Source organism: Phaseolus vulgaris, chromosome 1 (genome assembly GCF_000499845.2).
Source record: "Phaseolus vulgaris cultivar G19833 chromosome 1, P. vulgaris v2.0, whole genome shotgun sequence".
Lineage (NCBI taxonomy): Eukaryota > Viridiplantae > Streptophyta > Magnoliopsida > Fabales > Fabaceae > Phaseolus > Phaseolus vulgaris.
The window spans coordinates 45827156-45891111 of NC_023759.2; the positions used below are offsets into that span (position 1 = coordinate 45827156).

Sequence of the window (63956 nt, forward strand, 5' to 3'; positions counted from 1 at the left end):
TTCACTTTCATTCCCATTCTCTACACCACTCAATATATGATAATCTTCTACTCTTGACGTGTATGTCATTACTTGGGTTATCATCATCACTCAATGATTGCAAATCATCCTCACAATGTGATTTAGAATCTCCCATGGATGTTTTTGTTGCCCTCTACTTATTTTTCTTTTTATTTGAGAACTATAATTAACCTCACACACATATTCATCAGTATTTTCTTCAGATATAATTCCTTACTCCTTTCGTTGTCAAACTCAATATCAACTTCCACATACACAAGTTCTTTATTGGGATCCCTTAACCAATAAGAATCTGTTGACTCATTATCAACTTCCTTCAAATCCCGATTATTAGAATCCTCCACAGTAATCATCTCAACATCATCCTCATCCTCAAACTGCACAAACTCATTATGTCACTCACCCTCATTTTCAATGTAGCCTCACTCTAAATCCCTCCCTCATTTTCCCTTTCCACTCGACGTCACCCACGTTACCATTCTCAACCTTACTTTGAACCCCTCCCTCATTCCCCCTAGCCACCTCAGCATCATCCATATTAACACTCTCAACTTCATTCCCATTCTCCATCCCACCCCCACCCAGATCACCACTCTTAACCTTATATCCCAAAAGATTGTTAATAATGTGGGGTTCAAACACATTATGTACCACAAATAAATGTATTTTACCATATCGGTTTGCAATGTTGATCATATTAATTATACCAATGTTTTCAAACAACAAGTGCAACCTATCTTCTAACACAAAAACACTCACTAGGAGAATACCACAACTCATTTATTGTCACATATCCCATTTCATTAATAAATGCTTATTATTTCAAAATAACTTCATTCATCTGACTCACATCATCATCCACTTGTCTTACCAACATATTTTAATTTGTCAATATTTATAAACTACCCCATGGTGGACCATAACGTCAAAAAACCCTCCATGCATGATTACAAAGCAATATATCAAATAAACCTATCATTGTCAAATATGAATATGCACACAAATACCAAACAAATTACAAAGCAATCATTTTAATACACTTAAAAGGAAATGGTGGACCATATACAATAAAAATTTGCATGTGGTGAGACTCTAAACCATAATTAACTAAGAAAGTGCAATCAAATTAATAACTTACACAATTAATTGCATATAAACAAACAATAACTCAAAAAATAATATTTTAATCCCGCTATAAACCCCTAATCCAAGGTATCTCTATACAATCAATGTCAAATCAAGTCAGACCCACCTTATAAAGTCAATAGAAATTCACTAGTTATATGAGTCAACAATGTCAACATCAATAATGCAATCTTCATACTATAATGCACAAGATTAAACTCCAAATATCACAGTCATTCCAAAGCAACTCCTAATTTCCTTCTTCTTCAATGTTTACAAAACATGCATAATTTTCACCTCAACGAATGCCTACAAATAATGTGTTACAAATGAAACTCTACACTATCCATGTATACCACTTTATATCACTTTATGTGTGAAGTCATCGTACATTTAACTTCATTTAAAACAAATTAACATAAATGACTATATTTAATCATTTTTTTAAAAAAAACTACTAAATTAAATTTTGCCTCTTAGTATTACTATACTAATATAGTATTATTATACTAATATGTTGGTTATTATTATAGAAAAAAGGAATTATTAATTGTTAAAATAAAAACATTTCACAACATAAATTACTTATCAAAATCTAAAATATAATGTACATATTAAAAATATTTATGTAATCTATACTTTAATTACAATTACTTTTTGTATATATAAAAAATATTTATTATAAATTTTAATTGCCTTAAATAAATATATTTTACGCAATCACAGACTATTAGTTTTTATATATATTTTTTCATTGAGAATTTTATATATAATTATAAAATTCATCTCTCCTTACTCCAACAGGACAAAAGATGTAATTTTGTTATAAGCCCTAATTTCTTTCTCCACAGATGCGTCTGATTCCCAAATTGTCAGAGTTCTGAAGGGAATATTAGGGCAAGCAAGTTTTCAAACTGAGGAGGAAAGAGAAGAAGGAAGAGATAGTGCTGTTTTCTTTCAAAGACTTTGTTCCAGGTTTTTACCCTTTCTTCTTTTCCTCTATCTAAATTTCACCCAATTTTTGAATGTTTGTGTGCGATTTTTTATTCTTCTTTTCATTCTTCTCTATCCATAGGTAGGGTTGGGATTTCTAAGTTGTGGGGTTTTGTATTTCGCTGCAATAGAATATGGCTTTGAAAGCCGTGTGATACTTACTCGCGCTGTCGCATTGATGCGATTCGTAATACATGCAAGAAATTCAAGCCTTCCTTGTTGTTAGTTAGTTGATAATAAATATGTTTTAGTTTGTGCTACAGGTTTTTGAGGACAAAGGCATGATAGCTTTTTGTTTCTTGGTTGATAAAAAGACCTGTCAATCTATTTGTTTGTTTGTAACTTATTGCAGAGAGAGTTTTTCTGATACTTTTGAAAATTTTGCTGCATTTCATTTGCATCTGCACCTTATGGACTAGGTTATTATTCTCCGTCTGAATTTGAATTCCAAAGAGGATATGATTAACTTTGCAGTTTGATCTGTGTGCTTGTCTGAATCCGGATCAAGTTTCTTACACACACAATTGAATCCCAAAGTGGATACAATTAGAGTATCTATTATGTATAGAGTTATTTGTATTATGTGCTTGAAATGATTACCTTAGTTACTACCCATTACTGGTGTTAAACAAATTTAGCATTTTCACTTAATCTGAAGTAATAGTTAATATGCTGATATGATTTTTAATGTATCACTTAACAAACTTTATGTGCATAACAATTTGTATTGGATGTCATTATAAACATCCTTTACATGAATAAACTATGCGTTCTTATTTTTAAAGTAATTTTTTCCATTTATATTTTGACTTTTGATCAAATGAACATAGAGGTTTGTTAGTGATTTAATGCTATACTTCCTACTAATGACACGCAGGTTCTTGACTGATGGTGAAAACAAAGCAGAAGCGCACAGGAAAAGTTCCTAGTCAAAAAAGCTGCATTTCTTCACATGACCCTGTTGATTCTCAAAACTGTGACAAGGAGCATGAGGATAGTGATTGGGTTATAGTGAAAAAACAGAGAGTAACCATTCTTGTGCCTGGTGTGCCTCTCAACGAGAGATCGTTAACAGCAAACCAAGGACCAAATCACACTCAACTTATGCCTCCTGAATTGGCAAGTAACCATGTGCAGCTTCCCATGGAGACATCTACTGTACATCTTTCTGATAATGAACATGAAAAATCCATTTTATTGGCTGTCCAAAAAGAGACTCATACCGATAGTAGAGCACCTCCTATTTTACCTGGACCAATTGTCGTCAATTCACCATCTTCAGATCAGAGAACAGAATCAGAAAATCTACATCAAATGAATGGTTTGAATTCACATAAACTACTTGGAATTTCCAATACATCTAAAGTTATTAAGCAGCCTAGAACACTACTTGCACCAAGAAGGCCCTTCAACCTGGAAATTTTGAATAAAAACTTGAGAGCATCAAATTTGGAGAGGAAGCTTGAAAGAGCTGGTGGACTGAGCAAGTGGCTGATATCACTTGGACTGGGGCAGTTTGTGAGAATGTTTCAGGGTAAAAGTCTCAGTAAGTATCAGCTGGTAAATCTAACTATGAAAAAACTCAAGGATATGGGTGCCAATGCAGTGGGACCTCGCAGGAAACTGATCCATGCCATGGACTGTGTTTGTCAGCCATATTGCTTTGAGGCCTTGTAAGAGGTTTTAGAATTTTGAAACTATGTACAAAAATGTTCAGACTTGGTACAGATGCAAAACTTTTGTTTCTGGATGTTGTTATAGTTTACAGTACTTGTTTAGATTTATGCATCTAAGTATATAAACTTTTAGAGGCATTCTAAAGAATGCTTCCTTTTAAATTAGTGTATCCATTCACTTCAATCTGTCTTTAGTTATTGTAAGTAGTTATACTTTTGGAACAACACCACAAAGCATTCTCTCACTCGAGCACTGTTGCAATTAACTCGGTTTTGTCTTTGTTTTGTTCCCCTCAAGTCAAGTATCAACTTGAGTAAACATTGGATATCTCCAAATATCACTCCTTCCTTAGAGGGGGTGTGGATTCTTAAAATTCTTAGTGCGCACCTCCCATATATTTTGAAATGGGTTAATGGGAAAAAGAAAATCCGAAAGTTTGTTTTCAGAATGTAAATTTCATATCTGAAAGTTTGTTTTAGAGTAAAAATGAGAGGTGTCAAAATTTAAAGGAGGTGAGAAAAGTAAAAGCCTTTTAATACTAATCGGCTCTGCATTTCAGTCCATGGATACAACCTTTGAACTTCCATCTTAGGCTTTCTGTGGATTTTTTTTTGCAGCCCCGTACTTTCCTTCTCTATCTACATAAATATGAAAATTCTTATTTGTTCATTTGAATTAATTTTTTTTTTATCTTACTGTCTGAAAACTTTCGTGCAATCTATTTTTTTTTTAAATTGCACAATTTAGAAGTATTTTTTTACTTAAAAAAATCAGAATATATTTTTTATTTTCATATTATACAATTTATAAGTATTTTATTATTATTTTTTATATTGCATAATATAAAAGTTATTTTTGACATTTTATAGATTGTTCTATTTCAAATTATTTTGACTTCAAAATTGAACAATATGAAAATCATTTTTTGGAAATCAGAAATGTCTTATGGTTAGAGAATTCAGAAATATTTTTTAGACTGCACAAAATCTAATCTTAAATTGCACAATTCAAAAATATTTTTTTACAATAAAGCTTTCAAATTATAAGATTTGAAAATCTAAAAGTCATTATTCCACAATCTAAAAATCATTATTGAAGAGAAAAAAGACTTCCATTAAAATATGCAATGTGTATGTTGACCTCTATCACTTATTTTCAAATGTAAGATATAGAAATGTAGTTCAGAAATATAATAATCCAAATAGTGTAACTATGACTTTTAAGATTTTTTTTGTCCTATTAATATGACTTTTATCTAATTAATCTAAATACTAATTCAGTGCTGTAATACTGTAATCATTATTGGTTGAATAGGTTTTTATATGATGGAACACAGGTGGATGATGTGTGAACTCAGAATTAACCATTATCTCAATCGAATAGGTTTTATTCTTAGTAATATTAAGTACAATTTTCTTGATTTTTTTAGTACATGGTGAGAATTAGGTTAGTTGAGGGAAAATTGGATGGTAGCTAATTATTAGTGGCTCTTGCAATTATTATTTCAAATAGGTAACAGATTTGGTTATTCTAAAAAATATGAAATATTTTAAAATTATAATTAATACCTTAAAAATATTTAAATAATTATCATTTAATTTAACATTATAATAAATAATATAATTTAAATTTATGTACCAAAATAACTATAAATATACATACATAAAAGATAGTAGGTTAAATAAAAAAATTATGATATATATTATCATACAAAAATATAAAAATTATTTAATTTTATACTGTTAATTTAAAAAATATATTCAAAATTTTGTTTTTTCTGTTTTATTCTCTACTGATCTCCTCCCTTTTATGTCAGATTTTTCTTTCAGCTTTTAGTTATTATTAAATGTCAATTTTACTTTTATAACAATCTTGCATTAAAATTATTGATTGAATGTGTATGAAAAGTTAACAAGTGTTTTTTTATGAACTATTTAATTTTAAAATAGTTCCTATCTTATCAAAATTATTTATAAACGGATCCAGTCTTATCTAAAGGCTTATAATTAAATTCTCACTATGATACCACAATATTTATAAAAAAAAACATATTTTTTAGAAAGAGAATAAATATATAATTAGACATTGAGCTTTATTGAAAAGGATAAGTTATTCAAATAGATGATAGGATAATATAAAAAATAAAAGTTTCCTATCTGCCTCCTACCTAAATACTTTGATTACACAATTAATGCTTATATGTATTTTTATAATGTATTATACAATTAATATTTTAATAATCAGTTTATACGCTGAACTGGTTTGCATACTTTTAAAAATAATAAAATTTATTACAAAATGTTTCCACTATTTACAGTAATAAATGGGGTGACAGGTGTTCATAATAAGATTTGTGCATGCTTAATTTTAAATTTTAATTATCTTATTTATTTATATTTTTTTTAAAATAATTTATTTGATTAATATTAATTTAATTAAGTTTTAACTCTTTAATAAAATTTAGTACTTGTAATTAATTTTTAGATTTTTTATTTTTATTTTTATTTTTCAGTTCAGTCATTATTATTAATTGAGTGGTGACCTTTACTTTGTGTCATTAATTACTTATGTGTAACTTAATTATATTTAATATCCATTAGAAATTTTAGTAATTTTAATTGACTATATTAAAAAAATTATTTTACTTTGAATATTTAAAATATTTATATTTTTAATTGAGTTTATATCATTAATTAGAGTCACATAAAATTCTAAAATCATAATTATCTTTATAAAAAACCACATTGTTTCATTTTACAAAATAAAATTATTGAAGTTGTTGTACTTCGTAGCTTGTATAAAATATTACTTAGACTTTTTCTTTAAACTAATTTCTTTCATTTCCCTTTTACTTAGAAATATTCAAATTCAACCTAATAATTTTTAGACTTTTCAATTTTATGAAATTTCTTAATACTTATTTAGGTTTGCATTTCTTTCCATAGTAATAGTAATGATTTATTTTGTTTCATATTTTCTAGTCGTCCAAAATAATTTTGTTAAAATCTACTAACTACTCCACCATCTTTATTGTCTCAGTAAACATTGACAAATAATTATTGTTTTCAAACAAAAATTGTGTGTCAAATATTTAGTCAAATATACAATGACTTAAGTTTCACACACATAAATGTAACAATTTTTTTCTTAGTGACTTTTTTCAATATCTTATTATCATTAAGAAAAATGATTATAGTGTTTTTGACTTTATTGATGAGGTCAACTTTTTCATTTTGAGACATAGACACCGACATGTCTATGTCTATGTCTCATCCGTCACAACCTCAGTATAACCTTGTTGTATCAAGATGATCTTCATCTTGATTCTCCATAATGCATAGTCGTTTTCCTTAAAATGTTTCTTAACATTAAACTTGGTGGTCATGTTTTCAACTTCTTAATTGTTTTTCACTAATTATTAAGTTTTCAAAAAAAAAAAAAAATTTTATACTAATAACAACTAAAAGTGTTATATATTTACACTCATAACAATATTTATATATAAAACGTAAATTAAGAAAATAACAAAATTATTAAAATAATTAAGTGTAATAAATACTTGTAATAGTCTATCCAAAATGTTATACAATATTATGTTTTCTTCTATATGCTCTAATCATATAAGAAAACGCATTTAGTATATATTATATTATACATAAATTAGAGTCAAACGTACAATATAATTTATTTATTTATTTTTATAATTAGTTATATTTTCTTAACAATTGTAAAAATAATAGTTAAGTGTTTAATTTTTTAAGTTGAAATATGTTCTGCTGTATTACTTTAAATTTAAATTTGTCCCAATGAATTACGGTACATTTAAAGGAGGCTTTGTTATGATAAGTATATATGATAAATTAAATATCATATAATTATTCGTTATCATGACGAACTACATAATACAAACTTGGAATCATAACATAAGCCTTTGAAAATATTTCTTAATCAGATGCAACCAAACTCTTTACAGAATTATTTAATGTGTGCAACAGTTGCAGGATATTGTTTCATGCTCTGGCAAACAGCAGGTATTAACAAGCACAGTGCTCAAAACCACTGCTTAGCGATGGATTAGGTGTTTTCCCCGTTCTCGACCCATTATCTTGAAACAGACAACGTAGGTATGGTTGTCACTGATCACTCATTCATTATTTATAGCACTTTATCACCAAAATCTCAATTCCTAACTCTTTTCGGATTTTCGTTCTTATCGTCCCTGTTCTCCTGTTTGTGCTGTCTCTATCAGAAGTTACACGTGTTCCTAATGTTGAACAAGTTTTAAGTCACTCATTTAGACTCTGGGTAGATCGGGTACCGAGAAAAAACATGGAGCGTCCTCTGTTGGAGCCTGTGTCTTCCAAGAGGGCTTCCAAGCTTCAAACTTTGGGAAACATCATAGTCACCGTTGTCGGAACTGGGGTTCTTGGATTACCCTTTGCTTTTCGGATCGCTGGCTGGGTCGCAGGATCGCTCGGGGTTGCTGTCGTCGGCTTATCCACCTACTACTGCATGCTCCTTCTTGTGGGTGATTCAATCTTTTAACAAAAATCTATTCTTTTTTCTTTGAACAAAGATACGTTAAAATATAGTATACGATAAATTCCCGTGATATGACGTGTTTTCTGATTACTTGAAAGTAATATGATTTGATAAGATGAGTTAAATGGTAGTGTAAATTGGCCATTGATTACTCGTACTATAGTTATCTTTTATATACTTTTTTTATTGTGGGATGTACTATCATTGACTTGCCGAAAGGAGAGAGGAAAGGAAGGGGAATAAAGGGCTAAAGTTACTCTGTACATGTTTTGTTTGGACACAGGTTAATTGCCGTGAAAAATTGGCGTCTGAAGAACCACTAGGGGAATCAAACACATATGGAGACTTGGGTTATAGGTCTTTTGGAAACCTGGGTCGGTATCTGACAGAAGTTATAATTGTGGTGGCACAATGTGCTGGATCTGTTGCTTATTTTGTATTTATTGGACAAAACCTTCATTCTGTATTTGAAGGCTTATCATTGGCCTCCTACATATTTATGTTGGTACCTGTTGAGATTGGATTGTCTTGGATAGGGAGCTTATCTGCTTTGGCTCCTTTCAGCATTTTTGCTGATGTTTGTAATATCTTAGCTATGGGAATTGTGGTGAAGGAGGATGTACAACGGGCCTTAGGGGAAGGGTTTTCATTCAGAGAAAGGACAGCAATCACATCCAACATTGGGGGATTGCCATTTGCAGCAGGCATGGCAATTTTTTGTTTTGAGGGGTTTGGAATGACACTAGCCCTAGAGAATTCTATGCAGGATAGACGTAAGTTCCCGATGTTGCTTGCTCAGACTTTTGGAGGGATAACTCTTGTGTACATTCTTTTTGGACTTTGTGGTTACATGGCTTTTGGTGAAGAAACCAGAGACATTGTGACCCTCAATCTCCCAAGGAATTGGTCATCTCTTTCAGTACAGGTAGTGAAGACATCCATACCTCAAGCTCTTCAGTTAGTCTTAAATACTTTTCTTGCTGTTAACTAATCAATATCGATCTCTTTCCTCTCTTTTTTTTTTCTCTGTTTTTCAATTCCTAGACTAGTTTAATATAGAATTTTCAAAGCAAGGAAGTATCTGTTTCCACACCTTTAAGATATATTCCTGCGCATCATTATTTTTACTGTTCATAAAATTTAGTAGATCGATAACAGATGTTTGTAAGTGAAAGGTTTTCATATACAAAGCACTTGTCAGTGACATGAACTTATCTATGGATACATCACATATGCTCACCATTCCAGTGGGCATGTTGTCATTGGAACATCAGAAAACACTTGGAATAGCAACATAGAATTAACATGACTTTGTGGAATCTGTTTGAAATCCTTTTCTATCCAACTAGGGTACTAGTGACTAACTTGAAACACCTAGTGCTAGGAGTGATGGTGTTTGATAACATCTGATGATGATATAATATAACTATGACTTTTAGTTTGTGTCAATTAATCTTCTTTACATCAAAGAATCATTCCTTAATTGTGTCTGTTCTGTCTATAATATCTGGTGAAGTATCAGTTGCTGTTGTGGGTAGTACATATGCACATGCATATATTGTAATTTGTCCTTAGACATGTCTACTACTACAAAGTTGAGTTTGCAGAATACCATTTTAGATTCTAAGAACTGCATAAAAGTGCATGAAAAGCCAACCTACGTTTCTTTTGCCAAGACTTCATTATCTTCAATTTTTGTTGTTGTACTTACATAACATTTTATATGGTGCCTGTCAGGTAGGATTATGTGTGGGGCTTGCATTCACACTTCCAATCATGTTACACCCAATTAATGAGATTGTGGAAGGAAAACTAAAAATCATCCTTAGAAACAATAATGAATCAACGGGACCAGGAAATATTTGCATATATATCAGCCGAGCGATTGTGGTTGTTGGACTGGCAGTGGTAGCTTCATTCGTGCCAGAATTTGGTGTATTTGCCTCATTTGTGGGGAGTACCTTATGTGCAATGCTCTCATTTGTTTTGCCAGCCACATTTCACCTAAAGCTATTTGGCTCTTCTCTACCCTTCTGGCGTAAAGCCTTAGATTTTCTTGTATTATTTTCTGGATTATTTTTTGCTATTTATGGGACTTACAACACAATAGTTGGAGTTTGATGTATAAACATGTATTTTGCTTATAATTCTCAATTCATTATTTTTAAGCGTTGCAGCTTACTGTTCAGCTAGCCTGCTCAATCGTCTGATTCAGAGTTCTCGAGCGAGTCCTCTCTTTGATCTTTTCAGCTCCATACAACCCTGATTGTAAAATTCGTTATTCTTTTAATCTATAAAGAGGAAAAGGGATAATTGAATGTATCTTTATCCATCTCACGCTTTGCATTGCATCACTTATGTATATTAGTTGTTTGGCATTAACTCCCAAGTAAATGTTGCAGTAAACAACCCCCTATGATAAAAAGGCCAACTTCCACATGATCGGTTGCTCTTTATTTGTGAAAGTGGAAGGTGCTCTTGATTTGGATTTTAACTTTTTTGTTGTACAAGAGGGAGAGGCTGTTTTTCCTACATTCTTGTGGCATCCTTAATTGTGAAATACGCTATAGTATATTTTTTTATGCTATTTCATATATTAAACTTCCTAGAAATGTTGAATAAATCTTTTAAATTATACAGCTGCAGAAATATTTTTGGCTAGCCAAAGAAAATTTTAAAAAGTTCACTTTCTAAATATTTAATGTAAAAAAGTGATTTGCAAGATTACAATATAAACGTGTAAAGAACTGAAAATTAAATACAGACCACTGTCGAGAACTTCCCCGATCCATTGCATCTTACGCAACCAGAAAAATGGTTCAAGTAATCAATTTTCAAAAGATTTTAATCAATGCAGGTAAAAGGGCAACGAATTTCAGAGCATTACAATATTCTTCATTAAAAGTTGACCATAAAACAGTAATCTCTAAATTCTGGAAAGAATACACTTTTTTTCAGATAGTTAAATTAGAAATTTTCAACCTTAGAATTACAAATTGTCTATTTAACTCTTCTATAAAGGATAATTTGAAAAATATCACGAAAAAGACCGAGGCATTGTGGTCTATGGTAAATTATGAGTACCACAATAAAGTATGATAAGTTGAGTAAAGATAACTCTTATCCGTTTATATAAAAATGAATGCATTTTTAATGGTAAAAATTTGGTTCCCACAGTGGGGTTACATCACTGCCCCAACGCGGCGTTTGCAATAAACCTAATCGAAGTTAAAATCCAAAATCATTGTTCCCAGATAAAAAACTTACTCTACCGAAGAGAAACAACTTTTGGACTACATTTTGTCAATAATTTCTGTTTAAAGTGTTTCTAGAATACAAATCAAGATAAGAGTCCCAACCTCACAACAATAGCTTATTATATATATATATATATATATATATATATATATATATATATCCCTAATTACCACCACCATTTTCCAGAATGTAATATAAGCAGTCGCCACCCGATTAAACTTTTGAAAGATTTTAATTTACTTGTAGACCATTAGTCAACAGAAAATGATGCAGCAGGAATAGCTAGCTACTAATAGAAGCCAAATCATATAATCCAAAATTCAAACCATGATACATATATCAAGCCAATCATACTTCAATCTTAAAACTTAGACTAAAAACAACAAAATTCAGTCCATAATTCGAATAAAAATAGATCCAAAACATCAAGATAGGCTGATATAACCTTTGGCATCCACTAACTACCACAAAAATCAAGCCACTGTTTCGATTTAAACCATCTAGCGCAATCTTCTTGCTTCCCTCTCGGATTCGAGGAGGGTGAGAATGTCTCCTTCTCTAACAGGTCCTTTCACATTCCTCATGATGTGACGATTCTGATCATCCAAAAACTTCACTCTAACCTGGGTCACCTGCCCTCTGGATCCAGTACGACCCATAACTTTGACAACAAGAGCATGCTTCACCTGAGAGTCCATCCTGTTCATACAGAAACATCGTATGAGATGAAAGTTGACAAAATTGGGTTTATTGCATCACATATAATCAGTGTGTGTATGACACATAAATCATAATAACTCTTCAACTTCAAATTTCAATAGAATACACCCCAACAGAAAATAAAAAAAAAAATTGAATACATACAAACCAACATGAAATGCGAAAAATATATTCACAGTTTCACACAAAACATACAACTCTCTGAGATTAGGTAATGAATAAATATTAACATTACGCACATGGAGGAAAAAAAATGAAAACCTAGTCCAGCAATAATCCCAATAACAAAATTTCAACAAATATATGTAAGCATCGTTCCATAAACTAAAACCAACATCATATTCTTTCTTTTGGAGGAGGACTAAATAAATGTTAAATTCGGTATAAGATCCACCAAATAGTTTATCAGTATATGATTTCCGAAGGTCAAAATTCCAAATGAAGTAGATTAAGGAGTATATAAAAAGAAAAAAAAATATAAATGTACAAATCCAACATAGCATTTGTTAAATCACTCGGGTCTACCCTAATTCACCAAACAATAAAGTCAGCCAAAGCTATGTGATCCAACCCAAATCAAGAACAAAAAACGCACCACAAATTCTATGTCACGAAGAAGGCAATAATTCCGGAATGAAGTCGTAAACGCAGTAACAAATAACCATACACTTCACCGCATTCCAAACTCAAATTAAAGCAAAGCAATTTAAAAAGAAATTTCAAATCGCGCAAACGGGAAGCTAGCGAAGCGAGAGCAATACATAAAAAAAAAATTAATTAGAGAAAAGGGATAGAAATCAATAGGTTGAGTTCGCACCTGAAATAGAAGACGAGTGAAGAAAGTAGGCTAGGGTTTTGCGATGCTTGCTAACCAGAGTAAGGTTTCTACCTCTTACCAACATTTATATATGGCCCATCTAATCGCACAATGACATTTTTGCCCATCGTGTATTTTTGTGGCGAGTAATATAAAATAATGCTATATATTTTTAAATATATTCTCTAGGTAAGTATTATGCATACTTGATTCTTTCTTGAAAAAAAATATTTCAGGTAAATATTAAATATTGAATAGTTAACCAAATTTTAATATTATTGTATTAATTATTAATTAATATTCTATAATAATAAATGTCATACCTATGCTTGGTTTACGCAATTTTTTTAAATTGTATCCATTGATATAATAACATTTTAGCCTTCAATGTATATTGTCTTTTCTTTGTTTTTAATAAATAAGATATTTTTTTTTCATAACATGACAGAAATTTATTTGATAAATCAAGGCAATTAAATTGATTTTTGTTAGGTTAATTTGCTTTTCATTTTAAAATTGAAATAAATAAATTATAATGAATAAATTTCTTATTTTTTGATTCAATTTAATGACTCGTGCAAATTTTTATTTTAAAATTTATTAGTTGTTGAAGAGAGTTTTATGAGAGGAATATAAGTTGACTTGCTTAAAAAAAGTTTGAATAAGGAACTTTTGTTTGTTAATAATAAAAAAATATTCTGTTGGATTAAGAAAGAAAGGATACAAAAAGAGAATAAAAATAATATTAAATTATTTTAACTTTTTAAAAAATATTTTGGTGAGCTAACTGTAAAATGGTTTGGTTGATTAGTTTCATCATCCCTTATCTTATTTAAAGTATAAATAGTTTAGGGTTTAAGATTTAAGATTTAATAAATGAAAAAATAATTTTTAAAAAATATTAGAGATACATGGAGATTTTACTTATCATTAGATTGAATTTTACACACTTCTATGAATATATGTGCCCAAAATTAATTTAAAGAAGGATATATTTAATATTTTAGTAAAATAAACAAAAATGCATGTAGAATGTGAGGAGGAAAAAATGGTGTAAAAATTCAGTTCTATTTACACACACTTCATGATGGGCTTTGATTGGCTGCAGAAAAAATGAAATGGGCTTTTTGTTTAGCCCAAGTGTATAATACAGTTCGGCTTCGTCGACGGTGCGGTTTCATCCTTGGGGATCCCCTTTCCCAAACTCTACTGCGCCATTTTCAGCAACTTGCTTGCAGGTACATATTATGTGTTTGCTTATTAGGGTTCTTAATTTGAACCAGGAATTTGAAATCCCTTGATTTCGCTTTAAGCTTCAGGCTAGGTTTTCCGAATTGGCAGCGTTTATCCTTCGAATTTGGACTGCTTTTTATTTTATTTATTTCGTTGCTTTGGCTCAATGCGAGGAATAAACTTCAGCTGAAGTTGTTAGTCATTAGAATATAAGCAAATGAATTCTATCGTGCCAATTATATTTTTCAGAGGTGATTGTTTAATTTTATTTCTAGTCTTGCAGTGTTTTTTGAGTTCTGCAATGCGTATGTCAGGTTTAGATTATCTTTGTGGGATCAATGGTAATATAATAACGAAAGTGAAGGAGTTTTAAAGTTTTCTTTGGCTGTAGGTACATTGATTAAGATAATATTTCTGAAGTGAAGGGCTGTTGAGGTTATGGAACGTCAGGGTCATGATTATACAGCTGCATCTGCTATGGCATATGCTCAGCAACAGAGGCAAGCTGCTAATATACAACAACAACAACAGCAACAATTTGGATTTCATCCCCAGCATCAGCAGTTTCCTTCATCAATGCACGGTCCTCCTTTTATACCCCCAGGTCCCGGTCCTGCACACCCCCCTATGCAACAATTCCCGTATCATCATGCTTTGCAGCAGCAGCAGCCACTTCCTCAATTACACCCTCATGCCCCTCCCCCTCCTCATCTACTTCTTCAGCAGCAGCACCAAGGACCGCCTGCATTCCCTTCACATTATCCTCCTTCAATGGTTCCATCTCCTTTTTATGATTCTGCCCCACCCCCAGTCGCCCCCCCTTCCGATCCCGAACTCCACAAGCGAATTGACAAGCTTGTTGAGTATGCCGTGAAAAACGGCCCTGACTTTGAAGCTATGATATGTGAAAAGCAACGTGATAATCCTTCATATAGTTTCCTCTTTGGTGGGGAAGGCCATGGTTACTACCGTTATAAACTTTGGTTATCAACTCGTCCACCGGGTGGTCCATTCAACGCTCCTTTTCCGTCATCTTCCATGCCCATGATCCATCCCCCTCCAAATCCAATGATGAATCCATCTCCTCTAAATGCTTCTCCAATGAATCCTGCAGGAATTGGGTCTTCACCTTCAATGCTAGGCCCTCCTCCTTTCCAACAGTTCTATGATCAACAACACCACCATCAGCATCCTCAATCTTTTGGGCTTCCAGGGCGGCCTGAGTATGACCAGTCGTCCAAGTCTTTCAAAGGACCCTCTGGGCCACTTCCATCTGATGTCGCAATGGAGCTCAGTAATGTGCTTAACAATTTAAATGGTACAAAAGAATCCATCAAAGGTGCAAAACTTTGGTTCATGCAGAGATCTCCATTTGCACCAGCCCTAGCAGAGGCCCTTAGAGACAGGGTCTTTGCACTGGATGAAGTCGAGAGACAGTTACACATAATATACCTTGCCAATGACATCCTTTTTGACAGGTAGCATGGACTATCATTTCAGCATTGAGCTTAATTTTTCTTTTTCCTCCTTCCTCCCACCATTTCAAAAACATAATTTGGTTCGTTAGCATCTGATAAATTCTTAGTAATGTGCTTCTAATAATAAGAAACTATGAATCGTGCGTACATGGTATTTTCCCTCTCCGTTGTCATGTCAAAATAAGCTTGGTTATTAGTATAGTTTTTTCGCCACCTTCAGTTTTTGTCTGATTGGTGGATTAGTTTCCTGATACCAGAATGCAATAAAAACCGTGTTTAATAGGACTTACAACTTTTAACTAACACTATCCGTACTCACATTTCATTTTCTCCAAAATTGTTATTTTCCTCCAAACCTCTTGGAAAATAGTCTGAAATCTCATGTAAATAGGCAAAAGATGTGGTCATTCTATGAAAGCACTTTTCATGACAATATGTTAGTGTATTTTATCTGGGAGTTTCGTCAACTGTTTCCATACTTTTGTATTAATTAACTATATAAAAATAGTGCATTTTTTCCCATTTAATGTTCTTTTTTGCATGTTTTTGGCACGCCTAGATCTCTGCCCTCTTGCTTATTTTCGTCCTGGTTAGATAATCCTCATTGACTTTTCATCATCATTGACTTTTGCATGACTGTTTCACAGCTTAAATAGGAGAACAAACGGCAATGAACTTGACAGTGAAGCTCTTGCCTTCAAGCCTGCTTTAGGCTCCATGCTTGCAAGAATTTATCATAACCCACAAAGCAATGAGGAATACAGGAAAAGATTGCAGCAAATGGTGGAGTTCTGGGCCTCTAAAAAGGTTTACGATCAAGATACTATATCTTTACTAAAGGGTGAGATGATTGGTGGGCTGCAAACAAATCCTTTTCCTGGGGCATCAAAGGATTTATCTTCTGCTTCAGCAGAATCAGTTGCAGGTAAGCTTCTCTTTTTTAACCAGAATGTTTCGTGGCTTGCAGAATTCAGTGAATTCTTCTCTCGTGAGCTAGATAATTTCGTATATGTGTGGCATTAATTGGTTTGAAAATGCATTTTCCCCGTGGGGATAAAGATCACAACAATGTCCGTCTTGCTTTAAGAAATATCACTCCCTCAAAAGACTTTTAGGAGCGGGAAGGGGTTGATTTCAGTAACTTCTGTTGTCTCCACTGCTGTAAATTTTTATATTCAAATATTGCAAGCTAATTTTTTTTCCTAGTATGTTTTTCCTAGTATGTTTTTCATTTAGTTTGTAATAAATGATTAAGCAGGAAGTTGTGATTAATGCTCATTCACACTGGCCATCAATGAACTTGAGACAACTTAGTTTAGTTTTCTTAACATTTCTTTGATGCTAACTAGCGATTTATAACTAAGTATTTATATTATTTGATATAGGAAAGTATTTATAATTTATTCTCTCCCTGTTGCAGGAGTTTTGCAGACACCTAACCATGTTGCCCAGCAGTGGCAGGCTGATAGGTTAGGCTCTGGTTCAAATGTCTTAGATCAAGATCGTAATGATAAGCATGCAGCTCCACCGCAGTCACTATCTGTACCCCTAGCAGCTCAGCAGTTCCTTCCAAATCCTGCTCCTCCTAGTGCCTTTCCTGGGTCCATGGCTATACCATCTTCTGTTCAACCTGCTAACCAAGCACCTGGTGGTGTTCATTTATTGCCCCCTCCATCATCCAGCACCGGTGAACAATTGCCACCATATCCATTATTCCCACCTGGCCTCATTCCTGGAATGGTTAGAAAGATGCAGATCGGTAGTGGGGTTCCATATTCTCCTTTGAGCCCTTTGGATATCCCAACCATCATACCGCCATCAACTGTGCCACCATCAGAAATTCTACAAAGAGTGTCAAAATTTTTTAAGGAAATTGGAGAGGTAAATCCTTCTGAGGGCCCTATGAATTCTGATTCAAGAGATGAAGATGATGAATATGATAGAGAATTTGAGAGGGAGTCTGCAGTACGAAAGGGAGGGGCTTGTATACCTCCACCCCCAAACTTGCAGGTTGATCCAGAGACTGGAACCTATGTTGATGGGACAGTAGAGCGGAAACCTGGATCTGGTGGCTCAGGCAGGTTGGGGCTTGGGGCCACTGCTAATCCCAACGAGGTAAGTCAGTATGATGATGTATATACATCTTACAGGAAGCAGAGAAGCACCAATTACCATTCTTCAATGAGTGCTAGAGCCGCAGCAAGATGAAAGCTTCACTTACCTTTTCATCCGAAGTTTTGGATTCCTGTATGTTAGAGCGGGTCTGTCAGCTTTGTCTTTATTAACATTTCTTTAAAAGTCTGTAGTTAAGCTGATGCTTTTGCTTGTTATGTTGTGCCAATGGTCCAACGTGCTTTGTCTCCTGGATTCATGGACGATTGGATCCATCATTCGTTGATCAAACTGAATATCCTAAACACTTTCAAGGCACTCATGGTAACGGGTTAAAAATGAATAGTAATGCCGTTCTCTACTTTGCTAGAGTTTGATTTTGGTATACGGTTTAATGGAGTTTCTGTCTTGAATCTCTGCACCCTCTACTCATCCCGGCCTCCTTTTTTTTATTTATTTAACGGATTCTGTTTAATTGTTTAATTCAGCGTGTTTGAGTGAGTTGTGCTTCCGATGCTTTTTTTCAGTTCCACAGAATCTTAATTATCCTTAAGCTTATATATAGAAAGAAATTAAAAAGGGGTGATCATAACATCACTTTCTTCAGTGATTTACTTTGTTCCGTGAAATTTACATACCATATTGCCTTCTAGTGAGACAGTGGCTTCATGACCGTGATCAAGGACGATAAAGTAATGAATTGAGCCGCGCAGTTAGATGGTGTTGGCTCAGCAACATACTCAACTTGGGCACAAAAACTGTAAAGCTGACAGATGAAGAAAATCACTGAGACCAGACCTGAAACTGACATGATAACAGCAACAGCTAATTCCTTAACGTTTATGGGAGCCACGTGGTTGTTGTTTTGTCCTGTCTGCTTTTGAGTGTGGAGGTCAGCCAGTGGGCTGGGACACATTGAAAAGGCTGTCACTTGCAATAATCTTAACTGAATCTTATCTACCTAGGCTGCCGTCGCGTAATGCCATGCAGTCCTTTTCTTGAACTGTTTGAGTATAGCAATGTTGATGATATGAAGGACTAACGGCGAAGGTTTAGCAGATCGCACCAAAAAATGCCATAATTCTGCCACCCACTTGATTCTAAGCCCCATTCGGTTAGCGGATAAGATAACCTCAGTAAGCTGGCACGTAGCAAATCAGAATTCCGTTAACTAGCTTCAAATCTTAAAAGGCCCCACGTAGAGAGTTGTGTTTCGACTCTGGAGAATCTTAGGGGACATCCTGGGTCTCCCTAAGTTCCTCTGTCCAAAGAAAAAACATTTTATAATCATTGCTTCTCATCTCCCATTAATGGATGCTCTCAACACCTAATGCTCTTCCCACTCACACAGGCGTGGACATCCACTCTCCTTTTCCCATGGATCTCCTAGTGGAAGAGAAACAAAACATTCATTCTCATCCTTTGCATCAATTTTCAAAACTTTATATCAAAAGAAAAAGGCAAACCTTTCATGTCTATGTCTTCTTCTGCTCCACCTTTTTTTGTTTATTTATAGCCACAACTTCAGGTTATATTCTTAGGATCTCTCTCTACATATAAAGTAGAGTATCGTTGAGGTAGATATTACTTTTAGAACTACTTCATTATTACTTATAAAAACATATTATTACATTTTATTAAAAATAGTGGTTAAATTAACTGATTGTATATAAAAAAAATTGTCAAAATATTATTTTTATTTAAAAGTTTGTCCAATTAAAAAGAACTGATAAAATACCGCGTCATTTTATAAATATTTTTGAACTTTAAAAACTTGTTTGAACCTTAATAATTCTTTAGAAGGTTTGTGGTGTGAAAGAATCTTTATTCATATTGGTATTACTACAGAAATAGATGTTGTGGATAAGCAATATTTTGATGTGAGTAGTGACTAAGGTGGTGTGGTTTGAGTAAGTTGGATTGTTCTTGGGAGAAATTGACATTCTGACTCAAACCTGCAACGTGCATGGATCCTCCCTCACTGTCATCCACCTCTTCCCATGCCTTATAATAATCACAAAACGCATCACCTTTTTCCCACTGAAAATATCACCATCCTATCATTTCCTATATAAAAAGCCACACCAAGTAGTATTAATAATAACAACAACAATATAATAATAATAATAATCAAAAGTGAACCACTCAACTCATTCTTTCATCTTGCTCCCTTCAGTAGACCCTGCTCTGTTTCTTCTTCTTCTTCTTCTTCACAAAATGATGCCTAAACCCATGAACGTTTTGACGACAAAGCCCTCACCTTTGAGTACCGTGGTGCTGCTGCTGATCCTCTGCATTCTGGGTTTCTACGCTATGCATTTCCCTCACTCTTCTACACCTTCCTCCGCCTCCCAAAACCTCTCTCAGGTGGAAACACTATTTCTCTCCACTTCCTCAAACTCCACCATTTCTTCCTATCTCCGCGCCCTCACCCTGCACCCTCACCTCGCCGGAACAAAACCCGGCTCCGACATCGCCCGCTACGTCCTCAACCACTTCACTTCATTGGGACTCAAGGCCCACACCGCGACATACACCACGCTCCTCTCTTTCCCGGTGCACTCCTCCCTCTCAGCTCATTTTAGCGAAGGAACCTCGGTGAGCCTCCGTCTCACAGAGCCGACCGCCGCGGGCGTGGTTCCGGCGTACCACGCGTACTCGCCGTCGGGTGCGGTGCACGCGCCCGCGGTGTTCGCGAACTACGGGAGGGAGAGGGACTACCGTGTGCTTGGCGCGATGGGAGTGAACGTGAGCGGGTGCGTGGTGGTGGTGCGGAAGGGCGGGGAGATCGGTCGCGGCGCGGTGGTGGAGAAAGCGGAGGCGCACGGGGCGGCGGCGGTGCTGGTTTACGGCGAGGGTGATACCTGGAGGAAGGGGTTTGAGAGGGGGCACGTGATGAGGGGAGGAATAGGGGACCCACTTACTCCTGGTTGGGCTGGGATTGAGGGTGGCGAGACACTGGGATTGGAAGATAGTGAGGTTTTGAAAAAGTTCCCCAAAATTCCATCTATGCCCTTGTCAGCTGAGGTCGCTGACTCTATTTTGTCCTCTCTTGGGGGTGCTCCTGTGCCCCTTGAATGGAGGGGCACCCTAAGGTCTAAGGTCAGGCATGTTGGTCCTGGCCCCACCTTCCTCAATTTCACTTACCAGGTGAGCCGAATGTAATGCAGTGTCTCTCTCAACCCAAAAGCCTCATTTATGCTTTCCAGTGTTTTTGGCTTTGAAAAGTAGCTTTCTTTTGCTTCTTTACATTCTATTTTTTGTCAGTAAAAGTTATTGGCCCGACCTGTACTTGCTGAAACAAACCAAGCATTTCTTTAAGGTCAGCAAATTTGAAAGTTTTTTTTTTTCAAATGTGAAAAATATGGTAGACAGGACATTCTTGAAGCGAACCATGATATGCTTATTGACTGGTTCTCCTTCTGTTTTATGGGGAACCTTCAAATTTTCTAATACGTTGAAATTTATTTGGAAGTATAAACACGAGTGAGTGTCACTTTTTGTTTAATGATTTTCACTTATGGTTTTAAGTTATCAAAAGTGTTTTAAAGATTGTGTTGTACATTTTCGTTCAGCTGCGTTTGATATGCATTCATAGTATCTGAGTTGATAAAAGGAAGTGAGAAGTTGAAGAGGGGAGGGGAACGGTTAAGCTGAAGGTTATGATCGTGTTTGGGGTGTATGTTTTTATCCATTTTCGTTTTTTCAGGGTGAAAACAAGGTGGCCGCCATTCAAAATGTTTTTGCTGTCATAAAGGGGTCAGAAGAACCTGATCGATATGTTCTGCTTGGGAACCACAGAGATGCATGGACGTATGGTGCTGTTGATCCCAGCAGTGGGACAGCTGCACTGCTTGACATTGCTCGTCGGTTTTCTGTTCTATTGGGCTTGGGGTGGAAGCCAAGGAGGACAATAATTCTCTGCAGTTGGGATGCAGAGGAATTTGGGATGGTAAGAAATTTTCCTTCTTGACAACTGATATGAATTGTATTTCCAGGAATAACGTGGAAGGTGGCCAAGGTTTATGGCTTTTATTTTATTTTTTTCATTTTTGTTAATATCTGCTCTAACAGCTTTTATAGTAATGTGGTGTCAGTGGTTGTTGATAAGCTAGTGACAAATAATTTTTAGACATTCAGTGTGAAACTATTCTATTGTTTGTTTTCTTTTGCCCAAATTGAATGTCTTCCATTGGCTTGCTATAGCAAAATTCTTCCTGATACTGATTAATATTTTCTTCCCAGTTTTCTTCAATGTGTTGTCAGTTGCCTTCTTCAACGTTCAGATATGCTCACTATCTAATTAAACCAGTTTGCTTTATTTCAATGATGTTGTCCTTACCTGTAATATTCTCTCTAAATCAAGTTTATCTGTTTGTGTAGATAGGATCTACTGAATGGGTTGAACAAAACCTTATTAATCTGGGTTCCAAAGCTGTAGCATACCTTAATGTGGACTGTGCTGTTCAAGGCCCGGGTTTCTTTGTGGGTTCAACTCCTCAGCTAGACAATCTTATTCTTGAGGTCACAAAAAAGGTATTTCTTTGAAGTTGTTAATGCATGTGCAAACATAATACAGATAATTCTTAACACATGTATCATGTTTGCTCCTAGTAGTTCAGTAATTTTGAACATCAATCAGCTTTTGCTTTAATTCCAGGTCAAGGATCCTGATTCTGAGGGCGTAGCACTATATGAGAATTGGGCTGCTTCTTCTGCTGGAAGCAATAATGTAATGCTTTTTGTCACTGCTGGCCAAGTATTTGTTTGCACTTGCCAAACATATGTTTTGTATGATATAATTGTTATGATGTTCCAGAGACTATGATCTCTTGATTATCTTATTGCTTTTTAATGCACCAGATCCTACCGTTCCTCATTATCTATTAGTAACCGATCAAACTTGTCTTGGCTTTTGAGCTGGCATATAGCTCAAATTAGTTTAGTAATGAATACTTAAAACTGAGGTTTCAAGGGTTGCTTGAGTTTTGGCAACTATAGTATTTGAAGCTAAAACCGACTTTATAGGAGACTGACATTCTTTTGTTTTCTCTACATGACAGATTTGTTTTACTAGTAGTATATGATATCTGAGTTTTTAGTAATGAAGAAACTTGAATTTTGTAGTTGTATTATGTATTATGACAATGTGGGCTTTTTGCCATGCCTTTTTTGAAGTAAGTTTCAATTTTGTTGTGATCTCCTCATTGCTTACCACCTTTTGTTTTGTCAATTACAGATTCAGAGGCTGAGTGGAGTTGATTCTGATTTTGCTCCATTTGTGCAGCACGCAGGGGTTCCATCCATTGATATGTATTATGGAAGAGGTACGTACCTCATCTCTAGAGGATTCTGTCTGATTTATGTGAACTCTTACTGTGCAAATAAAGGCCAGTTGGTCACATTATATAACCTTTTTTTATCATCAATTGTTCATCATTTAGGATTAATAATTAAATTCTAATTTAAGTCGTCCAGGAGCTATAAATATAATTATCACTCTCCAGTTCCAGATTCTTTAAGCATATATGTTTTGTAATACGAAATTAAATGATTTCTAGCCCAAAATGCTTCTAATAAATATGACATATATCCATAGACTTTGTTATCTTATAATTTGTGATGTAATAATCTCTATCTGATTTCCAGATTTTCCTGTCTATCACACTGCATTCGACTCCTATAACTGGATGGCAGAGTATGCAGATCCATTCTTCCACCGCCATGTTGCTGGTTAGATTTCTCTTTTAACTGCATAATATGGTGTATACATTTCTATTTTTTAGTTAACTGTTAATCCATGTGGCAGTCATAAGATGTAACTTTTCTGTTCTTTGTTGTACTAGTTACCGGAGTTTGGGGGCTTCTAGCCCTTCACTTGGCCGGCGATCCCATTCTTCCTTTCAATTACGTTTCATATGCAAATGAGTTACAGGTGCTCATTTATGTTCACCTCTTCTTTCAACTAACTTCTTGTTAGCTAACATTTTTTCTTGGTAAACATAAAAATATTTTAAAAATTGTTCTTTTTTTTTTACCTAAAACGCGTTGGTTTTTATTTAATAAGAATAGAAGATTATTAATGGGTTGAAGCTAGAGAAATTTTTTTTTTATCAACAAAGAATTAAATGAATTAAAAAATGAAATACTTTAGGGGTGTCTCAATCTGTATACAAATAATTGATGGAAGTTTTTGTAATAACGCCGAATAGAAAACTTGCACCGTATGTTAGTTGCAGATCATTCATATATTGATTATGTAATCTTTCCCTGCTTTGGGCAGCTGTACAAAAACATGTTGAGCAACTTCATAGACCAGAAAATTTCCCTGTATCCATTAACTCTTTCAATTGAAGAATTTGCTTCTGCTGCCAAAGAAGTTGATGGTGAAGTAAAGGTAAAACCAAAATAACTGCAATGGTTTCATTCAATGATACATCTTTTGCAGTAAACACTCCAAATTGTTCTTTATTGCCATGTATTTATGCTTGTCTTTCTTTGTTTTGAACTGCAGAAACTGAGATTGCAAGAAACGGAAGGTTGTTCTGTAGATATGAAAAGGCGAGCATTGAATGATAGACTAATGCTTGCTGAAAAAGGGTTCTTGGATGCATATGGACTTCAAGGAAGACAGTGGTTCAAGCATCTGGTGAGTGTATATGTTAATTACTAATATAATATGTCATCATGGTTGTATTTTGTAAATGAAAACCTGACATTTTCTGTTATATACAGGTGTATGGACCTTCAAGCGACCATGAAAGGCTCAATTTCTTCCCTGGGATTTCTGATTCTATTACTAGTTCTACGGGTGTAACTGAAAGAGAAAGGCTAGCATCAATTCAACATGAGATCTGGAGGGTTGCCAGAGCCATTCACAGAGCTGCTTCTGCACTCAGAGGAGAATTCACTTAAAACCACAAGCTCGATGGATGAAAACATATACGTTTTGAGTGTAAATATTACTAGTGTTTCTTTCAGTTTGTTACACGAGCAGAGTTGTTAGTTGCATTTTGAGGTATATAACTGTATATTAAGTTTTCAAAGAGGAGATGATGAATGATCTGCACAACATTTTCTCCATTTGTTTAAAGCACCAAAGAATATAGCTACGACTTTAAATGAAAAAGTGTTAAATAAATCAAATATTTCAAGAAACTAAATACATGTTTGGTTTTGGTTTAGTATTTGGAGATTAGAGTTTACATTGTTTAACATCTTAAAAACATTGAGAGGAACTTTACGCGAGTTTGAAGTGGAACCTTCTCTGTGAAGAGGATAAGTATAAAATTTGGCAATTCGGTAGAAAGAACAAAAAATAACTGAAGGAAAAAGCATTATATTTAAGTAAAGTTTAAATAAAAGAAGAAAAAGAACGCGCCAGGTAGGGGTCGAACCTACGACCTTCTGCTTAGGAAACAGACGCTCTATCCACTGAGCTACAGGCGCTTGATGTTAATTAAATATCAAATATATTATAAAACGTAATTATAAAAAGATATCCCGCCTAATTGTTTTTGAAGTGAAAAATTCGAAATGACAGGTGCAAAGTGGAAATGGAAACGCAATTGGGAGAGAGGAAGAAGACGATGGCGGAGGATCCGATCTTCAGCTTCTGCAACGGATTGGCTGCTTTCTGCAACCACCTTCACTCCTCTTCCGATGCCCTCAAGCAATCCATCGATCGCCGACCTATTCCTCTCGGTACTCTTCTCTCTCTTTTTCTAATTCCCGTGTCTGCTTGCTCAGCAAATTCAATTCAAATTCTTCCATCATCGTAACAGATTCCGCGTCGTCTATCTTCATGCAATGCCTCAATCGCCGCGTATCCACCGCCACCGCCGACCTGGATATGCTCGATTCCATGTCCTTCGGCACTGTCTCTTTCGAAGAGCTCCTAGGTCATTGCAGCGAACTGTACAAGAAGAACCACTCCGATCTGCTTCAACTCCAAGAGCGTCTCCAGAGCTTCGGTTACACTCCCGGTACTTCCAAAACAAAATCCCCTAATATAACCTTTTTCTGCTTCATAATTCTCTGTTCTTGTTAACTTTTATGTTCTTGATTCAGTTCCGGATATTGAGGAGGAGGAGGAGGAGGATGAAGCCGAGGATACGCAACATCAAGATCCGGAAGACAAATTGGATAGTCCGTCTTCTTTCTATGGATCACTCTCCGTGGCTGATCATAGCTTCAAAAGTTTCGAAGAAGATGCTCTGTATCCTTTATGCCTCATTTATTTTCTTCCACTAAATCTCAAGTTAATACGATTTTCAGCTTCTAAATAGATTTTACATGGAATGAAAATACAGAAGAAAAGGGTTTTATTAGAATGAGATGAAGTACTGTAATTAGATTGATTTTTGGCTCGGAATCACTTGCGATTGTCTTTTCAATTTTTCATTCATTATTATTTATTTGGTACTTTTATTTCCAGAAATTTGTGTCTAAGGCTCTGAACAATGTTAACTATTAATATGATAATGGTTTAGTGTAGTCATTGATCAGTTTATGATAATTGCTTTTTACATCCCTTAATTCTCTTCAGACTTGATGAATCTTTGAGTTTGAAAAAGTTTGGGCTGTCAGATGCATATCTAGCCACCTTAGCATCTGAAGGTAGTGAATGCCACTTGTCTCCATAAGCATGCTTGTTCATTTAGGAGGATTCCATTCCCAGCTTTTAATTAGTTGCAAGTTTTTTTGTTTGTTAAGGTTTATCCATTTTTCCCAGTAACAGTACTGGTCATATTGTTGATTACATGAAAACTAACCTTAGCTTCTCAAATTAATTGTGCGTTGCTAATTCCATTTTTTTACCACTATTTTTTCATCTACGCTTGCAGGTGATTTAGCATCACATGAACCTGAGAAGTAAGTTCAAAATTATGGATATCATTTAGCTGTTGTGGGATTTTCTGCATTTCTATTGATAGTTCCTACACGATTCTCATTCCCCAAGCTATGGATGAACAGATTACAAGAATTTAGGCAACAAAATCAACCTGTTGCGCATATAATGGTGGCATCTGAAGGAAGCAGGGTCTTACCTATCCGTAATTGAATAATTTCCTGTTTCAAGTGGTTTAAGTTTCAGCATATGGAGTTTTTTTATCAGTTTTTTTTACCCCAAATAATTTTTTGTGTCAGAGAATGATAATTTAAAGTCAGCTGAAGTTCCGAGTCCCAGGTTACAGATATTGAAGAGCGAATTTGAATGTCTTCCTGCTTACATGAAGGGTCTAGCGTCATGGGAGGTGAGGTATTTTATGCGGTGCTTTTGAGATAACTGCAAAAATTATTGTTGTAATGGATTATCATTAGAACATTTTTTAAAATAAATTTGTTGTTTAAAATAATTAATTTTACTTGGATAAAAAATATTGTTTACATATTAAAAAGTAAAAAAATGTATGTTTAAAACTTGGAAAAAAGTTGTTGGAAAATAATCATGACATACAAATATTCATATTCATAAAATTAGCTTATTTTTTTCAAGGAAAAAACAACTTACTTACAAATGTTAGTTATTGTTTTAAACATATAACTGAAATTAGTCATGTTGAAGTTCCAAGACATCAAGTATCTTGGCATATTTCTTGGTGCTTTTCTGATGAGAACAAGATGCTACTTTATTTTACTGTATCATATAGTTTTAATTTTTTAAGCATATACGGCTTTTAGATTCTAGACATTGTGACAAAATACTAAGGTCTAAGGTTTGATTCAGTTATGTACCTAACCTATGCTACTAGGATCTACTTGGAGCTGTTGACAAGATTAATTCAAGCCTAAGCAAGAAGACCAATGGATGTAGCTACTTCCACCAAGATGAAATTCCCTCATTTGAATTAGGTAGTCTTACTGTATCATCCATGCTCTTATATTTTTCTGATTCGACAAATGGAAAACAGCAATTTTTGTTGCTTGTGATTTATTCTCGTGCAAGATCTCTCTCTGTCATCTTTTAATCAAACGTATGACCTCAAATGTGCTGCTATCTGTTTATTCAGGGCCTAAAACAAGATCATATTTGCTACTTTTCGTGCGCATGAACCGATTGGTTGTTGAGACTATTGATGGTATACTATCGTACAGAGTATTGTAGATACGAGATCCAATGGAGAACTGTTTTTCATATCCTAATTCACCTTTTCGTTGTCATTCATATTGCAAGAAGCACGGAACCGAAATTCGAACACAGCAAATAACTGCATATATAGTTAGCAATTGTTCTTAGTGTTAGGCATCCTGTACTTTCATAATTCTTTCTATGTTCCATCCTCTTGTATTTGATTTGAGGCTATGACATCTGTGCTACAACCCACATGCTTGGACAAACTATAAAATTACATGTACTCTAATTTATAATATATTTCATGGGAGGAATTTTTATTTTACTACTTCAACATTATTTACAGCAATTTTTTTATACTTGTATTTCAGTTTTCACGTGACACAATGTTTTTTATTATTAAAATTAATAAAAAATTAATTTTGATTATCTAACACTATTTAAATTGTGATATAAAGGTATTTATTTCTATAAACTCTATCTTTTAAAATAAATTGAAAATTAATTTTGAAAAATTGATTAAAAGGGATAATTGGTAAAGAAGTTTAAATCCTAAAATAGTTGATTCTGGATTATAATATAAATAAAGAGGTAAGTTAACCCCTTAATTGGAAATTCTTATTTACAAATAAAACATAGATACTCATGATCAATACCTTAGGGTGATTGAGTATTTTTATATAATAACTACTAATCATCATGCAAGATTTTAATGTGAAAAATGGGGTAAGCAAAAAAGTTTTCAGTATATACATTAGAGGCACCATAGTTTGTAAGGAGATAGATAGAACATAGATAATCTAGTACTAGTGTATCTACCAACAGGGTTTATGAGAAAATGTTTCACAAAAATATCTTTAGAATGAAGATTGGTTTCAAAAGCCACCTAAAGAATCTAAGTTTGAGGGAATATTTGAGGGTTTTACTAGGAACCTAAAGTCCCTAATTATTGTTAATCCCACACTTTGTCTAAAACATAGCATAACCTAATACAGCATTAAAATCCAACTCTATGAAACCTTTTTTGGCCTCAACCAAGGCCCTCCTTGTTACCTCAAACTCAGCTTCTGCAGCTTCCAATTCTCCCCTCAGCTTCTTCATTTTGATCTCCAAAGCAACCACACTGTCTTTCAGTTTGTTCACCTCTTCTGTTTTTTCCAAATGAGCTTTCATACCCAATGCAGATTCAACATAAGGCTCCAACCAAGACAACTGAAATCCAGAATGTTTAACAAGTTCCTCCCATAAACCATGAAGGCGATTGCATGCATCTTCATTCATATCCTTCGCTTTACTTGTCTTGAGTAAATGTAGAACCTGACCTAATGATGTGAATGCCCATAGTTTGAACCATCTAGAACTTTTCCTCTGGCTCCTTATCAGGGAAGGATGCCATATGCATGCCTCTTCCAACAGTGGAACAAAAGCTGCTTCTTCTTTCCCTAAACTCCCCAAATCTAGAAGGTCTTTTAGTGTCAAATCTAAACTTTGAACTTCCCCTTCTGTTTGACTAGACCCACAGGGGCTCCAACTATGTGTCTCACTCTCATCTGATGTTTCTGTTTCTGTTTCTTTATCATCTTCCTTCTGTGTGGATTCTGAATTTCTTCTTGCTTGATCACCCGACATAGCGTAGCTAATTGGAGTGACTGCGTTCAAATTGTTAGCTTCAACAGTACTAAGATCAGAGACACAGAGACGAGCTTCAATGATGCATGTGTCATTCACAAGATAGCCTTGCTTTGAGTCATGGAAGACACTTAGGTTCACGAAAAATGAACCCCAGCTACGATATCCACCATTGAACTTCTGCCGAGTCTCTGAAAATATCACTACAATTGGTTCAGGACAAACTAACAAAAGCTGAACACAGAACATCTAAATGTGTCCTATGTTTGACTAAACAGCTTCCTCGAAGTTTGGAACTTAAAAATGCTCAAAGTGGTAATGATTAATGTTAATTTCTACCACGAAACCATCACTACCATGTGTATCAACAGCATCATTGCAAGATAAAATCAAGTAACAATTACCCTTTACAACTGACTTATCGCCATCCAATTGATTAAGCAGAGACAACTTAAAATATGCATCTCTGCTCCATCCGTAAGGTGGTAAAGAATCCGCAACCATCAAATATAACGAGAAATGATCAACATTTTTCATTAATGGATACAAACGAATACGCCTGAAAGGTAATTAAGAGGAATAACATAGTTAATAATGAAAACTAAAAACTAAAATTAAGTTCAAAGCAAGAAAGAGTAATCTTAACATAATTGCATCTTTATTAAGCTTAGAGCCATCTAAAAGTAAATAGCACAGAACTTGAGGCTTCAAAATCCATTTGACAGTACCATTTATAACCTTGAATTCGGAAGGCCTTGGATTGTAGTTTCTTCCTGTTCTGTTTTGAGAAGTTTTCAATCTTCCACGTGAATGTCTCAAAATCAATACCAGTTCCCTTCTGTTTGTCCATTCTAGTGGCTAGCGACATCTAAGCTGCCATTACAAAAAGATAAACACACAAAGTGGTGAAAACTGTTGAAGTGAAGATGGAAAACAATAAAAGGGTTGACTTGACAAGCACCAAAAGCACAGAGAGAAGAAGTGTGCAGAGAAGTGAAAGTCTTAAACCATTGAAATTTGAAGTGGAATGTAAACTCTGACACTGCAGAAAAATATTTTATGACCAAAACTGGTTCTGATGGGTTATGCATATGAGAAAAGGGAATAACCCAAAGGAGAAAAAAGGGAGAAGAAGTAAGAATGGAATCATGTATGTGAAGTCAAGTCAACCCTTTTGTCTTCAAAAGAAAATTTCAGAGACATATAAATAATAGTTTGAAAAGACCATTGCCAATAATATACTCAAATGAGCACCGAGTGAAATTTCTTACTCCACAAGAAAAAAAACAGCACAAATAATATATTGAATAACAACAGCAACAAAATATATATATATATATATATATATGCAACTCATTTAAACATTCAACAGGATATATAATAATTTCATTCAATTTATCAATCATACATTTTTACTCTTTTTGATCCTTTTTAAAATTAAAGTAGGACAATGAGTTGAAAAAAAAAATTTAGATGATAATTTATTTCATGATGAATTTAATTTCAGCCATGCATGCACCTTTAAATTTCTTTATAATTTATATTTCGTGCATTTTATTTGCAAATTTAAATTGTATATTTTAAGTTAAATTTCAAAAAGGTTTTTTAGTTTTTTAAAAAAATACTGTGTATCGGTTTAAAACTCAATATTTTCTGAATTTGAGTCTTTTTATTGAAATATCTCATTAGTCTTTTAGTGATGAAACTGATGTCTCACCTAAAATTAGATTTTCTTCATGAGTCAACTTCTCTACTAAATTTATTGTCTGGTATAGAATATTGAGTGGCAAATTTATTTGATTGATAGTAGTTTTCATTTTTTAAAACATCCTGAAATTGCAACCTATAATAAGACTCTGAAATTTCAGTCAACGGTGCAAGATGCAGAATGTCAATCAACCAAATTGACTAATTACAGTTATGTCCTTAGTTTAGAATCAGCTAAAGTTTTAAACAAAATTATAAAATAAAATAAAATGTTAGTTTTAACAAATTAAAGCTAATTTATATAGTTCAACTTTTCTCTAAAAGTTAAATTGCTCAAAACTATTATGGACACATTCGATCTTAATTTTCAATATATCTTACATCATTCCCTATAAAAGTCATATATTGTTAATTTTTTATCAATGTTTGAATTGAGAGATAATATTGGAAAAGTGAAAGAAAGAAGGAAAACAAAAATGAAAGTGAGATTGTTGATTAAAGCAAAGATAACAAGGAAAGTTTTTGAGAAATTTGATAGATATAATAAATATATAAAAAATAATAAAGTTATTTTTATTATTATAAATTAATTTTAATTAATAATAAAAATTAGAAATTTATTATTAGTTAATAATTTAAATTTTATTGCTATTATTACTATTGTTTAAGTTTATTTAAATTTTTATTATTATTGTTTATTACTCATGCTTTTATTTTATAATTATCGTACAATTACTATTACTTTATAAATTTATTATTAGAATTTTAAATTTTTTTACTTTATTAATATTTTATTATTTTATTAAATTTATTATTATTTTAACAGTAATTATTTTATTTTTATTATGTTATATTATATAATTAATTATATTTATTTCATTATAATATAAATATAAATAAATTAATAATAAGAATTAATTATATAAAAAATAATGATTATATTTGTAAATATAATAAAAATTTATTATATATTCTATTGCGTTTACCTAATAAATTATGTATATACATAATTAATCATATAGAAAATATTTTATCATATTTATGTATATGATCTATTAATAGATTTTAAAAAAAAAATCACAACTATATGAAAAAGAACGTTACAAAATTTTTGTCTCACGGACCCTAAATATCGATTGTGATTAACTAGATAAAAAAGAATTATTGAAACTAAGTTCTTAGCTAGCATAACAAACATTTTTTTTTTCCATAAATTAAACCATTGTCGTCAGGTCTTGTTTTTTTAATCCATGATCAAATTAATTAAGTTGTTTTTTAATAATTTAGAAACGGATACAAGTTTTACGGGCTCACCCACTAGCATTAGAAGCATTATCTGTGTATAAACATGTTCAAGAAAAAATTAAAAGGGGAAAAAAAAATCAAAGCACAACAAAATGTTTAAAATTTCTTCAACTAAACATCATATTCCTTGATATTGCTTGTATAATTTACATATGTTCAATTCGGCTAATTGGAGTTAGCATGGCTATGAGGTGTCGACCAACTGTTAGTGGTACGTAGGTTCCAAAGATTAAACAGACAATGATTGAACAAAGTGCAGTGACAGGTAAGTCTCTACGACAATCCAACAGAAGCTTTCTTTTTAACTCTGCAAAAGAGCCCAAGAATTTTAAAAGAGAAGAAAAAAACAAATAAATAAACATGTAAATGTAAAGAATTATAGATACTAAAAAAATGAAGAACTAGGACCTGCTGGCTCATGAGTATTTCCACTGCAACATTGAGATTACCATCAGCAGCTGCAAGCGCCACTTCCACTTGCGTCTGAAACAGCCCAACACAATTGCATTAAAAATATAGAACTAAGCCGTAGGCTTTAATCTACGTTTGATGCACAAGCATCGGAAAGATATCTCACTAAATCTGAGAAAACAATTTGACTTGGAGATCTTTTATTTCAGATATCACTTATCAAACAAACTTTGATCTCTTCAGCCAAATTTAACACACATACATTTACTCCTACAGTAATCAAGTTAAAAATTATAAAATTATAAAATTATATGGATCCCCATTGCGAGACCTAAGAGACAGTAGAGAAGGACCCATAAGGAGATCAAACAACAATAACTTTAAACACGGAATCTCTTTCAGTGAGAAAAACGTTCTCAGAAGTGCAAGCATAATATGCTAGAAGCCAATAACAAACTGGAAAGTTGTAAAAGTTTCAAGCCATTTTCTAACCATAGAAAAGATAAGGAAGCTGAGTTTTACCCTATCAAATCCCATTGATGCAAGTTTAGTAATCCCTTCTTCCGAAACAACTGCACCCTGCATTTAAAGGGGAAAAAATAGCAAATATTAACCATGCAAATTAACTAAAAGAAAACATGAGAGTTTCAACCATGGTAGTATCTAGAGGGACCTGATGAGGTGGAACACCAGTCGCTGTAGCTACACTATCAGCTGAATGCCTAAATTGAATTAGAAAATTAAGTAAAATCATTAATACAGAAATACAAACTTCTGAATAATATAATTGTAATCCTATTGAAATATAGCAATTTGACTTGAATAATCAATGCATGACATCTACTGAACTTTGGAATTAATGGTTATACTTTCCACATTCTCATTATGTCCTTTTTATGTTGTTTTCCAAGTTTTAAGGAGTCGGTTAGGAAGTTTTAGGTGCTTTGTTATCCCTGTTCATGGCTTATTTGTAGCACCATGTTGTTAGTGGGCAGTTATTCTTTAAGTTTTATAAGTTGTAATGTTTCTGGTTTTTAAATAAAACAGTTTTTCATCTTTCACCTTTAATATATGTTCCTATCCTCTGTTAAGCAAGTTCTGCTTTTCCTTGCTCTTGAAAAATTCCAACAATTGGTATCTAGAGCTCTTTTCTTACAGGACCTATAGAAGGAATTCTGAAAAAAGTTTTTCCCGAACAGCTCTTCCAGTTTTCAATGGGGAAAACTATGATCTTTGGGCTGTCAAAATGGAGGCTTACCTAGAAGCATTGTATCTTTGGGAAGCTGCAGAAGAGGATTATGAAGTCCTTCTGCTGCCGGACAATCCCACCATGGCCCAGATCAAGAATCGTAAGGAGAAAAAAACCCAAAAAGCAAAGGCAAAGTCATACTTTTTTGCTGGTGTCTCTACAAATATCTTTACCAGGATCATGACTCTCAAATCGGCAAAAGCAATTTGGGATTATCTAAAGATGAAATATGCTGGAGATGAAAGACTTTGAAGCATACAGGTACTTAACTTAATAAGGGAATTTGAGCTTCAAAGAATGAAAGAGTCTAACACAATCAAGGAATACTCAGACAAATTGTTAGGTATTGCCAACAAGATTAAGTTATTAGCCAGTGATTTTGCAAATTCCAGAATTGTTGAGAAAGGGTGGAAAGAAGGATCATTCAGCCGGCAGTCAGGGCAGTGCAAATAGTTACAAGCAAAAGGGTGGAAAGATAAGTTACCCACCTTGTCAGCATTGTGGCAAAATGGATCATCTTCATTAAGATGTTGGAAGGAAGAGACCTGGTGCTAAATGCATCAAGTGCAATCAAATGGGCCATGAAGCAGTCATATGCATGAGCAAAAATCAGCAGCAAGAGGAAGAAGCTAACGCTGTTGATCAGGAGGAGGAGGATCAACTATTTGTGATCACATGTTTTGCAAGCAGCAAAGAGAGTGAGAGTTGGCAGATTAAGTGGTTGCACAAATCATACTACCAATGGCAAGGAACTTTTCAAAGATTTAAAGCCAACCAACATCGCAGAAGTCAGAATAGGCAATGGTGATTATATCTCAGTCAAAGGAAAGGAGACTGTTGCAACTTGCAATAGTAAGTTGCTCAAGTACACAAAGTTTACTTCAGATGTCCTTTTTGTACCCGAAATTCAACAAAATTTGTTGAGTGTTGGCCAATTGATTGAAAGAGGCTTCACAGTTGCTTTTGAAGACAATTTTGCTTGATTAGAGATGCAGCTAGTCAGAGATGCTTCAAAGGGAAAAGTGTTGCTCTAAATCCATTGGAGGAAGAGCAGGCTGCTTTTCTAATCAAGGAAAACATAACAGAATTACAAGAGGCTCGGGCTTTATCACCACCAATGGCTGCTATAAAGGAAGTCCAAGAAGAAAATGCAAGGCTTGTTTATTTGGAAAGCAAAAAAGGAAGTCATTTCCGAAGTCAGCAAAAAGAGCCACTTGTAAGCTGCCGTTAGTCCACACCGTTATATCTGGACCTCAAAAAACTCCTTCATTAGTAGGCAATCAATATTATGTTGCCTTTATTGATGATTTCACAAGAATGTGTTGGATTTTCTTCTTAGAATTCAAGTCAAAAGTAGCTGGAGTTTTCTGGAAGTTCAAAAAATTAGTAGAGAATCAAAGTGGCAAGCAAATTCAGATTCTAAGATCTAATCATGGCAAAAAGAACACCTCAGAAAACATCAATTGATTTTATGAGGAATCTGGCATTGAGCATCAGTTAACCACATCCTATACTCCACAACAGAATGGGGTGAGTGAAAGGAGGAACAAATACATCTTAAAGATGACAAGATGCATGTTGTATGAGAGAATCTACCCAAGAAGTTTTGGGCAGAAGCAGCTCATACGGCTGTTTTCTTGAAAAATAGACTCCTGACAAAAGCAGTCAAGGATAAGACACCATATGAGGTTTGGTACGGCTATAAACCATCTCTAAATTTTCTTAAAATATTTGGATGTTTGCGTTTTGCTCATGTTATCACTAGGCATTTTTACAGGCAATAGCACTGTCAGTAAAGACTGTCAAATATTTCAGCCGCAAACTGGAAGCATTGTTGTTAGCAGAGATGACCACTTCAAAGAAGATGAAGACTAGAACTGGGATGAGGCAAAGAAGAAGGATCAAACTGTGGCAGAATTGCAGTTTAAGTCTCCTGCTTCAAAAACCGAAGACAAAGAAGAGGATTAACAGAATGAATTGGTAGATGATGCTCCTGTAAGAGGTACTAGATCACTCTCTGATATTTATGAGAGGTGTAACATTGTTGTTTGTGAACATGCAGATTTTGGAGCAGCAGAGTGAGATCAAAATGGATGGCTACAATGAAGGAGGAAATATTTATGACCAAGAAAAACAGAACATGGGACTTGGTTGATCGACTCCAAGATAGGAAGGTGATTGGAGTCAAATGGGTGTATAGAACCAAGCTAAATTTTGATGGCTCTATCAACAAACACAAGGCAAGACTTGTTGTGAAAGGCTATGCTCAAATCTTTGGTGTGGATTACTCAAACACCTTTGCACTTGTTTGGACACCATAAGAATTTTGCTTGCTCTAGCTGCTCAAATGAATTGGATACCGAATCAACTTGATGTAAAATCAGCACTTTTAAATGGTGTTTTACATGAAGAAATTTACGTTGAACAGCTTGAAGGTTTTGTGAAGAATGAAGAAAAGGACAAGCTGTATCTTCTTGAAAAGAATCTTTATGGGTTGAAAACAAGTTCCATGAGCTTGGTACAGCAGGATAGATGACCATTTGTTGAGAATTGATTTAAAAAAAAACTTGTCTGGAGCCACTCTTTATGCTAAACAACAGACCAATGATGTTCTGATGGTTTCAGTTTATGTCGATGATCCTTTGATGACAGGAAATAATGCAGGGATGGTTCAGGAATTCAAAACAATAAATGATGATGTTTTTTAGATGACAGATCTTGGGTTAATGACCTTCTTCCTTGGAATGGAAATTAAGCAGGCTGAGCATGAAATCTTCATCTGCCAGAAGAAGTATGCCAAGGAGATTTTGAAAAAGTTTAGGTTTGAAGAAAGCAAGGAAGCCAGCCCTCCTATGAATCAAAAGGAAAAGCTTAGTAAGGAAGATGGAGCTGATAAAATTGATGTGGGATGATTCAGAAGTTTGATTGGTTGCTTGATGTATCTACTGCAACACGTCTTCATATTTTAAATGTTGTAAGCCTTTTGTCCAGGTTTATGCACTGTGCAAGCAAATTACATCTCAGAGCTGCCAAGAGAAATAATGCGATATGTCAAAGGCACAAGGGATTTTGGTGTTAAGTTCATACGGAGCAAGGAATTTAAGCTGGTTGGTTTCTCTGACAATGACTGGGGAGGCTCCATCTCTGATATGAGAAGTACTTCAGGCTACTTATTTACTCTTGGATCTAGTGTTTATACACTGTGCAAGCGAATTACATCTCAGAGCTGCTAAGAGAATAATGCGATATGTCAAAGGCAAAAGTGATTTTGGTGTTAAGTTCAATATGGAGCGAGGAATTTAAGCTGGTTGGTTTCTGACAATGACTAGGAAGGCTACATCGATGATATGAGAAGTACTTCAGGCTACTATTTTACTCTTGGATCTAGGGTTTCCTCATGGAGCTCAAAAAAGCAAGAAATCGTGGCTCAATTCACTGCTGAAGCAGAATTTATTGTGGCAATAACTGCTGTCAATCAAGCTTTATTTGCTCAGAAAGATTTTAATGGATCTAAATCTAGAGCAGAAAGAAAGCACCAAGATTTTTGTTGACAACCAAGCTGCTATCGCTATTCCCATAACCCTGTGTTTCATGGGAAAACTAAGATTTGTGACTTTGGTTTACTGCAAGTCTGAAAATCAGATCGCAGATTTGTTTACAAAGCCACTTTCAGTCAGTAGGTTTGAGCTTCTAAGGCAAAACATTGGCGTTTGTAGCTCCTAAAGCAAAGAGGAGTGTTAGTAAAATGAATCACGTTCTGATCTTGTCCTTTGAGTTAGTTAGTGTGCAGTTATTCTTTAAGTTTATAAATTGTAATGTTTCGGGTTTTTAAATAGAACAGCTTTTCATCTTTCTCCTTTAATATATGTTCCTCTTCTCCGTTAAGCAAGTTCTGCTTTTCTTTTCTCTTCAAAAATTCCAACATTTTTGTGCAATTCCCATTACTAGTTATACTATCAGTAAGACCTTGTTATCTCCTAGCCCAAGCATCACATGTTTGCTGAACAGGTAACCTAATACAACCAAGTTACTGGTATCGCTGAATAAGTTTAATTTCAGTAAAACAATGATTAAATAAACCATTTGTAAATACTGTTAGATTCATGGACAATGGACTATAACGATCTTATATATACATATACATATACAACATATATATATATATATATATATATGTATGTGTATTTTTTATTCTGTAGATGTTATAAGCTTATACGTTAGACATGCATAGGGATATTCTGGTTCGGGTTTTTCCCAATAAAAAGAATTGGGTTCAGGGTCAGGGATAGATAGTGCAATCCCAGGCCAGTCCCAAGCCGCACCCACCTTTGGAACTTGTTTCTTTCATATTATGTGTTTTAAATTATTTATAGTTGGAACTTATTTATACTCTGTTTTAAAATATTGAAATTTAGAACAGTATTATGTGTTATATGTTTGGAAGAATTGCATCTTAAGACATATGGTAAAAGATTGAAAATCATGTGTTTGTTTTTATTTTTCGCCATTATCTTTCAAGTTGAAGCGCATTGATTTCAACCTATTTGCTATTTTGAGTGTAACTGTCAACCTTTTCAGTCAGATTCTTCAACCATTTCTTTCTCTTTGTGCAGGGATCCAAAGGTGGAGCGCCTCAAGGCCATATGAAACGAAATAACTTTAAAATTAATTTACTACAATTTGTGTATACCTTTATTAAGAATGAGACTGGGTGGGGAACAGGGAAACCGAACCGAATATGTAGCCTCGGCAGGGGTTGGTAATGATTAAAGGAGTTGGGGACAGGGATGGGGGAAATCCCGCCCCAGTGCCATGTCTTGACATGCATATATATATATATATAGTTATCCAATAATTTTGGACATATAAGTTAAATTGTTTATGAGCCTTTTATTTACAATTCATCTAATGTTAATACATATTTATGCCAGAAAAAGATTTAAAATAGCTTATAATTAAAATTGTGCTAAAGTATGTGCTATACTTATAGAGCATTATGGATACATATTTATAACTTAAACTACACAAGTACACTCTCATTTTTATGTTTTCTCAATATCAGTTTCGAAGTTAAACATAACTGCACCAATATGTGTCACATTGATTAATTCAGGCTAGACAATCAACTTGACCACCTAAACTTATTGTTACATGTCAAACAGGGAACCCATGTACAAGCATGTAACTTGTGTTGGCTTCATTTAAGTTGAATATTGTCATTCCTAGTATGGGAAAAAAACTATGAATTTATCAGTCTATGCCTAATACTGTAGGTGTTATGCTAGGTTCAAACTTTACAAGAAAAGATGATTGAAGCCAGCATACTAGAATTTTACTTTAAATAAGCAACCACCATAAGCTTTCAATTATGCTCAAACCATCTCTCATACCTTCCTTCTGATAATTGATGAGTGTTACTAGGAGTGGATGAAACTAAAGTACTATTGGGACTACTATCCTCCAAAAGTCTTTCTTGAAGATTTGAATCTGATTGAAGACGAGAAGCAGTCTGACCTTGACCAGAACCAAGGGCCCTTCCCCTCCCAGGGAACCTACTGTCCTCAGTTGACTGTAAGATATCACATAATACAATCAAATGTGTATAAGTCTAAAGCCTCCAACTCACCAGAATATAGGCATGAATACAAAAAAGAAACTAATAGACAATGACTTGCATTAAGGTAGGGATATAATTTTAACTTTAAACTTCTCAGTTCAATTCAAAATAACCATGATTTAGTGACTACTCAACCAAAACAGCTGTGGTTAACCGTCAAGGAATCAATATATTCAAAGGCAGTCAATAAACACGGCTTGAAATGGAAAAGATAATGAGCTCATTCGTTCCAACTTCTCTTTGTAAAAGAACTTTTTTTCAGAAAATAACCACTTCTTTTAGTTTTTCATCTATTTGTTTTAGCTTTTCAACATAATAAGAACTATGAAGCTAAAAAAACAAAAATGCTATTAAAACCAAAACTTATATTGAATCGTCAACCCATAAAATCAGCTGCTTCCTATAAAAAAAATGATATTATGATTGTAAACAAACGTAAATTAGCTTCTTAAAAATCTTTCAAAAACAATTTTACAACATAATCACTTCTTTTTAATAACAAACTGGCCCAATGTATCATTCACGTAAAAATGCAAAACCAATTGATATTATGATTGTAAAAAAACAAAAATTAGCTTCTTAAAAATCTTTCAGAAACAATTTGCAACATAACCGCTTTTTTTTAATTTGTAACAAACTGGCCCAATGTATCATTCAAGTAAAAAGGAAAAACCCTGTGATATGACTATTCATATTCCCAACCCAATAATGAGTGAACTTCCAAAGATAAGAAAGGCACGTAATTTTTTTCTGATAGCAATTGCTGATGCCAAAGCCCAATGGATTATAGGTTTTTCTAAGAAAAATGAGCTGTTGAAGACAAAAGAATAATTCATATAAAAATAATCATCCCAGGTCAAAACACTTGACACTTGGCAGCTGCTTAAATCTCTAGACAAATCTACTCCCAAAGAACTAGAGTGTACATTAAAAAGAGAAAGAAAAAAAAATCGCCAAACGAATGGCAGGAGATAAATATCAGTCCAGACAATTTTAAAAATGACTAAATGCAAGCACACTCTTTGCACTTGCACGTAAAATGAACAGGTAATGTACACAAGATTAATTATTCACATATTGGTGCGAGATAACCAAGGATGATACTTACTAGCAAAATTAAAAAAAATGAACTCTGCATACATTGATTAGTTTCAATGATCAGTAGATCACATATACAAGGTCCACATACAGTTGTTATGAATGAGTATTGCAAAACAATGCAGTTGCTTTTGTTCACATATTGAGCAAAGCAAAAATGACAATAACACCAGAAAAATGTGTACATGATTAAGAGTCCACCAAAAGTATACTCAAAAGAAAAAATGGCTTACATACCTGAGTAGACACTTCCCTTTGAGGCATCAATGAAGATAGGTTCCTCCAAATATTTCCAGAAAGTAATCCACTAACCCATGAAAGTATAAATTTGAAAATGTAGATTAGTATATATCTAGTGTGATCTGTATGATTTGGGGTGAAACCCACAGTATTTAGTATATACCTTGTTGAGTTTTGGCTTGTATGTGTAGGAATATAACCCGAAGGATTTCCACCAGTGCAAACAATAAATTTTGGTCGTCTCACACATGATGACTGAAAGTCCAGAGAACCAACATACACACTAGTAAAGGTCCACATGAGATATATATATATATATGTGTGTGTGTGTGTGTGTGTGCGTGCGTGTGCGTGCGTGTGCGTGCGTGTGCGTGCGTGTGTGTGTTTTGAGTGTATGCATGTATTTTCATAGTCTTAAAAAAGTGAATTTTAAGTCTAATTCAACCTCACAAAATTGGCTTAAAAGTTTGCATTCACTTATATATTATAATTTGGTCATATCTCTAGTCAGTGTGAGATCTCTAACACACTCCCTCACGTTGAGAACTTGATATCTCGAGCGAAAGACTAGGCAGAACCCGACATGATAAATCCAACAAACTTGACTATGATAGACTTTAATACCATATTAAGAAAGTGAAAATTAAGTCTAACTCAATTTCATAAAACCGGCTTGAAATGTGAAATTTACTTCCACCTTATATATTATAATTTGACCATATCTCTAGTTAATGTGGAATGTCCAACACATAGAATAAATATCTACAAGATGTTTTTCTAATTTTAATTTTTAATTTTAAAACAAAATAAGTTGTCAAGTTATAATAAAAATATATTAATTCACATTCCAGTCAATCATGTTTATATGCATTTGGCAGTCCCTTAGGCATTCATCTAATATCATGTAACTAACAATTGGAATGTTTCCCATCCTGGTGCACTACCAAAGCCTATTATAGAAAGATACTTACAAGCCAAGAGGATGATTCAATAGAAGAATAAAAAGTGGTTCCAGGTATGAGGAAATTAAATAATCCATATGTATCTGAAACATCAAGCATAACATCATGAAACTACAGATAATTGCATAAACATTTTTGCAAAAATGAAAACAGAGAAGGAAAAGGAATGAAATCTGACATGCAAACCCAGATAAAATGCCACAAAGATGTCCAAGTAGTGAAACATTTTGCATGAGAAGCTGGAATACTACCAACAAAAAGAATGCATACCTAAACAAAACATGTCAAATTATCACAAAAGGGAATTATCTAGTTAAAAAACTCAAGAAATAAGTTCAATAAAAAAAATATACTCACCACTTGGCAGGCACATTAAACAATCCAAAAACACTGCACAACCAATAGAAAAAATTACCAAATTAGTGAAGCCTTACCAATTGATGATAATTAAATGAAGCATAGCACGGTGTATTGAATGTACAGTGTCTTTCAGTAAAACTAGTGAAGTACACCATTGCACAGTGAATTGGTTGGCAAAAGCATACTAATAAAACAGAATAAAGTTGTGAAGTAAATCAATGCACAGTGATTAAACAAAAATAACCATTAGCATCATTCTGAAAACTCGATTAAATAATAGTACTATTTCAGTATCTTCAATAGCTCCCAAAACATGGTTTCTGTTAAATTATCTTGAAGAAAAAGGTGATTAACATATTAAATTGCATTTTCCCAACAGTGGTAAATTTCTCGCACAACAGTAATATTTATACGGCCAACCTCCTGGATTGAACTCCACTCAAGCTTGTCTCTATAACAATCATTGAAAATAGAACTCCTGAGAAGCCTATTGCACACTCATTCATAAGGTAATCATCTGTAAGAACAGGATTGTGTGCCCCCAGCAGTGCTATGAGAACATGGAATATGGCATTGCTTGTAGCCAACAAAATAATGACATATAGCAAGCGAACTGAGCCCATGATCCTCTCCAGCTCAGACCCCAAGGGAACTAAAGCCATCATGTTGAAGAGAACATGAAGCAGTGAACCATGGAAAAGAATGGAAGTATAAATTCTGTAAACTGCATGGAAAAAAATAATGCTGAGCAGAGAAACCAGTCAACCACAAAACGGAAGAATATGCAATAATGAAAAAAAAAGAAAATGAAGCATGCAATATTTAGAAAGGATAGTTTCTAATAAACTGACCATCAACCAAACCAACTCAAAAATAGTTGAGATTCGATTTGACAATTGATTTGTGGAACTTGGATCATGAATCGAATGAGATGAACTTGAGTTAAAAATTACTTGAACTTGAGCGATGTATAGTTTGACTCATTTGGTTCATGATATATATGTGTGTGAAATAAATATATATAAATCAAAATAATAAGCCAAATCAAATTACAATCTGAACCAAGTCATTTGTGAGCTTAATTTGAACCCAGTTTGGGCTTAAAAAAAGGTAATAGCCACCACAGGAACCCAATTCAACATATGAATGATTTGAGTTTTCAGAACCATAATGTCTGTACAGGCTTGTCCAGAGTCCAAAGTATTAACTACATTGTTGAACTATATAATTTTACTTGAAAAAAAAAATATCAAGGTTGTTTAAGTCAAGATTTTGCTTAGGATTAGGAAGGGGTTTGAAAATTCATAACTTGGAGATCATAACTGGGACAATATGATCCTAGATTCCAACCTAAAATAATAATATATAATAAATATTCATAAAAAAGCTAAAACAATCAACAATTTTTTATATGTTTGATCCGAAGATAATAGAGAACATGCTCTAACAAATTTTAGTTGTTGATTTTAAAGAAATGGGATATTTCTCTGATTTGTCGTATAACCATGTAAGATCATTTGCATATAAACATGCAACATTGCTTTTAACACAGAATCCCAAGTAGACAAAAAAATTATGAAAAAGAAAAGGGTGTCATGGTGGCACATGTGCACAGCCACTTCAAGAAGATAAATTGCAGCAGCACACCAATATAAGTACATACAAGAATGAAGAATAAAGAAATTTGAATTCTTGGATCAGGAAAGAAAAATAAAAAACAACATTAGAATGACAGAGATATTAAGAATATATGATTGCACTTTGAAAAGAAGGAGTAAAGGAAGCGGCTGAAGCTGGGTGAGTTTTCTTCTTCACAAAACAGAGCCACGACATTTGGCAGTTGTAGAGCAATGGTGACAGTGTCGGCAGGTGCAAAGGATGTGTCAAATTTGATTAGAGATTTGGGAGTTGCAAGCCCTTTGGGGAAGAGTGTATGATTACTACAGTATGAATCAGAGGGGAAAGGAAATCATTAGGGATTTCAAATCCAGGTCAATGGGATAAACCTCAGATTTTGTCTTGCCCAAAATAATATTAAACAGGATCAGAGATCCCACAGTTTCACGGGTATGATTGTGTTAGGACTTAAGCACAAATGAAGAGTCCAACACAAAATACGAGCTTATTAAATGGGAGAGTCTCAAAACTAAGTACCACTTCAAGTAGCTCATCCTACTCAATGTAGGACTCCTAACATTGTCACCCTCTTTAAGGTCAGATGTCCACAACGGTATTCACTCTATCAACATGGTAGTATCAATTGTAGCCCAACTCAATGAAAACATCAAGTGTTATGATTTAAGCACAAAAGGAGAGTCAAATCCAAAAAACTAATCATTAGATGAGAGAGTCTTAAGGCTTAAGTATCACAATTATAAGTAGCTCATCTTACTCAATATGGAACTCCTAACAAATCGTCATCTTACAACAATCCTACACCCCCAACAATCATACTCACAGTCCAGCACAGATAGGCCACCACAAAGTGTACAATCACACCGATCCTATGAGTATTATCGCAATTCTAATGATGGTGAAAAAAATAGGAAAAAACATAGATATAGATCCTTAGATGATACAAGCATTGTTTTCTAATTTGGAGTTTCTATCTTCAATAATGGCGTAACCCTAAATTGGAACCAACTAGTAATAGCATATCCGACTTCGGTGAAATTGACGCAGAAATTCAAGGTTACCCACGTCTTACACGCAAATCCAAACACATTGCAATTCTAATTAAAGAGAAACACCCAAAAGAACTGTGTATAAGTTTGGTTAAAAAATTATACCTTGAAACCGTGACACAACAGCAGATGGCAAGAAGCAAACCTCGGCAAAGGAATCGTATCCAACCAAAAGACAAACCAAGTAAATGACTCCACAGACAACCACCACTGCAGAAGTGAGAAATGGAATGCTTTCCCACCATTGATTCATCCTAGTAGGCAACCCTGCCTGTGCCAATTAAGCCATCAAGGACAATTAATCAGAATAACATCAATGAAGGAAAGTATCTAACCAACCATTCTACAACAACGCTTAATAGAATCAGAGAACTTTAAATTGAGCAGTAAAGAGTTTTGTCAATTTATTTGCAGACAATGATCACACAAAACAGAATCTAAAGCGAACCAATATCCGAAATTAACAAATTCATTTCGAGATCTCAGTCCAGAAACGAGGATTTTCAGTTCAGCTACTAGGATGAGTGTTAAGTGAAGTGTGTTGACACTGGTGCCGCAAAATTGCGGCAAAAACGAAGCGAGGATCGAAGAAAATAGGGAAATGGATTATACTACCTCAGAAACGATGTTTGGTCTCATATTTCTGGCTCTTCGCATGCAAATCAAATTTAAATTCGCAGCTTTGACTCACTGCTCTGATTACCAGTCACGGATTTGGTAATCTTTGAACTTCAATTACGATAACCGGTTTTGGATTGGAGTTGCTGATTCAGGTTTTTTCTCTTCTGAATTCAGACCCCACACTTGACTCGCGAAAGCCGTAGAAACAACTTCTCTTTTCTTCACTTTGTTGCCATGCGCGTTCCGATTTCACAGTCTCTCACCAACCTCCAAACAAAAGCCCAAGGTTTCCAATGCTTTTCACCATCGTTCTTTGTGTTAGTTTGTTAAATAAAATTATTATTTTATTTATTTGAAATTTGACTATACGACGCCGAATAAAGTATATTCATATTTGTTTAACTAATTACATATTAAAAATTTATCATAAGTTAATACCAATTTATGTATATTAAAATCTAAAATATAATTATAATGTCAATTACTACTGATTTTGAACTAATAATCATTGTCCACTAAATAGATTTAGCCTTCTACATCATCTATAAATTGAAAACCTTTTTTATTAACATTTTAATATATCACATTAAAACTGTATTTTCTATATGCAAAACAACTTATCCTTATTTATAGATTATAGATATTTTCGAAATTAGAATTCAAATTTTATTTTCAGACGTTGAAATCTGGAATATATATTTCAAGTTTTTATTGATAATGTATAAACTTTAAATTATGTAAGAGATATTTAACTCTTAATCTTAATCATGGTACAACCACAATTAATACACTCATCTTCCAAAGTATACTTAGTAGTGAGTTTTCTATTTTTATCAAAATGTTTATTTATAGCCTTGTTTTAACTATGAATTTAAACTTTATAAAATACAGCCCATTAAAAATTTAAATTTAAATCATGCAAGAAACAATATGTTATAATCTTATAAATAAAACACAACTAGATATTATACTCTTATATGTTACATTTATACCACAAAATATATGCATATCAAATATTAATTACTAATTTTGTTAAATTTCTTTGTCAAATAGCTAAAAAAACATAACATCTATGTATTGTCACGAATTAAACCTACTCCAATAAACCATTAGACTACCATGAATATAGGTTTTTATTATGTAATACATTTCTACTTTGCCTAAATAATAATGTATATTTTTGGAAGTATGTTCTGAATTTGTAATTATATTACGCATTTTACTTTTCGTTAAGTTTAAATTATAATTTCATAATTTTAAATTATCTTTTGGATAATATTATTTTTTTAAATTAGTTATTTCTTTCACATTATGATTTAATTATTATGTTCTTAGGGAGGCACCTAAAGAACTATTGAAGTCTTTTTCTCCTTCATTCGATCGGTCAGGTGACTGAGTATCGGGTGAACACCGAATGGTGGGGTTACCTGCGAAGGCACTCTGACGCTCAAGTCAATAAAGTGGGTGGTCAACTCTCAGGTAGGTGAACAGTAATAAATGACGTACCTCACTCATTGGGATGCGTGCTATTTATATTATTCTAATGGGCTTACCTTGTTGGACCCGTTTATCGAGGTGGATACCATTTAGGGTTGTATTACCTAATTCCTAATGATGGATTAACTTTACTGATTTTGGTTTGAGCGTTAACTGTAATAGGGATCGGCCGTCGGCCAAGTTCCAATGGTATGGGTCGGCCATCGGCCAAATTCCCGTGGTCTCAAGCGTCTCGACCAGGTCTTCCAAGGTCTCGGCCAAGTCTCCCAAGATCTCGGCCAGGTGAGTCATCGTCCAAGTCCCTCAGATCTTTGACAAGGTCTCGGTCAGGTTGACCCAGTCTCGGGCAGGGAGACCAGGAATCGGTCTCGCCCATACCGTTACATATTATAACTACAAATTTTACATCACCAATTTCATCTACTTATACAATTCATAAATATAATTAATATACTTTGGAGCTTATCTGTGATATTACCAATATTTATTTGTTCGAAAGCTACAAACTAATCTCCTTGTTTTTAAAATTTTATAATACTTTTAAAATATACGAATATTAGTTGACACATATGAAAATAATTTGTTTAAATAGTTTTAAAATGAATACTCATGTGCGTAGATTAAAATACTGTTTTTAAAAGACAAAGTTGAGGTTTTCAAGGAGTTATTTTAACTAAAAGACTAAGATCTATAATTTTTTTAAAACAATTTTTGAAATTGGAAAAAAAAAATCTACACTTAAAAAAATATAAATTAAAAAAAGTTTCACATATTTAGATGAAATTCTCTCATGAGAGTTATATTTATATATACAAATGAAAAAGTAGAGAAAATTCATAAGCAATTAAATAACAATTTTTTTAAAATATAAGATTTTTGTTTAATATTTCAAATTTTCAATAAACACGACATGGTTTAGTTATTCTGCATAGGTCGTCCCACACTTAATCTTAATCCGTTCCGTATAAGATTTTTGTAATCCGCTCCGCATAAGGGTTGGTTCGCAGGTCTGTCAGTTCGCATGAGAAATATTTAAAAAATAATAATATTTTTTAAGTAAAATTTTTGAATTTTTATTATTTAAATACATTAGGTAAATAGTCTTATAATATTATTTTAACGAGATATACGATGTTATTAAAAATTTCGAAATGTGAAATATGAGACTACATGAAGAAAATATGGAGATGTAGAAAAAAATTTATACATTTTAAAGTTATGCGGGTTATGCGGACCAACTCGCCCCGCCCCGCACTTGACCCGGATAGGTTGTGAGTTATGTAGGATGAGCCTAAACGGGTCAGCAGACTGAAATAAGCAACCCGTTCTGCGTTTTTTTTTATGCGGACCCGCAGATCAACCTACCCCACTTTGCCACCCTTACTAAAATAGATTTATGCATTTCATTTTTGAAAGTTGTTTTATAACAATAGATTGAAACACGCTAAATAATACACGAGAAAAATAAGTGAATTAGCTATTCAAAAAGTGTTTGAAATATATTTTTGTGGTAATTATACTGAAGGCAAGCAGGGTTGGAAAAATATGATAAATTAAGTGAAAAAATATGACAAAAAAATTAAGAATGTACTTTATAAAATATTGATAAATACAAAAGTCATGAAACAATACTCATTAAATAAAAAGTTAAATCAACACAATTTTTTGTCAAGAAAATGCTTTTCCTATTTTCTTACGTTTTCGTTTCTAGAAAGGTAAATAAATTTTCTACACTTATACCGTATTTATTCTATTTAATTAATTAATGGGATATACTTATTTATTTTTATCCTCTTTCCAATTTTATTTATTTTATTTCTATTTTCTTACCACCCAAACAAAGTAGAAAAGAGAAATATAAAAAAGATAAAAATTAATGTTAATTTTAAATTTATATATTTTCATTTAATCTTCTTTGAAGTAACATTACATTATATCATCTATACTTTTGTAGGATACATCATTTAGTGTTTTCTTTAATGCTATATTTTAATTGAATAATTTTATCATTAAATAAATAAAATTAATTAATTTATTTAATAAAAAAAATAAGTAAATATTTTTATTTATTTCAAAATAAATAATTTATCTTTTAATGACTATATAATTTTTTAGTACTATTTTATAAAATTACACGCACACATATAGTATCCTATTTTTAATTAATTACTCTATTCTATTATCTAAAAATAAATAAATTATTTGGTAAAATATTTATATCATTTTTTAATTGCACAGTTTAACCTTTTAATAAATAAAAAATAATTTATTTATATAATTTTTTAATTGCACAGTTTAACCTTTTAATAAATAAAAAGTAATTTATTTATATATTTAATAAATAAATTATTAAATAACTTTTATATTTCAAAATAATTAAATAATTTACTAGATAACAGCTACATAATTTTTAATACTATTTTTATAAAATTATATGTGTATACGTTTTAAATTGTATTCTTTTTTAATTTGTAAACATACTGAAATAATAAAAATGATAAATTATATATTTTTTATTGTAAATTTATTTTGTACTTGGTTATTATTCATGTCAAAATTGGGTTCGGCCCAACGGCCCAAATATTACAAAGCAAACCCTAGTCCCCGGTGTTCGCGTACTGACTTCAATCCATAGCCGCTTTGGTCTCTCCTCTGTCGGAGCACACGCCAGTTTCAGAAACGGTAAGCACAAATTCAACGCGCCGTCGCTGTTTCTTATCCGTTCTTCTTCTACGATTGTTGCAACTCAACAGTTACAAATTTATCTGAATTTATGCTTATTGTTAATTCATGATGATTCTGCTACAATCTAACACCGTTATGTTCATTTGCAGATTCCATACTCGCAAGTTTTTGACACAAGGATGGCTTCAAGATTCTGGACTCAGGTATTTACGAAATTCTCAATATATGTTTTAATTGTTTGCTCCTTTAGGTTGAGGAAACTATCCTATATGAAAGCATGTTTGTCACTGTTATTTACTGAATTGTAGGGTGGAAGTGATTCCGAGGAGGAGGAGAGTGATTATGATGAGGAGGTTGAAACCGCGGCGGGTGAATCTGCTAGTCAAGCAGTGACAAGCAGGTACCTGCAGGAAAATGCTAGTGATAGTGATGATTCTGATGGGCAGAAGCGTGTTGTGCGGTCGGCGAAAGATAAGCGTTTCGAGGAGATGGCGTCCACCGTTGACCAGATGAAGAATGCCATGAAGATTAATGATTGGGTGAGCTTGCAAGAGAGCTTTGACAAGATTAACAAACAGCTTGAGAAGGTTATGCGTGTCACTGAGTCTGTGAAGGTTCCGAATCTCTACATCAAGACGCTTGTGATGTTGGAAGATTTCTTGGCTCAGGCTTTGGCTAATAAGGATGCCAAGAAGAAGATGAGTAGTAGCAATGCTAAGGCTTTGAACACCATGAAGCAGAAGCTGAAGAAAAATAATAAGCAGTACGAGGAGTTGATTAACAAGTGTAGGGAGAATCCCGAGAGTGACGAAGAGAAGGAAGAAGAGGAGAGCGAGGAAGAGTATGAGAGCGATGATGAAATTATTGAGCTAGAGCAGCTTCGGAAACCAGAAGCAAAATCTGATTCTGAAACCTCTCAGTATGATGATGAAAAGGCTGATGCTGGTGATGGTCCTTGGGACCAAAAGCTTAGCAAGAAGGATCGGCTATTGGATAGACAATTTATGAAAGACCCTAGTGAGATCACTTGGGACACGGTTAACAAGAAGTTCAAAGAGGTCGTGGCTGCTAGGGGCAGAAAAGGGACTGGGAGATTTGAACAGGTTGAGCAGCTTACTTTCTTAACGAAGGTTGCTAAGACACCTGCACAGAAGTTGAAAATTCTGTTCAGTGTGGTTTCTGCTCAATTTGATGTCAATCCAGGGCTCAATGGGCATATGCCCATAAATGTGTGGAAAAAATGTGTGCAAAACATGCTGTCCATCCTTGATATTCTAGTGCAGCATCCAAACATATTGGTTGATGATTCGGTTGAGCCAGAGGAGAACGAAACTCAGAAAGGTATTGACTATAATGGACCAATTCGGGTCTGGGGTAACTTAGTTGCTTTCTTAGAAAGAATTGACGTTGAGTTTTTCAAGAGCTTGCAGTGCATAGATCCTCATACACGGGACTATGTTGAGAGACTCAGGGATGAACCCTTGTTTCTGGTTCTAGCTCAAAATGTCCAGGAATATCTTGAAAGAGTTGGAAACTTTAAAGCTGCCTCTAAGGTGTCCTTGAGGAGAGTTGAACTCATTTACTACAAACCGCAAGAAGTTTATGATGCAATGAAAAAATTGACTGAGCTGACAGAGGATGGAGATGTTCAAGGGGAGGCTAGTGAGGAGTCTAAAGGATTTGAGGAATCAAGAATTCCTACTGCATTTATTGCTACCCCAGAGGTTGTGGCCCGGAAGCCCACATTCCCTGATAATAGCAGGACCATAATGGATGTATTGGTATCATTGATATACAAGTACGGAGATGAGCGAACTAAAGCACGTGCTATGCTCTGTGATATATACCACCATGCTCTTCTTGATGAGTTCTCAATTGCCCGTGATCTGCTTCTTATGAGTCATTTGCAAGATAGTGTTCAACATATGGACATTTCAACGCAGATACTTTTTAACAGGGCTATGTCACAGTTAGGTTTATGTGCTTTTCGGATTGGACTGATTTCTGAAGCACATGGTTGTCTGTCTGAACTGTACTCTGGTGGAAGGGTAAAAGAGTTACTTGCCCAAGGTGTGTCACAAAGCCGCTATCACGAGAAGACCCCAGAACAGGTACTTTCTCCCTCTCCCCTTTTACTAAATGTCATGATATGGTGGATATTTGTTGGGTGCTGATCGTAAGATTCAATGCATTCATTGTGGGTGACTAAGAGAGTGGATTAAAGTTGTACAAATGCATTTATATTTGTGCTATTTTGCTTATACCATATATATATATTTTTTATTTTTTTATTTTTTTAAATACCAAGATCCCCTCTCCAAGTCATCAGTTAGGCACTTCAGTGTTACATTTTAATTGTTGGGTGAAACATATGTTTCATATATACGTGGATAGCAAGTAACAAGAAAATTATACGAATTTGTTTGACTAATTAGGTTCATATATACTTGGATATCAAGTAACAAGAAAATTATATGAATTTGTTTGACTGATTAGGTTCACAACAATAAAAACTCAATAGTAAACTATTTTCATAAGAAACTGTCATCATGTTAAGAATGTGTTGCAAAAGAACTCAGAAGTGAAGGAATGTGAATAATTTGCTCAGCATGATGATATTGAACTGCTGGGAGAAACTGATCTGTATTTATTTTAGTTCTGCAATTGTCAAGTTACTGTCAATGGACTCTGACTTTTCATTTGTGCATTTTAACAGTCCAAAGTTATTAGTTATTTCAGTCTTATATGACTGATTAATGTAGCTGATAAATACAGCTTTGGGGCGTAGTAAATTCCCATGTATTTTAGATGTCGTATGTCTTATTATTGTGAGAATTACATTTTGATATTGCAGTTAACTATTTTCAATCCTCTTTCAGGAAAGGTTGGAAAGAAGAAGGCAAATGCCATATCATATGCACATCAATCTCGAGCTCCTGGAATTAGTACATCTGGTATCTGCCATGCTGCTGGAAATTCCTAATATGGCAGCCAATGTTCATGATGCTAAACGCAAGGTAATATCTAAGAATTTCCGTCGCTTGCTTGAGGTAAGCGAGAAGCAAACATTCACTGGTCCACCGGAAAATGTGAGAGATCATGTTATGGCTGCCACAAGGTTTCTCATAAAGGGAGACTACCAGAAGGCTTTTGACATTATTGTGTCTCTTGATGTATGGAAATTTGTGAAAAATCGAGATGCCGTGCTTGAAATGCTGAAAGACAAAATCAAGGAGGAGGCACTGAGGACATACCTCTTTACCTTCTCTTCTTCTTATGAATCCCTGAGCCTGGATCAACTTACAAAAATTTTTGATCTCTCTGTTTCTTCTACTCATAGTATTGTCAGTAGGATGATGATCAATGAGGAGCTTCATGCAAGCTGGGACCAGCCAACTGGGTGTGTTGTTTTCCAAGATGTTGAATACTCTAGGCTGCAGGCATTGGCATTCCAGTTGACAGAGAAATTATCTATCCTTGCAGAGAGTAATGAGAGAGCAACGGAAGCAAGGATAGGTGGTGGTGGATTGGATCTGCCTCTAAGGCGTAGAGATGGCCAGGACTATGCCACTGCTGCTGCAGGTGGTAGTGGAAATGCCTCTTCGGGTGGTAGATGGCTAGACCAGTCCTTTTCTCAGTCAAGGCAAAGCAGTGGACGTGCTGGATATGGTGGTGGAAGGCCAATGGCTTTAGGTCAAGCAGGCATGGGTTCCAGGGATCGAACAGGGCGGGGAACAGGTGGTGGCTATCAGAGTGGACGATATCATGATGGCTCTTATGGAGGTTATGGGAGGACTCAAGGGGGTTCTGCGTTAAGGGGACCCCATGGCGATACATCCACACGCATGGTTAGCCTTAAGGGTGTTCGAGCTTAAAGAAGTTAAAATTATCTTCTGTACGTCAGTTTTGATGATTTGACTAATGCACTTTCTGTATTCTTGTGGACTTTTCTGAAATTGCATTGAAATGTTTGTGGATTTGTTATAATGTTACATATAGCTTACTTTCATTTTGCACGTATTTTCGCCAGGGTTTATTCTATTCGAATTTGATTACCATAACAGGACAAGTATTAAAAACGAAGGTGTATAGAAGTTAAAGGAGAAGTCAGATAGAGCTAGTAATAGAGTACCATCTTGTCCATTCATCTAAATTGTGATTCTTGAGTACATTGTAATTTTCCCATGAACCTGACTACTTCAAGCGTTGCAAAAAATGCTTGATTCAGAGTCAACCTTTGAGAATCTCCTATGAGAAACATCCCATTGGGTAAGGAGATTTACCCATGTCACTCTAACCCGGAAATATTAAGATTCCACTCAATATTTTTTATCCGCAAAGAAAGTGTAATGCTTAATGTTTCACCTGCCGCATTTCACTTAAAACTTTTTGGCTCTTTTCGACACATCTAGCGATAGAAATCTTGGTTTCTATTATATTTTTGTCTGAATTTCAACACCGTAGTTAGAGCTTGGTGCATCTAACGATTATTACTTAGTTGAAACTTATACTACTCAATTTTTTATTTTCTTTTGTGTGTGTGTGAAAATAAGTGTCACAGCAAAATGTTTATGCAAGTATGTTTGATTGTATGATTCAAAGTGCTTGAATGAGTTGTTCTCCTCTTTCCTTTTTTCAGATCTATAAATATTAACCAACATTTATCAGATTGTAATGATTTGCATTTGCCACCCATTTATGTACTCCAGATTAAATTTAATATGACTACTACTCAACAAGGGACGATGTAGCAGAAAAGGAATAGCATCATACAAAAGCCAAATTCCATATTAATGTAAACACAGTCCAATCTCGAAGCTTTAAACTAAAGACATCAAAATTGAAGCCATGATACGACTGAAAATAGATTCAGAGCAAAAATCGATAAAATTTTAGGAAGAACCTCATCTTGCTTCCTTTATCATACATTAGTAGGATATGGATGTCTCCTCTCACCAGTCCTTTTACATTAGTAAAATCTCATATTTTATTAAGTTAATTAAAAGTGTCCATTTTCTTTATAATGATTTTCGACTAAAAATGTGGTTATTAAGGTTGCTTGAAATTTGAATTTGCTTCTATGTTTTGAATCGTTTATTTACGTGGAGTAAATGACTAGAAGGAAACAATGATACTGTTACCATGTCAATTAATTTTTAAGTAAGTATTGTATACATTTAGACATAAATTGACTTCTAAAAGCTCGAGTGCTCCACCTCAATGGTTTGCCAACAAAAATTAGCTATTGTGAAAATTATATAAAAGTGAACAAAATTATAATTTTGCTTTAAAATGAAAAGTTGTCTATTGAAATTAACGTCTTGTATAATTTAACTAGTTGTGAGAAATTTGGAAGTTTCTATGATATGGTAAGTTAAAACCCTGTAACCATTATCACATTAACTCTAGCGGAGTTGTAATAATAAGTTTAGACATAAGGTAAAATCTAGTTAAATTGTAAATTTGTTAATAAAGAAATTTGTATTGAATTGATATAGGATTCTCCTTCTAAATGGTTTCACTCTCTTAGTAGATGTTTGTCGTAAGAAAGTTAAGATGAATTTAGTTAATGGGAAAATAGTAATAATGCTAGCAAATGCAACACAAATATAAATAAATACACTGTGACACAAAGTGCATAACTAAAATTATAAAAAAAATTACATAATAAAATGTAAGTCACCATAAAAAAATAATCAATAAATGATATCAGAGCTTACAAAAATCAACATATTGTCAATTATTATAAAATTGAAATAATTTTCCTACATGTAAATATATGTTTAGTAAAAATACCACTATTGGAAATTTGAATAAAAGTTCTCATTGTATCTCCTTCTTCAAAAATATATACCTTGTACCATGCAGCTATATTTCATAAGCTTTACACACATTTGAAATTTGTGTGTTTTGTTTTAGTTGTCATCTTTGATATCCTTGATCTGGTCAGTAATGTTTGCACCTTCTTTGACTTCCATTTCCGAATCATGGATGTTTTGCTCGTTGTCCTTATCTTTGAAGTTATTGTCTTCATTAAGTATTTGTTTGTTATCTTCAATAGATTTGTTTTTTATGTTATCCTCTATACTACCCTCATTTTTTACACTAACTTCTGCATTTGATAATTTTTCATTGTTTGTTTGAGAATTCTCTTCATTGGCCTTAATTGTTGAGTTAGTAGTTGTAACATCTTTGTTGTCATTATCCAAGAGGTCAGTTTTATCATTATCAGATAAATCTATCATATCTGAAGTTTTTGTCCTCTCTACATGATCTTCAATTTCAACATTACTAGGTTTATTATCTTCATTTTGTGTTGTATTAACTGTATCACTCACTTCAACTTTATCTGATGAATTGGTCATATCTAAATTATTTGTATTCTTTTCACTGTTGTTCATATTATTTTCACCTCCTTCCCCTTCCCCATTCTTGTCAACTGTCTTTAAAATATTTTTATCCACAACCGTTACTTTAAAAGGTCCTAACTTAGCTTCAATATCTTTGACAATGAAGTTCAAAGATCTAACATCACGAGCCTCTGTTAAACGGTTGTTTGATGATGCCTATCACACAAAAACAAAAAAAATTAAATACTCATTATGATAAAATAAAAGTACAACACCATTTCAAAAATACCAGACAAAATAGTTGGTAACTAACCGTGAAAGTCAATAATAATAATAATTTTATGTTGTTGACATGTTAAACAATATCATAGTATTTTCTTTAATTATCCAACATAAAGTTAGTTCTTAAGGTTAAAAAAATATAATGTCTAATGTTTATCAAATGCTTACAATGAATGCATACATGGAATATATGACAAGACAAAATGTAAAATTTTATCCTAAACCAACTCGGTAAATAAATTTTCTAAATGATGACATTGTGAGCATTAGATTTTCAACATTCTATAAATGAAAATAATATCACAAGTTATAATATAACTTTTAAAATTGTGCTTCAACATTAATAAGTCAAAATATTAAAGCTAGTGCAATCATATCAACACCAATATTAATATTGTTCTATGGGTGCTCAATAGATAATGCAAAAACCTATTGCTTAATTTAAAATCTAACAATGTAAATGTAAAAGATGATATTCATGTTTCTCTACCATCTTCTCTTTAACATTAGAAGTAAATTTCATTTAGAATATGAAAACATTTAAAATAAACAACAATACCATGCTTTCTTTTAAATTTTTCATTATGTAAACTAAATTCACGTGGGAAAAAAGTCAAATATTTTATATAAAAATATTATAGCAGAAGGCCATGCACCAATTATGTTGTAAATAATTAAATGTACTTTGTCAAAAACAATCTTTTAATAAGTATTTTTTAAAATGCTTCATTGTCCCAATCACATCCATATGGATAAAAATAAAAAATACTACTATAATTGATAGGAAGCATGCACAAATATATCGCAAATAATTAATATACGTCAAGTAGAATATTTAATATTATTTAGGTTATGCCACTAGCTTATTTCAATGGAGATATGTCTCCAACCTACAACCAGTGATAAAATTTATAAACATGTATTGGATTATATCAATATTTGAAAATTAAAAACCTTAACATTAAAAACTTTAAATTTCTGAATATATAACAAAAAAGAAAATGTACGCGAATAAGAGTCAACTTTTAATATATTTTTTTCATTGATATGTTGTATTCATTCTATTTAATGACAATGACTTTCTTTTATTATACTCCTAATTATAAATGACACTAAATTCCTCTACGGTATACCTTGGTTTAAAGGACTTCAAAATGTTTTATTATTAATCATATCCATAGATAAACACATAATTTATAATGTAAATTGTTTTTACTCATCTTAATAATCATCTACATCTAGCAAAAGAATCACCAAAAGTCAAGAATCACCATCTTAATATAAATTTAGATGTAAATAATTTGCAAACATAATTGAAATTTGGTGAAATACAATTTTAGGCTCCTTTAGCTAATAGTTATTGTTTACTAACCTGTATAATTTGTTCCACTCGGTTGTTAAGATCATCTCCAGATGCTTCTTTGTAGATCCCTTTAAGGAAATGCCACAAATGAGAATCAATATCATCTGAACGATGTTTTTCAATCATACATTGTGAAACGGCTGACCGACAACCAATAGCATAAAAAGGACAATTTACAACCTTCATTGGACAAACAGTTATACAATGTCTGTCCATCTCACGTCTCATAATGTTGGCAGAACACTTCTGTTCACATGAAATTATCTTGAAAGGGCAAGTTGAATCATGATCCTTCAAATGGGATGCACAAAATCTAGAATTGCATCCCTCATTTTCACATATTATAGATCTAAAATTGCAATTATCTATATGATTAGCAAGTTCTTCTACGGAATTAAAACTCATGTTGCAATGATATGAGTTTGCAAGGTCAACGTTTTTTAATAGAGTTTCTGCAATTTTTTCTCTCCTCTCAAGTGTCCAAAACCCATTAACTTCCATCTCTTGAACAAAATCTTCTATGTTATCTTCCCTCTTTTCACTCAATATCCATCCAGAAACCCGACTTAACAAATTCCTCTTTGAACTTGCAAAGTCATCAACTAAATTAGAAATGATATCATAAGGATGGTCTGATACTTCACCATCTGGATCACCTTCCAATATAACAGACTCGGCAACAAATGATTCACTTCTTTGGGTAAGATAATCTATCATCTCCTTCCTCAAATCAACAGCTACTGAACCTGCAGTTTTGAAGAGATCTCCTGTTGTGTTATCAACACAAGCACTAGCTAGACCTGGAAGGAACATTTGAGCCAACTTGTGAACTACTTCTGTATCACATAGATCACAATGCAACAAGGGGCCTCCTTGTTTCTCTTCTTCAAACTTCTCTGGTCCAAGGTCCACATCAATGGTAGGCATGTCCATGCTAGGTAATATCTACACATAAGAATTTTAAGGATGAATCATTATCATATATTGTTTAATATCCTTGACTTTTAAATTTGCCATTGTTTACAATCTAAGAAAGGATCACTGTTAACAAACTAAAGAAGATTATATGACTTAAATAAATTGGAATTTCATATATCATGGTTAATTATAATACCAAATGTCATAGCTGAAATTACATTGGTACAGAAGGATTACCACAAAAGTTTTCACAACTCAATTTATAAAAATACAACCCAGTTGAGATATGTATCTGATTGCACAACAATGTAACTTTCGTATACAAAATTTTGAATGTTCTAAAAGATATTACAATAAGAACAGAACATACCGACATAAGATGTTCAGATCTAAAATGTTAGGTTCTGATTGTGATTGTTTGAGTTCAATCTTGAAAGAACATTCAAATTTTTAGGTGATGAAATGTCAAAGACTCATTCCATTCCCTTGAATATCTATTATTTGTCTTAACCGTACACTTTTACTTTTACTATTTTTTATTTTTTAAAATTAGAAAATTTTGCATTCTTATCCAACCTTCAAAAATCCATAATTTTAAGTATTTTGACAAAAAAAATATAATGTATAAGATATATATTTTAAACCTGTATAACATTATTAATTTTTATTAATCAAATTTATTTTAAATGCTATGCTAATATTATACATGGATGGGGCAATGATATAATATTGACGAAGTGATATATCATTAGAGGATAAAGTTTATAACATTATAAAAAATATAGGTACAAAATGTTTACTTTGTTTAGATTTTCAAACACAACTTCTCATTTATTAAATCATGTTAATGACATTTAAAATTATAGCTTAACTTTCTATGAAATATACTTTTATTCTTTATATTCATTTACAATAAAACAATGGTAGAACAATTATGAAAAGTTATTGTTAATTTTAAAGCTTTATCGAAATTGATAAAGAAGTATTTTTCTTATTTTTTGAAATAGAAATCAATTTAAGCTATAAAAGTATTTTGTGTTTCTTTTGTGAGAGTGTTACTTACTTAGTTGAGTTTTGGTAAGTGACATCTTCTTCTCTTATTTTCTTTGAGCACTAAGAAGAGTTTTAAGAGATCATTCAAGGGTCTTAGTCATCCATCTTACACTTGATAAGATAATCACCACTTTGTCTTACCTATATGTTGGGTCTATTAGTGTCTAAGTTCAAGAGGGGAGGGGTGAATTGAGCTTATAAAATTTTCGCAAGAACACAATTTTTTAGTATTCCATAGGCAAAAAAAACAGATTGTTTTTACATGAAACAGATTGATTCTTCAGAGCAGTCTTGACACAATTTGAATTTGTTCAATGTAAAATTGTGATCAACAGAGAATTATAACAAAATCAGATCAGCTTAATATTGTGAGGATGAAGGATACAGCTATGCTTAGAAATCAAACAAAATTACTCAACACAAGGTTTTAAGAGGAATGATCCTTTCTCAGATTTTAATGAATGAACAGTTTGTTCACAAATCACTTAAACCATTATATACAACAACCTTGTTTATGATCAGAGAACATTAACAAATCAGGAAGAACAGTTTTCACTTAAACCCAGAATTAACAGATTCAATTTCAAAAGAACAGATTTAGTTCTTGACAGAATTAAGCAAAAACCAGAAATGAGTGCAGGGATGAGAAGACAAGGCACACAAGTTTTTATACTGGTTCACTCATACAGAGCTACATCCAGTCTCACCTTACCCCAAGGTGGAATTCACTAAAAACAATACCAATCACTTACAAACACAGCAGTTCTTGAACACTACAAGAACAACACACACAATGCTGAAAAACCCTATTTCAGCACACCTTGCACTCCAAGAAACCCTATCAAGGAGTGACTAACACTTACACCTTTACAAAATAGAATAAAGGAAAGATTACACCTGAAAAGAAGATGCAAGAACTCAAAACCAGTAGTTCAATTTGCTGCAAAACTGCACCAGCACCTTCACCAAGATCAAAGGTTTCCTAGAACAAGCACACTTGAAAATCTCTTTGAAAACCTTTAAAAAATCTTTCAATCCTTCTTCTCACATGGAAAATGTTTGATCTCTGTCAAAAACATAATTGCTCAGCCCTCTCTCATGTGAGATAGAATTTTCTTTATATAGAAAACAGTTTCTAACTTCTTTTCAAAAAACAGTTGAAAAGCAGTTATGAAACAACAGATTCATTTTTGAACTTAACAGATTTATTTTGTGAAAACCGCCAACTCAGCTAACTGAAATAACTGTCTGAGTTGTACCTTTGGTGCCCTAACTAACTTGTGAAAAACTTTCAACTGACCAAAGGGCAAACCGATTCTTTCACAGTGAAACAAATTAAATGAAGGCAAATAGGCCAACTCAGCTTTAACTGAAATAACGAACTAAGCTTTGCATGTGGTCTCAAACAGAACTTTTAGAAAAGCCTTTTAACATAGAAGAAATAAACAGATTCTTTCTCCATAAAACAGATTTATTTGTGTACTGATTTAAAACTTTTAAAAACATTTTAAAAAGCTTTTCAAAACCCATTTAACCACATCATGTGCTTGATCTAGACTTGGTTAGGCATCTAGGATAGGTTATACAGCAAAAGGCAATCATACACAATTACATGCCTAATTACAAATGAATCTAAAAACCTATTACAATCTTCAAAGCACTCAAGCCATTTTCTTCATCAAACACACATCAAGCCTTGGTAGGGAAGAAGCTTCCTCCAGCTTTAACAATCTCCCCCTGTTTGATGGAGACAAATTCCCTTTGCTTTGCACAGCTTTGAAGAAAGATCATGACCAAACCTGTACAGAACTATATACCAAAAAAAAAAATACACAGGTGTCAAGGCAGAACAAACAGATTTAGAATTGATGTACCTGCAGATTTAACATCTGAATCATATCAGCAACCTCTGTGAATAACAACTGCAGAACCTGTACCAGGCTATTCTTCTCCCCCTTTGGATTCATCAAACATAATGGGAGCACAAAATACCAAAGAACAATAATAACCATACATAACAGTTCAAATAAAACCAACATAGAGGTTCATTATAAACCACAAAACAACTAAAAACCAGTGCAGAATAAAAAACAATACAGATTAATCCCAAATTGTTCAACAACATATAAAAGATAAAGACTTAGAAATAGGATCACTTGTTGTTGTAATAGAGCTCAGCTAGCTGCACTTGAACTCCTTCAAGTTGGTCATCCAAGTGTTGAAACCTGGCGTAAGTCATCTCATAGTGTGCCTTCTGCTCATCTGTGAGTATGTCCAGCCTGCTTAGCACCTGTCTTTCAAACATAGACAGAGGTTCACCTCTGTACTCAGGTGCCTCATATGCAACTATTGCATTCTGACTCGTAGCAGCAACATCTTCATGTTCAACAGAATGTATTGGTGATTCATCCATGTGTTGCACACCATCAGCATTTGCTTCTTCTTCTTTTCCTTGAGGAGCAGCTTCTTGCTCAGCCCTCTGTCCAGCATTTCTTCTAAAAACCCAGCCATCTTCATCCTTATAGAATCCCATTTTCATGAGTGTGGAGTTATCTATTTCACTTGGAGCTTTAATAGAGTCATTCCTTTCATTGGTAGTGTCCACTTTAAAATGATCAATTAGTTTTGACACAAATATTGCATAGGAAAGACGATAATCAGGTAGTCTTGCAGATTTCAGCATATGTTCAACCATAGTACTTACCCAATTTACCTTAAGCTGGTTCATGATGCAATACAACAGTATCAAATCTTCCTCATGAAGTACAACATGATTACTTCCTCTAGGGGTAAGCTGCCAAGCAATTATATGAGCTAAGAGTATAGGAATTAGAGTTAGGCTACCTGCGTGATACCTAGCTACTGGTTCAGTAGGATTCCTCACACAGCTTCTATAGAATTGCAATTTGTTGAACCCTTGAATTCCAGCAGTGTTTCCTTTGCTCACTTTCAGTCCTTAATATTTTATTCCACCCACACTGCTCCAGATTTCCCTAGTGATCTTCAGCTTTACTCCTTTCACATGGGAAACCAGATTTTTACCATCTTGTTCAAGGTTGCAGTAAAACACCTTCACAAGATCTGGATAAACATTTCCATTCATCTCCAGAAATCCTTTCAGCTTTTGATGCTTGAGCAAATCTTTGGCTTCTATCAGATTCTCCTCTCTCAGCCATGAGAACTCAAGCAGCTTGGGTACATTGATTTGCTTCATGCCAGTCTCATGTATGAACCTTGTCATTGCCTCTGAATCTCCAGCAAACCAGTTTTCCAGGATGCCTTGGCTGCTTTGAGATTGCTCCTTGGATTTCTTCTTTCTATGTGAAGAGGATGCCATGCTTAATCTGTTTTTCCAAGCACCAATATATTAACATACAATTCTAGAAGAAAAACATTACAGATTATTACTCAAAACAGAAACAAAACCTGTGGTGAAGCAATGTGCACCTGGACAACTTATAGTACAAGTGAGAGGGTGTGAAAGACGAGCTAAATTGTGCTAGGTTTATATAGGATTATTAAACCAAAATTGAAAAACACAAATTTTAATTTAGGGCAATGTGATCAGATTTTGGAAATAATGAATTTTGAAGAAAAATCAAATCCCACAGATATGCTACAGATTTTATTCCAATGGTGCAGCAGGTTCAGGTGTGGATTCACGTAAGAATATCTTGGAACCTGATTTTGGTACATCAAATCTGTTGCATCTACACAAAATCCAATTAGTTAGGATACCCACACATTAATTTGCATGGATCTGCTGGTCAATAACCGTAAAAGCAGTCAACAATAAAGTGAGAGAGAGAAAATAAATCTTTCTCTTTACTAGTCACATCTGTGATTTCTGAAACAGGGAACGAAACATGTTAAA

At 33.6% G+C, this 63956-nt stretch overlaps 10 protein-coding genes, 1 long non-coding RNA gene and 1 other non-coding gene across 20 annotated transcripts; 6 read left to right on the forward strand and 6 right to left on the reverse strand.

Annotated features, from left to right (window-relative positions):
- The first annotated feature begins 1940 nt into the window (after nucleotides 1-1940).
- On the forward strand, nucleotides 1941-3999 carry LOC137814666 (uncharacterized). 2 transcript variants are annotated; one of them, XM_068617524.1, is made up of 3 exons: nucleotides 1952-2026; nucleotides 2061-2121; nucleotides 3017-3999. In XM_068617524.1, exon 3 carries the CDS (start codon nucleotides 3028-3030, stop codon nucleotides 3814-3816), a length of 789 nt encoding a protein of 262 aa, XP_068473625.1. In that variant the 5' UTR covers nucleotides 1952-2026; nucleotides 2061-2121; nucleotides 3017-3027; the 3' UTR covers nucleotides 3817-3999. The 2 variants fall into 2 exon arrangements, with proteins under 2 accessions (XP_068473623.1, XP_068473625.1); XM_068617522.1 differs by having other exon boundaries at nucleotides 1941-2121.
- Nucleotides 4000-7761: 3762 nt separating this feature from the next.
- On the forward strand, nucleotides 7762-10534 carry LOC137814667 (amino acid transporter ANT1). 3 transcript variants are annotated; one of them, XM_068617525.1, is made up of 4 exons: nucleotides 7762-7940; nucleotides 8066-8340; nucleotides 8642-9283; nucleotides 10096-10534. In XM_068617525.1, the coding sequence occupies exons 2-4, from the start codon at nucleotides 8146-8148 to the stop codon at nucleotides 10477-10479; spliced, it is 1221 nt and encodes a 406-aa protein (XP_068473626.1). In that variant the 5' UTR covers nucleotides 7762-7940; nucleotides 8066-8145; the 3' UTR covers nucleotides 10480-10534. The 3 variants fall into 3 exon arrangements, with proteins under 3 accessions (XP_068473626.1, XP_068473628.1, XP_068473627.1); XM_068617527.1 differs by having other exon boundaries at nucleotides 7829-7936; XM_068617526.1 differs by lacking the exon at nucleotides 7762-7940 and having other exon boundaries at nucleotides 8006-8340.
- A 1350-nt stretch (nucleotides 10535-11884) lies between these two features.
- Nucleotides 11885-13203, reverse strand: LOC137814668 (small ribosomal subunit protein eS28-like). The gene is made up of 2 exons (XM_068617528.1): nucleotides 13154-13203; nucleotides 11885-12315 (listed from the first exon to the last, which is right to left on the reverse strand). The coding sequence occupies exon 2, from the start codon at nucleotides 12312-12314 to the stop codon at nucleotides 12117-12119; it is 198 nt and encodes a 65-aa protein (XP_068473629.1). The 5' UTR covers nucleotide 12315; nucleotides 13154-13203; the 3' UTR covers nucleotides 11885-12116.
- Nucleotides 13204-14249: 1046 nt separating this feature from the next.
- On the forward strand, nucleotides 14250-18361 carry LOC137814670 (uncharacterized). 2 transcript variants are annotated; one of them, XM_068617529.1, is made up of 4 exons: nucleotides 14250-14391; nucleotides 14778-15864; nucleotides 16512-16789; nucleotides 17285-18361. In XM_068617529.1, the coding sequence occupies exons 2-4, from the start codon at nucleotides 14825-14827 to the stop codon at nucleotides 18070-18072; spliced, it is 2106 nt and encodes a 701-aa protein (XP_068473630.1). In that variant the 5' UTR covers nucleotides 14250-14391; nucleotides 14778-14824; the 3' UTR covers nucleotides 18073-18361. The 2 variants fall into 2 exon arrangements, with proteins under 2 accessions (XP_068473630.1, XP_068473631.1); XM_068617530.1 differs by having other exon boundaries at nucleotides 14330-14391; nucleotides 14762-15864.
- Nucleotides 18362-18559: 198 nt separating this feature from the next.
- LOC137814673 (uncharacterized) lies at nucleotides 18560-20029 on the reverse strand. The gene is made up of 3 exons (XR_011081669.1): nucleotides 19932-20029; nucleotides 19443-19526; nucleotides 18560-19362 (listed from the first exon to the last, which is right to left on the reverse strand). It is a non-coding gene; the product is annotated as an uncharacterized lncRNA (long non-coding RNA).
- LOC137814671 (probable glutamate carboxypeptidase AMP1) lies at nucleotides 19787-25139 on the forward strand. Its single transcript, XM_068617531.1, has 10 exons — nucleotides 19787-21126; nucleotides 21686-21928; nucleotides 22360-22512; nucleotides 22637-22708; nucleotides 23216-23303; nucleotides 23626-23709; nucleotides 23823-23911; nucleotides 24260-24373; nucleotides 24491-24625; nucleotides 24712-25139. The coding sequence occupies exons 1-10, from the start codon at nucleotides 20194-20196 to the stop codon at nucleotides 24889-24891; spliced, it is 2091 nt and encodes a 696-aa protein (XP_068473632.1). The 5' UTR covers nucleotides 19787-20193; the 3' UTR covers nucleotides 24892-25139.
- Nucleotides 25140-25352: 213 nt separating this feature from the next.
- TRNAR-CCU (transfer RNA arginine (anticodon CCU)) lies at nucleotides 25353-25425 on the reverse strand. Its single transcript has one exon. It is a non-coding gene; the product is annotated as a tRNA-Arg (tRNA).
- Nucleotides 25426-25491: 66 nt separating this feature from the next.
- LOC137814672 (uncharacterized) lies at nucleotides 25492-28376 on the forward strand. Of its 2 annotated transcripts, none has more exons than XR_011081668.1 (9): nucleotides 25492-25680; nucleotides 25761-25961; nucleotides 26047-26194; nucleotides 26525-26595; nucleotides 26823-26850; nucleotides 26953-27032; nucleotides 27127-27233; nucleotides 27707-27831; nucleotides 27990-28376. XR_011081668.1 is itself a non-coding variant. In XM_068617533.1 (9 exons), exons 1-9 carry the CDS (start codon nucleotides 25533-25535, stop codon nucleotides 28082-28084), a joined length of 978 nt encoding a protein of 325 aa, XP_068473634.1. In that variant the 5' UTR covers nucleotides 25497-25532; the 3' UTR covers nucleotides 28085-28376. The 2 variants fall into 2 exon arrangements, 1 of the variants encoding a protein (XP_068473634.1); XM_068617533.1 differs by having other exon boundaries at nucleotides 25497-25680; nucleotides 27732-27831.
- A 402-nt stretch (nucleotides 28377-28778) lies between these two features.
- On the reverse strand, nucleotides 28779-30836 carry LOC137814674 (MATH domain and coiled-coil domain-containing protein At3g58270-like). 4 transcript variants are annotated; one of them, XM_068617535.1, is made up of 4 exons: nucleotides 30689-30836; nucleotides 30409-30553; nucleotides 30085-30239; nucleotides 28779-29871 (listed from the first exon to the last, which is right to left on the reverse strand). In XM_068617535.1, exons 2-4 carry the CDS (start codon nucleotides 30546-30548, stop codon nucleotides 29021-29023), a joined length of 1146 nt encoding a protein of 381 aa, XP_068473636.1. In that variant the 5' UTR covers nucleotides 30549-30553; nucleotides 30689-30836; the 3' UTR covers nucleotides 28779-29020. The 4 variants fall into 4 exon arrangements, with proteins under 4 accessions (XP_068473636.1, XP_068473638.1, XP_068473635.1 ...); XM_068617537.1 differs by having other exon boundaries at nucleotides 30419-30553; nucleotides 30689-30821; XM_068617534.1 differs by having other exon boundaries at nucleotides 30642-30786.
- Nucleotides 30837-32785: 1949 nt separating this feature from the next.
- LOC137814675 (rhomboid-like protein 15) lies at nucleotides 32786-46259 on the reverse strand. Its single transcript, XM_068617538.1, has 13 exons — nucleotides 45929-46259; nucleotides 45419-45584; nucleotides 43050-43353; nucleotides 42627-42659; nucleotides 42448-42539; nucleotides 42279-42352; nucleotides 41471-41562; nucleotides 41305-41374; nucleotides 39743-39921; nucleotides 33777-33825; nucleotides 33626-33682; nucleotides 33101-33175; nucleotides 32786-32999 (listed from the first exon to the last, which is right to left on the reverse strand). Exons 1-13 carry the CDS (start codon nucleotides 45968-45970, stop codon nucleotides 32994-32996), a joined length of 1239 nt encoding a protein of 412 aa, XP_068473639.1. The 5' UTR covers nucleotides 45971-46259; the 3' UTR covers nucleotides 32786-32993.
- Nucleotides 46260-49964: 3705 nt separating this feature from the next.
- LOC137814676 (eukaryotic translation initiation factor 3 subunit C-like) lies at nucleotides 49965-54125 on the forward strand. Its single transcript, XM_068617539.1, has 4 exons — nucleotides 49965-50113; nucleotides 50266-50319; nucleotides 50425-52227; nucleotides 52996-54125. The coding sequence occupies exons 2-4, from the start codon at nucleotides 50296-50298 to the stop codon at nucleotides 53989-53991; spliced, it is 2823 nt and encodes a 940-aa protein (XP_068473640.1). The 5' UTR covers nucleotides 49965-50113; nucleotides 50266-50295; the 3' UTR covers nucleotides 53992-54125.
- Nucleotides 54126-55707: 1582 nt separating this feature from the next.
- On the reverse strand, nucleotides 55708-59496 carry LOC137816223 (uncharacterized). Its single transcript, XM_068619299.1, has 3 exons — nucleotides 59400-59496; nucleotides 58121-59056; nucleotides 55708-56682 (listed from the first exon to the last, which is right to left on the reverse strand). Exons 1-3 carry the CDS (start codon nucleotides 59403-59405, stop codon nucleotides 56032-56034), a joined length of 1593 nt encoding a protein of 530 aa, XP_068475400.1. The 5' UTR covers nucleotides 59406-59496; the 3' UTR covers nucleotides 55708-56031.
- Nucleotides 59497-63956: the final 4460 nt, after the last annotated feature.

What these genes read in the sequence shown, in the direction of transcription:
- LOC137814675 (XM_068617538.1), bottom strand. Translation starts at nt 45,970, where the DNA reads ATGCGAAGAGCCAGAAATATGAGACCAAACATCGTTTCTGAG. An exon ending in TTGAATCATCCTCTTGGCTT is followed by an intron (nt 41,563 to 42,278) that starts GTAAGTATCTTT and finishes CTGGACTTTCAG; the next exon opens with TCATCATGTGTGAGACGACC. An exon ending in CATCAATTATCAGAAGGAAG is followed by an intron (nt 33,826 to 39,742) that starts GTATGAGAGATG and finishes AATTCAATTTAG; the next exon opens with GCATTCAGCTGATAGTGTAG.
- LOC137814674 (XM_068617535.1), bottom strand. Translation starts at nt 30,548, where the DNA reads ATGTCGCTAGCCACTAGAATGGACAAACAGAAGGGAACTGGTATTGAT. An exon ending in CGAATTCAAGGTTATAAATG is followed by an intron (nt 30,240 to 30,408) that starts GTACTGTCAAAT and finishes ATTACCTTTCAG; the next exon opens with GCGTATTCGTTTGTATCCAT. An exon ending in CGATAAGTCAGTTGTAAAGG is followed by an intron (nt 29,872 to 30,084) that starts GTAATTGTTACT and finishes TGATATTTTCAG; the next exon opens with AGACTCGGCAGAAGTTCAAT.
- LOC137814668 (XM_068617528.1), bottom strand. Translation starts at nt 12,314, where the DNA reads ATGGACTCTCAGGTGAAGCATGCTCTTGTTGTCAAAGTTATGGGTCGT.
- LOC137814671 (XM_068617531.1), top strand. Translation starts at nt 20,194, where the DNA reads ATGATGCCTAAACCCATGAACGTTTTGACGACAAAGCCCTCACCTTTG. An exon ending in TTCTTGAGGTCACAAAAAAG is followed by an intron (nt 22,513 to 22,636) that starts GTATTTCTTTGA and finishes CTTTAATTCCAG; the next exon opens with GTCAAGGATCCTGATTCTGA. An exon ending in TGATATGTATTATGGAAGAG is followed by an intron (nt 23,304 to 23,625) that starts GTACGTACCTCA and finishes TCTGATTTCCAG; the next exon opens with ATTTTCCTGTCTATCACACT.
- LOC137814670 (XM_068617529.1), top strand. Translation starts at nt 14,825, where the DNA reads ATGGAACGTCAGGGTCATGATTATACAGCTGCATCTGCTATGGCATAT. An exon ending in AATGACATCCTTTTTGACAG is followed by an intron (nt 15,865 to 16,511) that starts GTAGCATGGACT and finishes ACTGTTTCACAG; the next exon opens with CTTAAATAGGAGAACAAACG. An exon ending in TTCAGCAGAATCAGTTGCAG is followed by an intron (nt 16,790 to 17,284) that starts GTAAGCTTCTCT and finishes TCCCTGTTGCAG; the next exon opens with GAGTTTTGCAGACACCTAAC.
- LOC137816223 (XM_068619299.1), bottom strand. An exon ending in GAGTGGAACAAATTATACAG is followed by an intron (nt 56,683 to 58,120) that starts GTTAGTAAACAA and finishes TTTGTGTGATAG; the next exon opens with GCATCATCAAACAACCGTTT.
- LOC137814667 (XM_068617525.1), top strand. Translation starts at nt 8,146, where the DNA reads ATGGAGCGTCCTCTGTTGGAGCCTGTGTCTTCCAAGAGGGCTTCCAAG. An exon ending in ACTACTGCATGCTCCTTCTT is followed by an intron (nt 8,341 to 8,641) that starts GTGGGTGATTCA and finishes GTTTGGACACAG; the next exon opens with GTTAATTGCCGTGAAAAATT. An exon ending in GGTCATCTCTTTCAGTACAG is followed by an intron (nt 9,284 to 10,095) that starts GTAGTGAAGACA and finishes GGTGCCTGTCAG; the next exon opens with GTAGGATTATGTGTGGGGCT.
- LOC137814666 (XM_068617522.1), top strand. Translation starts at nt 3,028, where the DNA reads ATGGTGAAAACAAAGCAGAAGCGCACAGGAAAAGTTCCTAGTCAAAAA.
- LOC137814676 (XM_068617539.1), top strand. Translation starts at nt 50,296, where the DNA reads ATGGCTTCAAGATTCTGGACTCAG. An exon ending in CTTCAAGATTCTGGACTCAG is followed by an intron (nt 50,320 to 50,424) that starts GTATTTACGAAA and finishes ACTGAATTGTAG; the next exon opens with GGTGGAAGTGATTCCGAGGA. An exon ending in ACGAGAAGACCCCAGAACAG is followed by an intron (nt 52,228 to 52,995) that starts GTACTTTCTCCC and finishes ATCCTCTTTCAG; the next exon opens with GAAAGGTTGGAAAGAAGAAG.
- LOC137814672 (XM_068617533.1), top strand. Translation starts at nt 25,533, where the DNA reads ATGGAAACGCAATTGGGAGAGAGGAAGAAGACGATGGCGGAGGATCCG. An exon ending in GAGCTTCGGTTACACTCCCG is followed by an intron (nt 25,962 to 26,046) that starts GTACTTCCAAAA and finishes TTCTTGATTCAG; the next exon opens with TTCCGGATATTGAGGAGGAG. An exon ending in AATTCCCTCATTTGAATTAG is followed by an intron (nt 27,832 to 27,989) that starts GTAGTCTTACTG and finishes CTGTTTATTCAG; the next exon opens with GGCCTAAAACAAGATCATAT.